The 72089-nt window shown below is 37.4% G+C and overlaps 4 protein-coding genes across 4 annotated transcripts; 3 read left to right on the top strand and 1 right to left on the bottom strand.

Annotated features, from left to right (window-relative positions):
• The first annotated feature begins 29060 nt into the window (after window positions 1-29060).
• Window positions 29061-31151, top strand: LOC145064676 (putative cyclin-D6-1). Its single transcript, XM_079012079.1, has 8 exons — window positions 29061-29228; window positions 29333-29419; window positions 29507-29617; window positions 29706-29901; window positions 29984-30114; window positions 30186-30234; window positions 30355-30598; window positions 31148-31151. The coding sequence occupies exons 1-8, from the start codon at window positions 29061-29063 to the stop codon at window positions 31149-31151; spliced, it is 990 nt and encodes a 329-aa protein (XP_078868205.1).
• Window positions 31152-39494: 8343 nt separating this feature from the next.
• LOC145063061 (cytochrome b6-f complex iron-sulfur subunit, chloroplastic-like) lies at window positions 39495-41450 on the top strand. Its single transcript, XM_079010656.1, has 5 exons — window positions 39495-39648; window positions 39820-40055; window positions 40731-40848; window positions 40935-41117; window positions 41209-41450. Exons 1-5 carry the CDS (start codon window positions 39613-39615, stop codon window positions 41320-41322), a joined length of 687 nt encoding a protein of 228 aa, XP_078866782.1. The 5' UTR covers window positions 39495-39612; the 3' UTR covers window positions 41323-41450.
• Window positions 41451-45632: 4182 nt separating this feature from the next.
• LOC145061666 (vesicle-associated protein 4-1-like) lies at window positions 45633-47679 on the top strand. The gene is made up of 7 exons (XM_079009202.1): window positions 45633-46193; window positions 46454-46524; window positions 46612-46693; window positions 46782-46900; window positions 46990-47067; window positions 47152-47271; window positions 47449-47679. Exons 1-7 carry the CDS (start codon window positions 45941-45943, stop codon window positions 47506-47508), a joined length of 783 nt encoding a protein of 260 aa, XP_078865328.1. The 5' UTR covers window positions 45633-45940; the 3' UTR covers window positions 47509-47679.
• Window positions 47680-48400: 721 nt separating this feature from the next.
• Window positions 48401-49593, bottom strand: LOC145061665 (membrane lipoprotein lipid attachment site-like protein, putative (DUF1223)). The gene is made up of 2 exons (XM_079009201.1): window positions 48950-49593; window positions 48401-48884 (listed from the first exon to the last, which is right to left on the bottom strand). Exons 1-2 carry the CDS (start codon window positions 49418-49420, stop codon window positions 48522-48524), a joined length of 834 nt encoding a protein of 277 aa, XP_078865327.1. The 5' UTR covers window positions 49421-49593; the 3' UTR covers window positions 48401-48521.
• Window positions 49594-72089: the final 22496 nt, after the last annotated feature.

Here is a 72089-nt window from a genome sequence, read left to right as displayed (position 1 = left end):
CCTCATGTATGGTACACTATAGGCCCTTAAACGATCCATGGGTGCATGAAATTATTCATATTGGTGTAACTATATTTTTCAGTGATTCAATATGTAACACTCAAAATTTATGGTTTAGGAGTTTTAACCCTTTTATGATATTGTGTACAAAATAAAATTTATTCTTAATGCAAATTAAATAAAATTAATTAAGAATCCATCAAAAGTTTGATTTAATATAGGATTTGTGATTTAGATTGTAATTTTAATGATGAATCCGTGTTTAGGTTATAAATCTAGCTTCATAAAGTCATTAGTGTAGTTGTTTTTGAGTAATGAATGTTAGTTGAGGTTTTTGAACCTTATATTGTAAGAATTCCAAGTTTACCAATTGGATTTCTAAATTGATGGTTATTTTTTTCATTGAATGATGATTCAGAGTCACTAATTGCTTGTTGAATTCAAATCACAAGGTTAATAACTTCTAAGTTCTCAAATATTGGATTTTAAGCTTGTATTTGAACTCATACGCATTAGTGGCAATTTTAAACCTAATTTTATAAATGTTTGGATGAATTCAATGGAATTGCAACTTAATTTATCAAGCCTCACTTTGAAACATTAATGTTGACAAGTCAATTTAATAGTAAAGGCCACAACTATCACACCCCCGAACCAGACGGCGGAAACGTCTGGGGGCTTGTGTGTGACATCATCATGAAATATCATCACAATGAATATAAATGAAACATAACATCATCATTACCATGCATAAAATAATACAACTTATGTTGTGTACATCAAGTACAATATTTTAAGTTACATGACCAAAGCGTTAAAAGTATGATGATAACAAAATACAATAAGTTTCCCATTCTCTGCTAACCTTCCACTTAACGATTTCCTGAGAATACAAGTCATTTTGAAAACGTCAATATATATAATGTTGGTGAATTCATAAGCATGTTTGCATGAAAAGTTTCGAATAGTTCGTAAAACACCAGAAATTCCACTATTTTCTGTAAGTAGTTTGAAAGTAATGTATCAAAATCAAGTATTAATGCATGTGTGTATTCTGTTTTTAGAAATGTATATGAAATGCAACCTAGAAAATCTTGTGTCTTCTGCTATAAGTAAATAATGTATAATAGTATTTATCCCAGAAAATCCGACATTTCTGCTTATAAAAGTATCGTAATCATAAAATCCCAAGACCGAGTATCGATGTATGTATGTTTTTAGTATTGTCAAGATTTGTATAAATATACTGAAATCTTTGATGGAGTTAATCTCTAAGTGAGTCGTTACAACCAGACTTGATAATGACTAATTCGCCTATCTTGGCGTTTTTAGGCGCCGATTTTGATGTAGGTAAGGTTTGTCGCCCTAGACTGGCCTAGTCTAGCTATAGCGAACAGCTAAGGCGTAGGGAGTCACCCCGTATAGATCTATACACAAACTCTCGCTCTCCCTCCTGGAGACTTTGGTTATAACTATAGACTACGATCATACACTCAAATGTGTCAACCGACAAGTCTCACTAAATTCTCAACTTGTTCATGATTAATGTATTGCACCGAGTATAATGTTTACGTGTATGTTTTAAGTTTTCAAATCCAAAAGTATGTATATGAATATATGAAGTTCAATGGATATGAAGAGGGATAGTTAAGATCCACTAATCATGTGATTTCCAGTCCAAACCCAATTAGCATGTAAATGGACCAGTAAGGTCCAATAAACATGTAAAAGGGTAATTTAAGTCGAATAAGCATGTAAATGAACCACTAAGGCCCAGTAAACATGTGATCCATAGTTCAGACCCAAATTAACATGTAAATTGGCCGCAACGCCCAATAAACATGTCATGGAAAATATTAGGCCCAATATACACTTAAATGGGCGCCTAAGGCCCATTGGCCATGTAACGAGAGTATTAGACCCAATAAAAATTGTTATCGATGCATTTCGTCCATCCATTATTATTTTGTTGTTTGTTTTAGCTCGAGGTATTACCAAGACAACCAAAATATATAATTTTTGTAATAGTGACACTTTTGGCCCACCAGACCGAAAATATACATTTTAGTCACATTTTTGGAAAATTTGACACTTTAGATCCCTTTAGACTAAAAGTCTTCAATTTATGGGCTTAATTCAAATATAATGACCATTTGTGGCCCATTTTGGTTGAAATTTTATTTTCGGCCCAAAATTCATAAATATTTACAATTTCAGCCCAATTAAATCTAATTTAACATTTTTGACCCAAATATATCTAAATGAACATTTTTGGCCCAAATATATAAATTTTGCTGTTTTCAACTCATTTCTACAAAAATTACATTTTTAGCCCATTTTTTTGATAAAAATGACAACTTCGGCCCAATTTTTATAAAAATAGCATTTTTGGCCCAAATTCGAGGAAAGTGACATTTTCAACCCCTATATCCATAAATTTACATTCTTGACTTATATTTGTATAAAATGACATTTTAGTCCACAAAAATTAATTTTTTGCACTTTAAGCCCAAGAAAACCATAAGGCCCATAAGGTGGCCCATTATGCGAAAAATTACACTTTTGACCCTTTTAAAGTCATAAATATCATAATGACCCATTTTTAAAGTAATTTGACTCTTGTGACCCTTGTAAAAACCGAAAATGCCAATGAGGACTTATCTTTTTGATTATTTGTCAAAGGTGGTCCTTTTTCAAGATTTTGTTTAGTTTCTCATGGATCTCCATATTTTTAACACATTTATCTTTATAGTAAGTTGTATGAAGTGTTTTTAGTTCACATATCTCACCTATTTTTTTTTTTAAGATTTGGAGATCTATAGCATTCCATCACTTTTATACAATATAAATAAAGAAAACACACATAGACGTGCATAAATACATAGATCTAGCACATAACAACTTGTATTCTCCTCCAAAACCTTATAAAACTGAAAACAAGGGGGTATGAACTCACCTGGGTTGTTTGTTCTCGGTTTGGTGAAGAAAATAGTGAGGTTTCGGCCCTACCAAGCTTCCCTTGAGTTGATCTCGAGTTCTATGAAGTTCTAGAGTGTGGATCATGAACTAATGTGGGTTAAGAAGAGATTTAAGGTGTAAATTGGAGTTAAAACCATGAAGTTCTAACTAAAACTTACTAATTGTGGTGAGCTTTGATGAAGAACCTCTTGAAACACACTCTAATTTTCGAAATTTTAAAAGACGATGAAGGAGTTCTTAAGAGATTTCTTGTAAGTGTTTGAAGTAATATGAAGATGGTGGTGAGTGTGAGGTCTCGGTCGAAGATAATAAGAAGAGAGGGGAGGGGTTTTCAATTAGGTTATTACTCCATGGCTAAAGTCTTGCTTAGATGCATGTTATGTAATTAACTTGGTTGTCCTCAAAATAAAAATGAGGTGTCACCACCTCTTTTCATGCAAATCTTTTTTTTACATAATTGGGCCGAGAAAGGCTAAGAAGAGAAGAAGGATGGGTGACTTGGGCCTTACATGCTTGGTCATGATCCTATGTGGCCCCATTAATTAGCTCTCGGCCGATTAGGCTCCTTTTATGGGAGTTCACGACCCATTAAGGCTAATTAAAAAGGTTTACGACCCATTAGGGTAATTGGAGTCATTTATGACCCAACGAGGCCCATTAGAGCTAAACTAAACCATTTTAGGCCCACACGGCCCAAAATAGTAAGTTTTTTAAATGTGGGTTCATTTAGAGCCCATTTAAGGGTTCTAAGCCCAAACTAGTCAAATTGAATGTTTATTGGTCCATTAGGCCCAATAAGAAAATCCTAGTCCATCATAAACTTGAACCAGGATTCTTAGGGTTTTCAACCCTTAGTTGACTATTTGAAACGTTTTGTATAGAGTTTTGAACTTTACTTGTGAATCTTGATTAAGTTTGTTGTCATTGATTGAGCATAGTGCATGATATTAAATAAGAATTACATGTATCACAATAAATGATGTTTACAAAAGTATAGAATTTCCTAGCGAAAAGCTAGTTGTGACAACAACATTACATCCACAAAAGAAATCACTAGAACAGTTGAGATTGGGAAAGTGTTGGGTTTTGACATCGAGGATGGGAATCTAATTCTTCACAAAGTTGAAGTTGAAATTGGTGAGAATAAATGTGTCCAATGAATTGCATATCGTTAAATATTAGAGGAATTAGGGGAAGTCCACAAAATTATGTGGGTTAGAAGATTAAAAGTTCATCATAATATTTCTTTTTTGGCATACAGTAGACACAATTTCTGGATGCTGATAACATCAATTTGAATGGGTGTTAGGATTTAAAAGACTTCGGTCACGATGGAGTTCATTCTACTGAAAGGTCTGGCAGACTTCTAAGTATTTGGGAAAATAAAATGTTTAATGTTACACAGGTGATAAAGTCCAAACATTTTCTGATTACAATTGGAAATTTGGTTGAAATTCATGGATATACCATAATAGCAAATGCGTATGGGCCTCACTCTCTTATAGAGAAAATGAAACTTTGGGATAACTTAATGGGAATAAAAAATGAATACAGTGTACTTGGATTTTATTGGGAGATTTCAATGCTGATGGAAAACTAGAGGAGCGATTCAATTCACAATTTTGTTTTCAGAAGGCTGCTGGTTTTAACAAGTTTATTTGAGATGCTGGACTACATGATCTCAGGATAGGGGTCATCGGTACACCTACTTTTTCCAAGATTATGTTATATTAAGTAGGCTGGATCGATTTCTTCTCTATGATAAATTCATTATTAGGTTCCCATCGACTTCCTATCTTGCTCACCCTCGGTAATTTACAGATCATTTCCCCATTCTCATTAACACCACACACCATGATTTTGGTCTCACCCCTTTAGGTTTTTTACCTCCTAGATGCTCAGAGATGGATATGGGCCGATTTTTCTATCGACATGGACCAACTTTATTGGCTTTGGAATCTCTGAAGCTTATCTTGCAACTAAACTTAAACATCTAAAAACATAAATAAAGAAATAGAGGTTGGTTGATCACCCCACCGAGGGATTAGAACTCCGGAGACTTAAAACAAGATTGGATGAGCTCAATAGAAGAGACGAGTTTAGTCATGGATCATGAAATTATAGTGAGTCGAAGCTGGCTTCAAAAGATAATTCAATTGGAGAAAATGGCTATACTCTATTTAAAACAATAATCACACATAAAGTGGGTAGTGGACGGGGACAAGAATTCGAAATTCTATCACGATTACGTCAATAACAAAAATTGGATTCACGACCTTATGACCAATGGATGCTGGATAATTAATGTAAGTACAATCAAATAAGAAGCTTTCAGTTTCTTTCAAATTTTTTTTCATGAGAAGTGGGTTACCCGACCCAAGCTTATCAACCCTAGTTTTCGTCCCTTGTCCACATCCGATAGTCGGTCACTGGAAGCTCCTATCCCCCTTCATAAAATTAAAATAGCGATTTGGTCATGTGGTAATGACAAAGAAATGGGACCGGATGGATTCACATGTAAATACCTAAAATCCTATCGGAACATGATTCAAGGAGACATATTTCAGTTTGTCAAATATTTTGAACGATATGGAAAACTAGCCAATGGATGGAACTCGTCTTTCATCTCACTTATCCAAAAAATCAAAGATCCTTAGAAACTTAGCGATTACAGGCCAATTTATCTTGTTGGATGGTTATATAAAATTTTTGCAAAAATCTTAGCGACACAATTGAAATTGGTTAATGGTCAGAACATTGACGAGGTGCAATTTGCTTACATAGATGGATGGGATATTCTTGACGGACCACTTATTGTTAATGAAACTTGTTCATGGGCTAAAGCAACAAAGAAAAAGGTGCTCTTTTTAAGGTAGATTTTGACAAAGATTTTCATTAGATCAATTGGGATTACTTGGATTCCGTTCTTATGCAAATGAGATATGGAAAGAAATGGAATATGTGGATCAGGGGTTGTTTGGAATCCTCAAAGCAATCCTCTCTCTCTTTATCTATTCATCCTCTCTCTCCTTATCTATTCATAAACAAAGCAATCCTCTCTCTCTTTATCTATTCATCCTCTCTCTCCTTATCTATTCATAATAGCTATGGAGGGTCTTAACGTTGCGATGAAAACTGCATGTGCGAAGGGCATTTTAAAAGGTTTAAAAATGCCACACAACAAGACTATGATATCCCACCTTTTCTATGAGGACGACACACTTTTTATTGAGGAGTGTTAGTGAAATAACATCAAAAACTTTACTCGCTTACTCCAATGTTTATATGTATCCTCTAGTCTTAAAGTAAACTTCAATAAATCAAAAGTATTATGCATTGGGGCTCGTATGAAAAAAACCGTACGATGGGCATCCGTCCTTGGATTTGAACCTGCCATTGTAACATATTGTTTCCTGCCATTTTTGGGTGGTGGGCCGAAAGTTGATTGTGTAAGGCTTTGGGCCTTAAGGAGGAAATTTTTAGTCCTTTTGGAAGGTGGTAATGGTAGTTAAGATATTTAACCTTTAAATTGTGTTTTGGGCCAAAGGGTCGAAAGGGAAATGTCATAGGCCCCGGTTCTTGCATGAAATATGGATTTTTGTTCGAGAAGTTTTTAGTCCAAGATATTTAGATAATATTGTGGGGCTCTTCAACACCTTTATTGGATATAAAGATCATCAAAATAGGAGTTATAATGAAGAAGTTTTGATTGTTCGAAGATAGGGAGGTTTGGGTTTAGTCTAGTACGTTGGGCGTACAAGGTGTACGCTGGGCGTACTACACATGGAAAATCGCGGAGGCCCAACTTAGTATTTTGGGCGTACACGACCAGATGGAAAACCCTAATTTGAGGATTTTGAGTCCTATTTAAGCTCCTAACTCCCCAAACCTTTTCCATTCTCATCCTCCACCCCTTCAACGTCCTCCCTTGAAACCCTAACCATAGTTTGAGCCTTGTAAGCAAAAGAATATGTTTTTAAGTACTTTGGAGTGTTCTTGGTGTATCTTGGAGAAGAATGAGCTCATTAGAGAAGCATTGGTTGCATTGGAGCTTGTAGATCCAAACCTTGTTCACCTTGATCTTTCTTCAGGAGGTATAAAGTTTGAATCTTGATGATTCATTTGTTAGATCTAGCTAGCTTTGAGTGTTATGAGCTTTTGGTCACTTTAAGTGCATAAATTTTAGATCTTGAAAGTTTGTGACCTGTTATGAATAAAGTTGGAAACTTTATCCATCTAAACATCATATTGATTTAGATCTGAAGGTTGGAGACTTGGACTTCATGGATTAAGTTGAAAAAGATGCACTTTTGGTTCCTTTGAGACTTAAAGACTATATCTTATTTGTTGAGACCATTCTAATGGATAAATTTAAAAAAATTATCCATTATGAAGCTATTAGGAACCATAAAATGTGATCTTGGTCCTTCTATCCCTTCCATGTAAGAGTTATGATGTCTTAATGAATTAATAAGTTAGGGTTTTGGTTTTTGGACCTTTTTTAGCCATGGAAAGTCATAAAGGTAGAAACTTTATGACTTAAGTCAATGATTTGAGACTAGATCTGAGCTTTGGACAAAAGGTCTTAAGTGATAAAGTACTTAATGGATAAATAAGATCGGGTCGCGTACGCTCGGTGTACGTAACTGCCATGGACTTTGAATTTGTTGACTTTTGACTTTCGACCAAGTCTGAATTTAGGTAAAACTTGAGGGTTTTGGACTATTAGTTAAGGTTTTACTTTATTTGGTGATTAGCGGATTCGCGGGAGCATGAAGTGCAGAAAGGGAAATGAATCTCAACTTTTTGGGTTTCTTCATTTCGTGTGAGTTTTGCCTCATTGTACACGTAGGTCGAAGACACCAATACCGGCCCACTAGTTTTGATTATCTTTTAGTAGAAGGATACCATAGGGATTGTATATTGTAATTTAGGATAAACTGGGGACTCTTGACCTAGGCTTTATTGCATGTTTCTTGTTTGGTTGTGGCTCTAGAGTAGGATTACTTGTCCGGGTGTCTACCTCACCTTTGAGTATATACAATTATGTATTCCTTGGATTATTGGTATTAAGTATGTTTCTATATTGTAGTGATCTTCTATACAATTATGTATTCCTGTTTGGTCAAAATATGGTTTATACTTTGCTTTTCTGGGCAATTATATTTTTGTGTAATATTTTATGAATTTATGGTCTAGTTTACGGCTGAGTTTACGGCCGTAAACACCTTACGGCCGTAAACTCATTTACGGCCCATGTGTTATCCGGCCCATATTCCAAGTATAAATAGAGATGTTAGCGTGAGGAGTACAGATTGATAAACCCTAGAGAGTTTACAGCCAGAGAGAAACAGGAGCTTTTATGTGTGTGTGTGTGTGAATCTTTTGTATGCGGATCTTCATTCATATCAATTCATACAAAGATTCATATTATTCTTCTTCTCCTTCTATTCTATTTGATCTGACATCATCCGTTTGATTGAGATTCCGCACCATCAAACGGATTTGATTGATACACATGACAGATTAGGGTCTTACAATTGGTATCAGAGCAAAGTTGTATCAGTCAATTTTGTCAGATTTGGAGCATTATTTGATCTTATTTTCGAAATATTCTTGCGTTTTTGGATAGATCTCGCAAAAATAAGGGGGGTTTGTTCTTCGTGTTTTTCATAAAAAAAGGTTTTTGATCAAGTTTTGGAGCTTTAAAGTCGAAAAATCGTTGTTTTTCACGTAATCGTTAAAGGGTTTTCGACCGGAGCTTACTGCCGGAAACAGTTCACTGCCGGCGTTCGGACAGGCTTCGCACTCAGCATCCTCGTATCAGTAAAAAAGGAAGCAAAATTGGAGGTGACAGGGATCGAACCCGGGTCTGCTGCCAACACAACTAAGCGTGCTACCAGCACAACTGCATTGCAAGATGATATTGTACTTCCGTTCTTAATTCTTAAAGTTCTCTTTCTCGGTTCCTACTTTTAGGATTTAACACTTTCAGCCAAAAATCAATTTTCTTTTCTTTTTAAATTACATTTTCATCCAAAATAAAAAATAATATAAATAAATTAATAAATAAATAATAATAAAATAATAATAATAATAATATAATTTAAAAAAAATTATTATTATTTTTAACTTTTATTTTTGATTTTTTATTTAAAATTTTGATTTTGACTTTTAGGTTTGACCTTTAACTTTAAACTTTGACTTTTTCGTTTAACTTTTAAACTTTCAAATTTAATTTTTCGGTTTGACTTTTAAGTTTGACTTTTGAGTTTAACTTTTTAAATTTGACTTTTAAGTTTGACTTTTCAAGTTTGAATTTTGAGTTTAACTTTTTAAATTTGACTTTTAAGGTTGACTTTTGAGGTTTATAATCAAAGGGTTTGACTTTTAAGTTTTATTTTAGCTTCTAGTTGTGTTTTTTTAATTGATTTTAAGGCTTACGAGGGACTTGAAAACATGAAAGACAGTCATCAGGATATGTTAAGACAAAATTTCAACATTTTCGATTATATCCCTGAAGAAACCCTCGAAGCTCAGTTGCATCGATTCACTACACTCACTACTGAGATTAATATAGCCGAGATCTTCTTGACTAAGTCCGAGATAAACAAAAAGCTGCTAAATTCACCTCCAAAATTGTGGGATATGAATGTGGCTATCATCAAGAAGACAAAAGATCTCAATCATCTTAGTCTTGCTGATGTAATTGTCCAAAACTGTCCAAATCGCGCATATGTTCCCTACTATGCACAAGGATGGCAGAACGCGCCAAGAGGGAGATACTTCAAAAGAAACCCCTCAAGGTCATGTTCAGACAATAGCGATTGGAACGCGCAGAAGGCCAAGAATCAATTTCACAAGGCCAAGAATCAAAATTCCAAGGACAAGGAGGGAACGTCGGCCAAGAAGTCCAATCCAAGAGATGCTCCAGTGAAACAAGACCGGTTAGATCAAAGTCATCTCAACGGCCGACATCATGTTCAAAAGCAAGTACTGAGCCTCCCATCGGATCGAAAAAGAAATGGGTTAAACCCAATTACAAATGGGTTCCGAAGGCTCAATCTCCCAAATCAACTAACGATTCTAATATTTCTGTGTATTATATTTGTGATAAACAGGACATGTCATGGGAGAGAGTAACGTGCAAGGATGACAAAGGTCGACCCAGTTTCAAAATGGACTGGGTTCCAAAGACCAATTAATCCCGCTTTGTGTCGGAGCAGCTATGGAGGCATATCATCAGACTTCGGTTTGTTGGTAGTGGCTGCTCCTGGCATATGATAGGGGACATCTCTCAAATATACAGCACTCATAACTTTGTTCGAGAGTTTGTGTCCTTTGCGGGAAAGGAAAGAAGGGATCACATGGGGTTAGTGCTTAATGACATGAAGAATTTTCGGATCTGTTCTGAGATTATGCATGCTGTTCTTAGACCTTCTGGATGCAGATTCAATCGGTGAATTACGGTTTGCATTTTCTTCTCTATACTCCTGAGTTTTTCTTAAGCTGATTCACTTTAAAGACTAATTTTTGTTTTAGGATACTTTAAATTTGTGCATTCACTTTCGTTTCTCTCCTATGCACAAATTTAGGGGGAGAAATAAAAACAAAACAAAAAATTAGAAAATTTTAAAAAATCCAAAAAGATTAGAAAATCAGAAAATAAAAAAAACATAAGTTGTTTATGAAATGTGCTTGAGGGAGATGTTTTGGGAAGTGATATTATGTAGTGATAACAGGCAACCTGAGTCTGCATAACGTACCCAAAGTTGAAGGGTCTATGCTCTAGTTTGATGTGTCGGTAGGCACGAAAATTTTTAAATGGACTTGACTAGGGAGAGTTGAACTTAAGAAATTTATAGACTTGACAAATCTTGACCTAATTAGATACGTTCAGCCTGAAAATATGACACTCAGATAGGTTGAGCAGGGAGATATATATGGGAATCTACTCGTCACATTAATTGAACCCGTACTTGGAACCGTGGTTTAACTTTTCCTCGATGTGCGGATTTTGTCCTTAATTTCGGTTGGATGGGGGGACTGGTAAATTCCGATAAATTAGGTCTGTAGAATATCATTTTCTTTCTTTCCGTCTGTTAGTCATATGTTGTCTCCTTTGCGTGACTTCCAATCCGACTTGGTACACAACATATGCAACTCTATTTCTCTGCAGGCTATATATATATATATATGAAATACTTCTTATCTGTTAGCCATATGCTGTCTCCTTTGCGCGACTTCTAATCCGACCTGGTACACAACATATGCAACATTCTTCTTCTCAACCCCTCTGAAGTAGTTAGCAATAGAATTCTGAATCTCTTCTCTCTCTGAATGGTTGTCTGCTCACCCGGTGTAAGGAGTACTCTGGAAGTTCTTGATGGCTTGGGCATATCAGGAAGCGTGAAACACGTTCTAGTACACTTAAAATTGAACTCATACAGACTGTCTATAGATCTCGCTGCTCGATTTAGGTGGACAACAATATCCCTGGTCGTCGTCAGATGAATGGACCTTAAGATATAGTATCTAAGAAATTAGGATCAGATATAAATTTTAGGTTTTTAAGTTCACCTTGTCTTGTAACAAATAGTATATCATAAATCTGTCACAAATTTTTCGTGTTTAAGTGGACCACAATACTGACGATCGACCAGACAAATATGTGAATATGGAAGGTACCGACAAGTGGATAAAGGTTGTCTAAAAACTTTGATCCCAAATCACTCTTAAAGTTAGATATCATTTTTATTTTTGTTAAATTTGTCATAGTTTCTTCTAATTTAAATATTAGGGGAGAATTAAAAATTAAAAATAATGAAAATAAAAAAATAAAAAAATTCAAAAATCAAAGAAAAATCAAAAAAATTAAAAATCCAAAAATAGTGTTATTTCTGTTTTATTTCTTGTTCAGAAAAATCAAAAATCCAAAAATATTTTTGTTTCTATTTTTATTTATGTGCTAAATTTTCTTTTAGTTTTGTTTTGTCTTGAAAAGTGATTTCAGGTGAAGATGAAACTCATGGAGTTTGTGTTGAAGATTTCTGAGCCAAAGGCTTCGTACATGAGCATCGAAGAATTCTCACTCGAAGGAGCAAGAAATGAAGATTATTCTTTCAAATTCAATCTTTCAACCCCAGAAGCAAGGTGAAGCTGAAATTGAAGATTATGTGACAGATTGCACTGAAGCCTCCTCAATCAGTCTGCTGCTATCTTCGTACCTGCTGAAGTGATCCAGAAGATTTGTTCTCTCTGATGTTCTCTCTGAAGATTCTCAAGCAGAAAGCGCTATCTTTCAAGAATCGGTACATCAAGCCTCCTCACCCAACGTGCGTTCAGTACCAAATTCTGAAGAAAAGCCCAATTGCTCAAGATGAAGTCATTCATTGAAGATTCATCAAGTTCATCTTGAAGTCGTGAAGAATTTGAAGATTAATGCTAAAGCCAAGTTCCCAATGAAGATTATCAAGAAAGCCAACTACTTTTTAGGGGGAGCTTGTTGGGTCAATTAAGAAAAGAAAGCTATAAACCAAGGGGGAGATTGTTAGGTCAAAATATGGTTTATACTTTGCTTTTCTGGGCAATTATATTTTTGTGTAATATTTTATGAATTTATGGTCTAGTTTACGGCCGTAAACTCATTTACGGCGCATGTGTTATCCGGCCCATATTCCAAGTATAAATAGAGGTGTTAGGTGAGGAGTACAGATTGATAAACCCTAGAGAGTTTACGGACAGAGAGAAACAAGAGCATTTATGTGTGTGTGAATCTTTTGTATCCGGATCTTCATTCATATCAATTCATACAAAGATTCATATTCTTCTTCTTCTCCTTCTCTTTTATTTGATCTGACATCATCCGTTTGATTGGGATTCCGCACCATCAAACGGATCTGATTGATACACATGACAGATTAGGGTCTTACAATTCCTTTGAGTATATACAATTATGTATTCCTTGGATTATTGGTATTAAGTATGTTTCTATATTGTAGTGATCTGCTATATCTATATCCTAGCCTATAGGATGTTGTTACGATGTAGTGATATGTTAGATCTATATCCTGATATATAGGATGTTGTTATGTTGTGGTGATCTATTAGATTTGTATTTTGGTATATAGGATGTTGCTATGTTGTAGCGATCTGTTAGATCTATATCATGGTATACAGGATGTTGATATGTTGTAGTGATCTGCTAGATTTGTGTCCTAGTATATAAGATGTTCCTATGAGGTAGTGATCTGTAGATTTGCATGTTTTCTATTAACTAGTTATATGATTATCTGTTGTTGTCTATATATTATTTGTTATGTATATGTCGACATGGTATGGTAGGGTTGAGACTATACTGCTTTGTGCTGTCAGTCAACAGGCCGGAGCATTCCAATCGGGAGGTTGTGGGCCAGGTTTAATCCAACTAGGAGGTTGTGGACCTAGTATGTATTGGCAAGCCAACCGAAAGGTTGTGGGCCAGGGCATTCCAATCGCAAGGTTGTGGACAATGGGTAATCCAACTTAGAGGTTGTATTAATATGTGACATCCCCAATTTCACGGCAAAAAAAAACCAATTCGTTTATGCTTTGTTTTAAAATAAAAGTAATCATTTAAAGAAAACGGTTGTGTAATTTGTTCCCAAAACAAGATATGATAATAACTTATCAAAACATTTCTCAAAGAGAACGTATTTTTTTTATTTAATAATAAAACCTCGGGATGTCATGTTCCGATACAGACCAAAAGATACAGACCAAAAGCATAAACAATATAAAATAGACCTTACAACAATTATTTATAACTACTGATCTATAATCCAAAATCTCTCGTCAAGTCCATCAACTTATACCCTTGTGTCATTACCTGTAATGCAAAGAAAACTGAGTGGGTCAGGTTTGGGAGCCTGGTGAGCATATAGGGTTTTCAACCCACAATAATAAATTTATTATATTCAATTATCAAACAATCAACCCAAATACCCATCCCCATATATCCTTTATTCTCTCAAGGGTTTACCCTAAGAACCAACTATCCTTCATTCATTCATTCCTAAGGATTTACCTAAGGAACTGACACAAAGTCCATTTGCTACCACGGTTTATACAACAGGCACTACGTCACATAGTCACCAGGGTTCATACGATAGGCACTACGTCTCATAGTCACCAGGGTTTACACAACAGGCACGAAGTCACATCGTCACCAAGGTTTATTAAATAGGCACGAAGTCGCATCGTCACCAAGATTTATTAAATAGGCACGAAGTCGCATCGTCACCAAGGCTTATTCAATAGGCACGAAGTCGCATCGTCACCAAGGTTTAACTCAATAGACATGAAGTCGCATCGTCACCAAGGTTTTAATCAATAGGCACAAAGTCACATCGTCACCAACTATTCTATCTACCTGTGTTCTACCCAACAATTTTGTAGATATAAATACAAACACGGTTTAAATCATTTAACACCCGTATAAAAACATCAATTCCAAGCCCATCTCAAATAGACAAATAATATATAACACATAGCACGTATTTCATAGATAATACTTTATATTTATGTGTTAGAAGAAAGTAACTATACACTCACACCAAACATATAATTAATACATTCAAACAATATTTGTATTAAAATCGTGTTTATGAAAGGGACTATACACTCACATGATTAGACGATGCTCGGACAGCACTACGACTTGTAAAAGTAGTATTCTTCGGTAGATCTGGAAGATCTTCACAAAAATCGGCTTCTCGCAGGCAGAGCTTTGGCTCGGGAATTTCACTTCTCGGGATCTTAGCGCTTCGGGAGTTGCTTCGGGGCTCGGGAAAGATACCGGGGCTTCGGAGGGATAAAATAGGGCTTAGAGAGAGAGAGTATCGGGAGTGGGAGAGATGAGAAGGAGCAACCAAAATCGGTTGACCCTTGATTTCTATTTATAGGGTGAATTTTCTGAGTTCACCTCGTGAACTTGCTCACCTCGTGAGTTTCTAATATTCACCTCATGAGCTTGATACGTCATTGTGTTCGTCATGGCCACTTGCCCTGGAAGATGTCCATCATATGTTCACCTCGTGAAATTATAACCTCCGCATACGAACTCCGTTTTCGACGTTCTTTATATCCACGCGTAGGTAAAAACAAGATCTACAACTTTCATTTAGACTTAGTCGGCTAATTTTAACTTTAATTTTAATATATTATTAATATATTATTTTTAGTAGGCCGGGACAGGAAAACTCCGTTCGAAATTCATAACTCTTTCATCTGAACTCCATTTTCGTCTGTCTTTTTATCATTGGACTACTATTGATGAGATCTTCAATTCTCATTTAGAAAGTTTTGGCTAAATATCACTCGACCTCAATCTCGAGTTTCGGGCTGCATACTGCTAATGTTGAAACTTCGAAAAATCATAACTTCCTCATACGAAGTCAGATTTAGACGTTCTTTTTACGCATGCTCTCGGTTTAACGTATTCTATGGCCTTCATTTATATCGCTAAGGCCAAATATCTCTCCAACGTAAATTCACTATTTACGTCGCGCTGTGTCGTGCCGGTTTTGTCGCGAAACTTCGACAAGTCATAACTTCTTCGTTATAACTCGGATTTCAACGTTATTTATTTGTACGGAATCCTTGTAACATATACCAAAACTTAGTTAAGATTATTCATTCTAAATAATATTCTATTGAAAAGTCATTTTTGATGCTTAACGTCTCTAAGTTAACTAGCCCGGATCTACGGGCGTTACATAATATCTGTTTGGTTATATGTTTATGTGGTGCTACTTTGGGGGAGCTCACTAAGCTTTAGCTTACAGTTTCAGTTTATTGTTTCAGGCACTTCAGTTGATGGTGGCAAGCGAAGGTGTGATCGTGCACATCCTTAGGATTTTATGTTATTTGGATTTTGGGATACGCTGATTATTGACTATCACTTTTGAAACAATGTTTTGTAAACAACTATGTCATTGGGTTGTTTTTGAAAAACAAAACTTTTACTCTGATTTTGGGATGCCACGACCGCATTACCGTTCACATACGTAGGGGTACCCATTGGAGTTAACATGAATCTCAAAAAACACTAGAAGCCGATTATTGACAAATTTCACTCTAAACTACCTAGTTAGAAATCGAACACTCTCTTTCAGTGATCGGCTCACCCTAATCAAATTAGTTATAGGAAATCTACCTACATACTTCTTATCTTTATTTGTGGCTTCAACTGGGATAGTCAATATGCTGGAGAAACTTTGAAAACGTTTTTTTGTGCGGGAGCGATGTAAGAAAAACAAAATTAATTGGGTGGGCTTGGGACAAAGTGGTCACATCTTATGAAGATCGGGGCATAAGAGTGGGTTCTATAAGATCTCTCAACATTTAAATCATTGTTAAATGGTGGTGTGGGATCAAAATAGCCCTAACGTCACTTTGGAGCCATGTAATTAAAGGGATACATAATCTCAACCACAAAACAGTTTATTGCTTGTCTTATAAAAAAATATTGGGGGTCTAGATTAACATATATTGTATTAAAGATGATCTTATCAGGAAGAATTTACATGTTAAAGACATAATCCAAAAGAAGGTCAATTCAGGAAATGAGACTTTATTCTGGTATGATAAATGGATTGGCTTGAGCACACTAAAAGAATCCTTCCCAAACCTATTACGAATCGAAATATCTAAAAGATGTTTTGTAACGACCTGAATTTCCTAACATCTAATATAATGGGATTATCAGAGTTGTTTATAAAAGTTTGCGGAATTCTATTAACTCATACAAATAAAAACATTTTATATCCCAGGAAATAACCATGGTTTACAATAAATTCTCATCATAAAAGGACAATAAGGAAATATTACTAAAATAACAACCTATTCTAGTCCTTGTGCTCATGTCTTCTCTTCATGTACCACGGCTGCTGCTACCCGAACCTACAAAACATAAAACATCTCTAAAATATCAAACAACAATGTATGGTGAGTTATATTCTTTCTATTTTCATGTTCATCTACTATCTCATCTTTCATACTCTAATCTTTCTTCTTATTTTCTATCTTATTCTCTATATTCTAAACTCTTCTTTTCATGGCATAGATTACCAATCGTTCTCATTTCATCACATCTATCTATTTTCTTTTATCTCTTCTGATGTCGTAGTAATCTGTTCTCTCATTCTCATACTCTACCCTCTACTATTATTCTCCAATAGCACACACTTCTATTATTCCCAATCATCTATCTCTTCTATCTTTCTTAGTTTCTTCTCAGGCTCATCTCATACCCTCATATTCCATCTCTATCTCTACACATAACTCTTCTTTTCTCTACTATTAATCTTTTTGTCTCCGTCCATACTCTGTCTTATCTCATTTTTCCTCTACTTTTCTTTATGTTGTATTTATGCTCTTCTTTCTTCATCACCTACTTCTCATCTCGATCCCTTATGGATCCCATGTCATTTTCTTTCTTCTCTTGAATACCTCATGGATTTCTTACTCTTAATCCATCATGGATTATTTCTACGTTCTTTAAAGAACTAGATTACATTGTTCCACTCATGGAACTTTTTTAATCTTTTCTAACCATACACAATCTTTAATTCTCACATGAATCATTCTATCTACATCCGCAAAGGGCCCTCTATCTATTTTCCCTAAGGAACCATCACCTCATTCTTAAAGGAATCATAATCTTGTACATGTACAAACCTCTATCTCTTGTCCCCGAAGTGTAACATCCCCAAAATAATAACTAAAAGTTTTTTTTTTCAATACCAAAAACCATACAATCATTTGTTCAAAAGACAATCATAGTGTAAAGTGTTCTCAAACATTAGAGAAAAATCCTAAATCCAAAATGCAGAATAAAACGCCAGGGGATGCAGTGCAATCAAGCCGAACCCTTCCCTTTGGAACCTGAAGTACCTTAAACATTTAAACATAAAACAATAAGCACGAAGCTTAGCGAGTTCCCTAAAATACCACATAACCATCACAGACCTCACCCAACATACATAACATGCCCCGCCCAATCCGCATAACGGGCCAAGCCCAACATACCTGCAAGAGTCACAAAGGCATTCTAGCATCCTACATAGCATAGTGAGAAGATTCACCTCACATTTGAAGTCGAACATACTACAACTCGTACAGTCGGAAGGCTGGCAATACACATCATCTAAAGAACCATAAAAATTCAACCCCTAGTCTACTAACCAAACTACCAATTTGACCAAAAGTCAACCAGGTCAAAGTCAACTCAGAAGGTCACCACGTCGTGGCTAATTTCCTGCCATGTCGTGGCTACTCCACGATAAAATAGTCACGACCTGTCTAGCTGCCATGTCGTAGTAACTTCAGAGAACTAACTTAATGGATTAAACCCTTAATCCATTAAGTTCCAAACTCATGCTTCCTAGAAGGCTTCTTTACACTCCTAGGCACTATAAATGTCATTTCTTTGTGGACATGCAAGGTTAAATGGGAGAAATGGGTTCATAGTACATGTATGAAATTAAATCATCATAACATTTTAGATTTGGAACATCCAACCATATTTGTGTTGGGTTTTGAGCAATCTAACACTTCCTAAGTGTGCATGCAACCCTAATAAACCTTGGATCTATGTTTGTCTAAATACATGCAAAATAATAATTTTCCAAGGTTCATAACCTATCTAACATGGCATGGGGTACTTTTAAACATAAAAGAGTTAGAAGAGATTACATACCTTTTGATGAGTTTGATTCTTGAGGAATTTGAGGGCCAAACACCAATAATGTGAATGCCTCAAATGGAATCACAAATCACCAAAAACTCTTGGAAAACTTTGAGAGAGTATACACACTTGTAATTTTCGGCCACACACAAGCACACACACACTAGTGGCTATTTCATGCAACATAAGCATGCTTATATAGTGTACATGATTAGGGTGAAATCCTAATAACCCATGACCTTTCCTTTTCCAAGGATCCATGGGTTAAAAGCTCCATGGATCATCCATGGACTTCCATACAAGCCTAGCCCATTAACAAATGAGTATTAGCCCACACTATATAAAACCAATAGCCCACAATCTAATTAGTCTTCCTTTTAATCTCTAAATTAATTCATAATTAATTTAAGACTAAGACTAATTAAATAACATGACTTCATATTAATAATATATTATAACTTATAATATATTAATAAACATATGTGTATAACTCTCATAAAATTATCCATAAATTGTTCGGGTGAAGTGCAACCCAAATGGACCATGCCGGGTCGGGTCAAGTATATACCAAATAAGTTATGGACTTAGACACCTTATCCAATAGACTCCCACTTGGATAAGTCTAATAACTGTATTTGCCTATATAACTTCAAGAACCAACCAACAATCGTAGCTCTCGAAAACTATGTTGAACTATGAAGCGCCATTTTAAGACAAGTGATCATATAATCCTCTGTTCTCATGATATCAGCCGGACAAACACATGGAACTATGTCTTGCTTATTGTCTGGCAGTTGTTTCTCGATTTCCGATTTGTTTGACAAAGAACTTCACTGAACACATCAGTTTAGTTCTGACCGGGCCCGATACATGGGTCAACACAAAATCATCAAGGGTCCCAGATATCGCTTCTATTTCTAGAAGGAACAGATAAACTTCGACTCATATGCTTGTTCTACTACTTGTTGAATTGTACACCAAGGCACGTTTTATGACATCAAGTTACTGATGCGTTTACGTGCAATCAATGCACAACCAACTCATAGGTAACAACTCATATTTCTAGGTTTGAAGACTTATATGATATTATCGTCTCACGATCACTCGAGATAAATTCCATGAAGTGATACAAGTGAGCGTGAGTTTATACCAATACTCATAACTTATGAGTACTCATGAACGTTGCAGCAACCATTGCCATGTCTAAACACCTTTAGGTATCTACAAACCCAATTCATGACAATCTTGATTCATACCTACTTCCGACGTATGACCGATTGTGGAGGTTTGAATAAATTAATTATTCTGGAAGTCAAAACATGGAAAACTGAAACAATAGTAAATAATTGACAATGACAGTAACACTTTACTCATAAATAAATCACAAATTTTATTCATCATCAAACGTCGATTACATTTTACAAGTTTCAGGAAAACTATCTAATCTGAAAAACTAATATCGTCCCTTAGCCCGATGCGCCTCGCATGCTGAAAATGCTTAACCCTCGTCAGTCCCTTCGTAAGGGGATCTGTAGGATTCTCATCTGACGATACCCTCTTTGCCACGAGGAGTCCTTCTTCAATCTTGTGTCTTATGAAGTGATATTTTCTGTCAATGTGTCAGGATCTGCCATGATCTCTTGGTTCCTTGGCTAAGGCAACCGCACTATTGCTGTCACATAAAATCTCCATAGGTTCTTTAATAGCTGGTTCAACTCCAAGGTCTCCGATGAAGTTCTTTAGCCATATCGCCTCCTTCGCTGCTTCACTCGCTGCTATATACTTTGATTCACAAGTTGAATCAGCCACCGTCTCCTGCTTGGAACTCTTCCAAGAAATTGCCCCTCCATTTAAGGTAAAGACCCAGCCCGACTGAGAGCGGAAATTATCCCTATCAGTCTGAAAACCAGCATCACTATACCCTAATACTCTCAAGTCATCACTCCCACCAAGGGTAAGGATCCAATCCTTAGTCCTCCGCAGGTACTTGAGAATGTTCTTTACCGCAGTCCAATGAGCCTTGCCAGGGTTCCCCTGATACCTGCTGACCATGCTCAAAGCAAAGGCCACATTAGGGCGGGTACAAGTCATAACATACATGATCGAGCCAACAGCGGAAGCATACGGTAATTGGCTCATCTCAGCTATCTCTGCCTCTGTACTCGGACTCTGAGTCTTACTCAGTTTGGCATTGCTTTGGATCGGTAAATCTCCTTTCTTGGAATTCTGCATGTTGAACCTTTTCAACACCTTATCCAAGTAGGTACTCTGACTAAGTCCAATTAGTCTTTTACTCCTTTCTCTTAATATCCTTATCCCTAGGATATAGGCAGCCTCCCCTAGGTCCTTCATAGCAAAGCACTTCCCAAGCCAGGACTTAACCTCCTGCAAGGTTGGGATGTCATTTCCTATAAGTAGTATGTAATCCACATACAGTACCAAGAAGCTAACTATACTCCCACTAGCTCTGACATATACACAAGACTCATTTTCACTTCTCGAGAAGCCAAACTCTTTTACCTTCTCATCGAAACAAAGATTCCAGCTACGAGATGCTTGTTTTAATCCATAAATGGATTTCTCAAGCTTGCATACTCTATTAGGGTACTCTACACTGACAAAACCCTCTGGCTGATTCATGTACACATCCTCAGCCAACTTTCCATTAAGGAAAGCGGTTTTGACATCCATTTGCCATATTTCATAGTCATGAAATGCAGCAATGGCCAACATAACCCTAATAGACTTAATCTTTGCTACCGGCGAGAAGGTTTCATCATAATCAATACCTTGAGTCTGAGTAAAACCCTTCGCAACCAGTCGAGCCTTATAAGTATGCACTTTTCCTTCCATGTCGGTCTTCTTCTTGAAGATCCATTTGCACCCGACTGTTTTACGGCCTGGTACATTGTCAACCAAGTTCCAAACTTGATTGTCATACATGGACTGTATCTCGCTGTCCATAGCCTCCTTCCATTTAGTAGACTCCGGGCCTGCCATGGCTTCCTTAACATTGCTAGGTTCATCCAAATTTACCAGTGTACTATCACTGATAAACGTATCACCTTCCGTAGTAATATGAAAGCCATAATAAAACGAAGGTGTGTTCCTAACCCGTGTGGAACGCCTCGGAGGTACAGACTCGTCAGCTTGCTCAACAGGAGTTTCCTCCTCAGGTTGGTTGCTAGTGTCTGAGGTTCCTTCACCAATTGCATCTTGAATTTCTTCAAGATCAATTCGCCTCCCACTGTCTCCTTGGCTTATAAATTCTCTCTCACGAAAGACCCCTCTTCTTGCTACAAAAACCACATTCTCACTGGGTCTATAGAAGAGGTAACCGAAGAATTTCTGTGGGTAGCCGATGAAAATACACCTTTCACTTCGGGGTTCGAGCTTATCATGAGTTTCACACCTCACGAAAGCCTCGCAACCTCAAATCTTGATGTGGTCTAAATTGGGAACCTTCCCAGTCCACATCTCATGAGGTGTTTTGGTAACCTTCTTTGTAGGGACTAAATTAAGGATATGGGCGGCAGTCTCTAAGGCATACCCCCAAAAAGAGATTGGTAGCGAAGCTCGACTCATCATAGAGCGAACCATGTCCAACAAGGTTTGATTATGCCTCTCAGTTACACCATTCAGCTGTGGTGTCCTGGGAGGAGTCAATTGTGAGACAATCCCACACTCATTAAGATAGTCAAGGAACTCGGTACTAAGATACTCACCACCTCGATCGGATCGAAGCATCTTAATGTTCCTGCCCAATTGATTTTCTACTTCCTGTTTGAATTCCTTAAACCTTTCAAAGGTCTCTGGCTTATGTTTGATTAAGTAGACATACCCATATCTACTAAAATCATCAATAAAAGTCACATAACACCGATTAGCATCCCTTCTGGCGGTTTTGAATGGCCCACATACATCAGTATGTATTAGGTCCAACAAACTCTCACCCCTTTCACAAGTCCCAGTGAAGGGTGATTTTGTCATCTTTCCAAGTAGACAAGATTCACAACTTATCATCCGATTTAAGGTCGAATGACTCCAAGACTCCACTCTTTTGGAGTTGGCCTATGTGTTTCTTGTTTACATGTCCAAGACGACAATGCCACAACGATGCTTTATCTAGGCTAGTAGAAGAATCAATATACAACACATTATTTTCTAAGTTGTCTACAATCGACACAGTTTCATACACACCATCACAAGGTAACGCTTTAAAATAAAACACATTTTTAAAGAAAGCATTAATACCACCACATTCATTATCAAATGAAAAGGTAAAACCTTGTTTGTACAAAGCATGAAAAGAAATAATATTCCTCGCCATTTCAGACGAGTACACACATTTATTCAAATCTAATTTTAACCCATTATTAAGCAACAAAGTATAAACTCCAATCTTGGAAACAGGTGAAGCCTTCCTATTCCCCATGATCAAGTTTATCTTCCCGTGCTCCACATCCTCACTTCTTCTTAGGCCCTGCAAATCAGAACATATGTGAATACCACATCCTGTATCAAGCACCCAAGAGTTAGAATATGTTGAGTAATTAGACAATATAGTGTAAATACCTGCATGGGTGGGTTTCACTTTCCCATCCTTTAGATCCTGCAAGTACTTAGGGCAGTTTCGCTTCCAGTGCCCCTTGTCCAGGCAATAATAGCAATCAGCATCCTTGGGAATGGAAGAAGGAGTGATAGAACCGCTCTTGGTCTTCGATGAGGAGCCTTCAAGAGACTTTCCCTTGGTACCCTTCGAAGGGTGCTTCCTCTTTTTCCCTTTGCCTTGCCCGATATCCAAAACATGGGTAGATGTTGGAGTAGGAGTAGTAGAGGTAACAACCGCCTTTCCCTTAAGACCGGTTTCAGCGGTCTTCAAGAGTCCTTGAAGCTTGCTGAGGGTAACTTCTTCCTTGTTCATATGATATGTCATACGAAATTGGTCATAACAAGAAGGTAAGGAGTGCAAAATGATGTCAATTGACAACTCCTCAGGGATGTTCACATTCAGCTTCAGCAAACGGTCCACATACCTTTGCATCTTTTGCATGTGAGCCGTGACGGAATCACCGTCCTTCATGCGGGTAGTTATTATGGAGGAGATTATTTCATACCGCTCCTGACGAGCACTCTGATGGTACCTTTCCATCAGGTCTTGGTCCATCTCAAAAGGGTAGAAATCTTCATATGACTTTTGGAGCTCGGTTGTCATCGTGGCCATCATGATACATGCCACTTTAGTAGCATCTCTCTCATGTGTCCTGAATTCAGCGATCTCCTCAGGAGTAGCATTAGACTCATCAAGCTCTTTTAACTCCTTATCGAGAACATATTCCCTGTCCTCATAACGAGTAACCATCCTGATGTTCCTAATCCAATCCATGAAGTTGGAACCATCAAAGATGACCCTCCCACAAAGATTCATGAGAAAGAACCAGTTGGGTTAGAGCCTGAAGCATTAGTGTTGGAAGACATCTGAAAGAAGAAAGCAAGTTTAGATTAGATATATAGAATCCTTAATAAGACACCCAAATGTAATATTAAGGCTAGGATCCAATCACAATATATTATACTTAGAAGAGGGATGTCGTAATCTAAGTAATAATATATTTGAAAGGTAGGTGAATGACGATTCACCAATTTCCACCATGAAAAACAAAATGAATTATTAGGTTTTAATTGGATTTGAAATTCCTAGATTCTTTTGAGATTCATTGAACTTTTCAATGGCATGTTTCAATCTCGATTGTGTCCTTCAAGTTTTGTAACTGGGATGCCGAGGATCACAAAACAAGGTGTGAATAACCATGCTAATTCACTTGGTACCCTTAATATTATCACCTAATCAATGTGTCGGTTAACCACACACGCTCCACTGATCTATGACAAACATTAAGTCACCCTTCGTGATCCTTACTAGTCCAAGTTAGTGTGTCGGTTAACCACACACGCTCCACCAACGACTTGGTAAGGTACAAAGTGTGAATTCCATGGACTAGCACCATGTTCACATTTTTCCTAAAATAACTAAGATTGGGAATTAAAGAGGTTTAGTTACTTTATAATAATCATTATACTTTTAATGAGGATTTAAAGTCATTGTCCTACCCGTTCGGCTAACGACCCTCCACCAGTCAAGCAAGCGGTGGGTGAGAGTGGACACCCATTAAGTTGCCATTTTATAGGCAACAACCTTATACCCACCTTATAGACCGGCTTCGTGAATGAGGCCTACTAACGGTAGAACGACTTATTCTTATACATATATATAATAATTAATCATTAATGTTATAAATAGTATAAGGGTTGAATTTTAACTATTAAAACTCTAAGGGTTGGAATTAAAGTTTATTAAAGTGTGTGAAACTTTACAAATTCCAAAACTTGAGGTCAAGTTTTGTAACTATCCAAAACTTTTCATTTCATAACTTATGAATTAAAGGTTCATAAAAATGAAGACTCTTCATTTTCATGTAACTTATGTGTTTAAATGTGTGTGTTAAAGAAAAGTGACCTTTGGATATCCATAACTTCAGGACAAATTATGGACTCCATTAAAACACATAAATGATCAAGAATTAATTCCAAACAATTCAGCAAATAATTCCTATCATCTTCTAAATTCATAAGAACATGAACATGATCATCAAAATTTCAAGAATTATATGAACACATAAAATCATGGAATTTTGATATATGCTATTGTAAATGGATTAGAACAACCATTACACCAACTAAAACGAATTTTAAAACACCAAAACAGTTTAGGGTAATGTTTCTAGTCCATTTCCAGCAACAAAAGTCGAAATTCTGCATTCTGATCATTCTACTCGCCGAGTGCACGAACCTACTCGCCGAGTAGGATGAATTTTGCCTTGAACTCGGCGAGTCCCCCCATGGACTCGGCGAGTCCATCAACCAGACAGCAACAATTTCAACTTTTTTCACTATTTTGCATCAAGTATCAAACAAGCAAGCCTAGACTCTGATACCACTGTTGGGTTTTGAGCAATCTAACACTTCCTAAGTGTGCATGCAACCCTAATAAACCTTGGATCTATGTTTGTCTAAATACATGCAAAATAATAATTTTCCAAGGTTCATAACCTATCTAACATGGCATGGGGTACTTTTAAACATAAAAGAGTTAGAAGAGATTACATACCTTTTGATGAGTTTGATTCTTGAGGAGTTTGAGGGCCAAGCACCAATAATGTGAATGCCTCAAATGGAATCACAAATCACCACAAACTCTTGGAAAACTTTGAGAGAGTATACATACTTGTAATTTTCGGCCACACACAAGCGCACACACACTAGTGGCTATTTCATGCAACATAAGCATGCTTATATAGTGTACATGATTAGGGTGAAACCCTAATAACCCATGACCTTTCCTTTTCCAAGGATCCATGGGTTAAAAGCTCCATGGATCATCCATGGACTTCCATACAAGCCTAGCCCATTAACAAATGAGTATTAGCCCACACTATATAAAACCAATAGCCCACAATCTAATTAGTCTTCCTTTTAATCTCTAAATTAATTCATAATTAATTTAAGACTAAGACTAATTAAATAACATGACTTCATATTAATAATATATTATAACTTATAATATATTAATAAACATATGTGTATAACTCTCATAAAATTATCCATTAATTGTTCGGGTGAAGTGCAACCCAAATGGACCATGCCGGGTCGGGTCAAGTATATACCAAATAAGTTATGGACTTAGACACCTTATCCAACAATTTGGGACCCTAAAGGTTCATAAAAATCCAACTTTTATGGACATGCATGACCCATGCCTATCCTCCACTGAAACTAGGTCTTTAGGGGAGAAAATTACCTAAATCTCATGAAAATAAGTTACGGCAAAAATAAGAGGTTGATTAAAGAGCCTGAAGCAATTGTTGGCCACAAGACAAAGAAGTTACAATGTAAGATGGTTGAATTAGTACTCGTGTGACTGAAAGATACGTGAATGTTGAACCTCACATGGGAGACAGAAAGTGACATGAGGAGTCACTATCCACATCTGTTTTCCGATGCATGATTCTAGAATGGAATCATCCTAAGGGCTCGTAACACTCATGTTTCTCGTTGGGTATTAGTAATAAAAGATGCAATTATGTCAATCGACGATCGTAACCTTTTTATGGATAAATGAAAAATACTTATTTGAAAATACGTGATCTGTGTGTATACAGCATATAAATAATAACTTAATAAATAGAGAAAAAATGCATGATTTATTTTGTAGGCATCATGGAACGTGGAACATGGAGCATGGAGCATGGAGCTTTGGAGCATGAAGAGAAGATGGACCTTTTTATGGATAAATGAAAAATACTTATTCGAAAATATGTGATTTGTGTGTATATAACATGTATATAAAAACTTAATACATATAGCTAAAATTCATGATTTATTTTGTAGGCATCATGGAGCTTGGAGCATGGAGCATGGAGCATAGAGCTTGGAACATGGATCATGGAGCTTGGAACTTAGAGCATGGACCTTTGGAGCATGAAGAGAAGACGGACCGGTCATGCCATGGAATAAAATATGAAGACATAACTCGAGTCGTTGCATATCATCATAACAAAGGACTACATTTAAAACACGGTTTATGTCACACCGACATAAGTCGTGTTTATCCTTTCTCATCTTATATTTGAGCAACATGACTCGTGGTGAAGCTAGACTGAAGAAGGAGCCAACATTGAAGACTTATTGGACTTTTAGCAAAAAGTATGGGTCATGTTAAAAACACATGGTCAAGACACATGACATGCTAAAAACACATAGGCAAAAGGCGTAGCCATGCTAAAATGCATGGCCTTGAGTTAGTCACGTGAACAGTTACTAAAAGAGGGGAAGGCGTCATTTTTACAAATAGATGGTTTTGGGAGCTTTCAATGGCGATTGTGGGGAGTGTTTTGGGAATTCTTGCAGGCTACTAATCATTTCAAACACTTTTGATTTCCTTTTATAAGCATTAAACATTTCAATTCCATCTTTATTCTTGTTTGATTTGTTATTAGTCATGTGTGGCTAAGAAACCATAATTTCTAGTGCTTGTTCAAAACATGTTGATTGCTTGACTTGAAGCATATGATTTAATGTTTGTTTTGTGATTCTATTCTAGTGATTATGTTTTTGTTTAAACTAGAATCCTTGAATTTGATTTGTTTTTTATTAGCCACTTTCATGAATTTTTATGTAATTATTTAACTTTTAGGGCATTTAATTGTTCTATTAAGTTAATAATTGGTAACAAACAATAAGTTTTCTTATTGTAAAACAATATCACATGTTTTCACACTTTCGAGCGTATGAAAAGAAATGAACATTGTTGGAAAGCTTGTACAAAACTTAATGCAGTTTTTCTGTACAATCTAAGAGCATGTTTATGTTGAATTAGTAAAACTAGGTCCAGTGACAGAACGTGTTTTGGTTAGATAATTTGGCAAACAAAAGGTGTTAGAACGTGTTAATATATTTCGGTACCAACTTAGAATAGCAATCATGCATCAAGTCATAATTAAGACGAAATGCCCCTACATGCAAGGCACGTAGGGAGCTTAAACGGAAGCATTTAACGGTTAACGTGCATAGGGACTAACCGTGCAAGATAAAAAACAACGAGAGACTGCCCGAGTTAAATTTTAGAAATAAGGACTAAACACGCTTTCTGGCATGTGCACGAGGGACCAACGATGTAATTTACCCTAATCAATTTCTCTAAATTTTAACAATTTAATATAACAAATTAACCATTATTGCTATTTTATCTCGTTTTAAACATTTAATATAGTATACTTATCAGTTTATCTATTTTATTTAAAACCTTTTATTATAAACCGTAAAATTTGCATAAATTTTTATGATAAGTATGCAGTATAAAATTTATCAATTTAATATAACAAATTAATCATTATAGCTATTTTATCTCGTTTTAAGCATTTAATATTATAATATTTATCAGCTTTACATATTTTTATTTAAAACAATTTTACTATATCCGTAAACTTTTCATAAAATGATAAATATATGCCATATCAAACCATTTTTATTTTCACCTTTTAGGGTTAGCCTTTTATACAACTTCATCTGTTTAAGTTAAATATCAAAATTAAAAAACGAAACGAGTCAACTCATATGCTATATTCCCGCCTTGGACTGCATGATTCAAATAACCGCTTTATCCGTACAGATAGAAACGGTTTGAGAAAAGTCAGCGAACACGCGACTTCTTCACTCTCGCGGCAAATCTTCTTGTGATCACGTATATAGTTAGCCCAAAAAACCAGAAGAAATCAAAATCAAAATCAATATCAGAATGGAATTCAATCCAACAAATCCATTACTGGTTCGCCACAATACAAGTAATCGAGCTCTAGTCCAGAAGTACTTCGATCTCGAGGTGGATTTCATGGTTGCTCGTGGTTATTCCGAAGATCAGAGGTTCAATGCAATCAGATCAATTGCAATTTCCAAAATCGAAGAGGTATTATCAATAATGAACTGCAATTAAATCAATCGCTATTCATATTACATTGATTAATTGATGTTCGATATAGTTGATTTCTTAATTTGTTGCTGTACGAACAGTATACATCTGATCAAGTTGATTCGTTCGTGCCTTTTCTTGCTATCACTTATGTCGATCGTTTCCTGTCAACACACATCAATATACCGGTAATGGTTATATATATTTACTTCAATCAAAGTTATCTTATGGAATCAAAAATTTAGATAAACTTAATTTCAATCTGATCGATGCAGGTGGTTCTACGCGACAAAGGTTTTGAAGAAAATTTGAAGTTATTTGTCTTCTGTTGCGTTTCAATCGCTTGCAAAATACGCTGTTCAAACTTCTCGTTCGTTGAACTTTGGGTTTCTCACTGATCTCTATCTCTGTATATACATATTATATCTATCGTGTATGTATTTTTGATTTTTGATTTATCGATCTAATACACAGAATAAACACAAAATGGCGGAAGTTAGAGACGTTCTAGTTATGGAGCTTCAGATCTTAGAAGGTCTAGAATGGAAGGTACGACCAGTGACTGCCATAACCTTCATGTATTTCTTCGTTCCTCTGCTTAAGACCGAAGATCCGCAGCAGTTTCTACCAATTTCCACTATTTCTAACATAATCGTTTCTATCCAAAGAGGTATGTTAGTATGTATTCTGTATAATCATCACTATTATGAAATTGTTCGATTTGATATTCTAATCCATACATTTTCTTGCAGATGTTAGATTCACAGAATTCAGGCCTTCTACACTTGCAGCTTCATCAATTCTAGTAGCTGCCTACAAATTACTTCCCGAACTGTATTCTGAATTCTCACGTAGAATTTCAAGATCTGGATTTGTTCAACAGGTTATATTTCATCTATTCTTATCATTAGATTCACAGAATTCATCCCTCTTCTCACTTCTTTTTGCTCGTAGACTGAACTGGAACAATGCTTGGACGAACTGAAGGAACATGTTATACCAGGTACATTACGTCATTACCTATAACTTTGATCGAACTTCTTCATCTTTCAGAAATTAAAATTCAAAACGATCATTATACAGATATGATCGTAATCTGAAATCTCTCCTTGTATACATGCAGATTATATACTGAATCCTGGGAAATGTCCAGTGATTCTTAAAGAAATTAACAAATGGGGTGTCAAATCAGAAAAAGGAAAGGAGCTAATGATTGAAGATTCTTCACCTGATGATCATGAAGATACGTCTGAGATTACCACTGAGATTTCAAAAGAAGAAGATAAAGAGGAGATGCCTATGAATTTTGATCTCAATTGGGTCGACCCTGAACCCAGACCCATACCCAGACCCGTAAAACAGGAGAGGTACAACCCAATGCAAAAAATTCTTTTCTGTTTTTGGCCCATGATAATGAAATGTTTAGGATTAGAAAATTCGTAGTAAAGAATCCAATTGAACACTTTTTGTTACATTCCCACATTAGACCACTATATAGCATCTTTTTTTAGGTTTGAATATTGCATTGTGTGTGCCCTAAATAACATTACATTTATTTTAGGGGTATATAAGTAATTTTGTTGATTTTCATTGTGGATGGATATTTGGTTTTTATATATATTTTTTCAAGTCAGGTCTTTTTTATTGGGAGCAGCTCAATATGCTTGGATGAAGGTAAAGATGTCTACATCTCATCTCTATCTCCATCATCCTATTTTGTTATGGAATTTTAGTGTTACTATTCTTCTTGTAATCGTTTGTCTTATTTTTGACTTTGAATGATCAAATAATTATTATGTCTAAGAGGGAAACACATAAATAAATGAACTAAAGGATATTTATTTGGTTTAATAGTTTATGGACGCATTTTTTTTTTTTTTTTTTTTTTTTAACATTTTGTTTTGTTTTCTCGAAAGATAAGGAACACAATGTTTTGATCATTTGTTTCAAGAAATCATTGTGGTAAAATAATAGTATTAATTAAAGGTCAAGACTCTGACAAATTGAAATTAAGCTCATTGATTGAAGTAGAATATCAAAATAAAATTCAAGAACCGTACAGAATTTTAGGTTAACCGAAATGTACTTTATATAGTATATATTTTCGACAAGTACTATTTTTTTTTGTTTTGTTATGTTTCGGAATTTGTTGCATTACGTTTACATTTTAATAGAAATCCACAATCATAAATCTTATTTATAACTTTATTGTCTTCCTAGACCATGTTTCTACTAACTTTAACATATAAAAACCTATTAGTTTCAATATTTTTCTATCATTAACAAATTAAAAAAAATTTGTTTTAAAAAATTGACTAATTACCCTCATCTTTGTGAAATGTTTTTTTAAATTCCTGTCATTTTTTAAATCGTGTGTAATAATTACAAAAAGTAATGTACTTAACAATACCAATATATAGATCAGTATATTACCCAACTCAAAGTTCAAATTAGTGCTAAATTTGTTTTAATCTCGTCACACGAAGTTTGATAATACGTAAGTTGGAGGCAAACAATATGAAATCGTATATGGAAACAATACGTTTTTTTACATACACATCAACAATCAACAATGTGTATTTTCGATAATGAACATTTAAAAGTTTTTAGCTTTTAATTTTAAGAAAACTCTAACTAAAAAGAAATTCTAAAAAAAATTTCATTGTCATAATAGCTTTTAGTTTTATTTCAAACAAAATATTCCTAATTGTGAGATTTTATAATTTTATATTTTTTGAAAGTTACATCTATTATCATGGAACACTTCTACCCAGATAGAAGTTATAATTTTTAGTTACAAACTAGTTTTGTCAAACACATTCAATGTCTTGATATATAGACTTTAAATGTCATAAACAAAGCAAAAATAGGTGTGTCACGTTTTTTATATGTAAAGGTTGCAAACATTTTACATATATGGTTATAAAAAAACAATAACAAGTCGTATAACCATTGCAAATTTAATAGTTAACATTGGAGATTGGCTTGCAAGTCGACTTCTAGTGCAATTGATTGTCCATTTTTTTTCTTCGCCTTTTACCCTACAATTATCACTACGTACACCAATAAACATTATCCTAGTTGTGTTAAGCTTTTTTTGTTTGGAAAGTTAACTTGCCTAACAAAGGTTTCCGGGTTAACTTCGTATACTGACTAATCTGCAAACCTAAGACTATGTCTAATGTCCTGGACTATGGAGTCACTACAGATGAACTTCCATGACCACATAAGTTAAATAGTGTCATGATCATGGTTTTGAAAACCGGACCGGAGATCGAATTGGATGTCTTACCGGTTCTATGGTTCAACTGGTCTAATTGGTCGGACAGGTCTCAAAAACCGTAAAAACCGAATGATGTTATTATTATATTTTATTATATAAAATAGAAAAAATTAAAAAATAAATATTTTTTAAAATTCTCAGTTTTTACCGACTTAACCGGACCGGTTTTTATCGGTTCGACCGGTTCACAGCACGGGTTTTACAGCCTCTAAGAACCTGAGTCGGGACCGATTCCGGTTTGAACCAGCCGGTTCGGTCCGATCCAACTTTCAAAACATAAGTCATGATTTAAACATGAATCAATAAGTTACTCATCATATCTTTAACTTGTTTTACCAAATCACCATAACACAAGCGGTTTGCTTGTGTTAAGTTACAAAACCTATAGAATTTCTTAATTGAATATGCATATATTAATTAAAATATATATTAATTAAAAAGATAGTTGATCGGTGAATTGTACATAGGTCTAATCGTATAGATTAACTATTTTTTTGGTTTAATAAAATATCTTAACCTACTAAAGTATAGTTTTTAGTTTAGGTTTCATAAAAAAAAAAAGATGTTAAAGAATTCTTATATGCATGTATCTACATTCTACAATATCTTCTTCTTGTTTACCTTTCCTTTTATACATATTAGTGGTGAGTATGTGGACCTCTGGACCGGAAACCAGACCTAGACCTGTAAGCCTCAAAAGATACGGTCCAAAGTCCACTAATTTCTGTAAAACATGTCCGATCCAGTCCAGTCCAAATGCTCATTTTTACATCCAAGAACCAGGAACCGGACCTGGACCTGAACCTGAACCTAAAAAATTTCATCAGATCTGTTCTAAAGCTCACCAATTTCTATAAAATCGATCAGGTCTAAATATCAATCCGGTCCGAATGTTCACCTCTTATTACACATTACAATTCACAAGAGTGTGTAAATGAAGCTAGCTGAGTGGAGACGCATATGCTAGGCTTGGAGTAAAGGGCTCACAAGTTCAAAAGTCTTGGACCAACGAATTAGCCCAAAATGTTACCCAATCCATTAAGTATTTTTAGTTATTTCTTTTGGTTAGTGCTTTTGAAATAGTAGAGATGTCCAGATTGCTCGTCTTCTATACATCTCTAACCAATGCTTTTCCTTATAAATTAAATAGATAGATATTCACTCTTTCTTTCACTCGCTAGCAATATGAGATGAATTATAAATATCTCATTGGTTTTTATTTTTATTGTTATGCAAGTATCTCATCTATCCTCTCTCAAATCTCCTAATCTGGCGTCATTTCTCTTATATAAAATTTTCATTTTTAAAAATTTAAAATCTTGGATGACATTCTTTAATTCCATCTAAACATTTATTATTATTATTATTATTATTATTATTATTATTATTATTATTTATCTTCGTGTTTTATAAAATGTTGTCCGTTGTCTTCTAACTCGTTGTACTGTGATAACTAAGTTATCGTTAATAATTTTTTGTTTATAAAAAAATATAATTTAAAAGATTGAAAATAATGAAATCTTAATGATCTCTGATACATGTTTGATATTGCAACCGATCAATAGAAATAATATCGATTGTCACATCCTTTCATTTGTCCTTGTCAGTTTTTTTACATACCATACATCGTTTATGTTAAACTTTGAGTGGAGATTCAGCAACTTTATCCATGTATTTGAGAATAAAGAGAGACAAGGATTGCTGCTTAATACTTGTTTATTTCACACACTTAAAAACAAGAACAGAACAACTATTTAAGCTAAACACTGATGACTAAGAGGAAATAAAAAAAACTACCCACTATCTCAACTAAATGCATAATAATAGGAAATAACAAACAGGGCACGAAGCCCACTACTCCTACAGAAGAAAGACTAAAAATACGGAAACTTGAGCCAAAAGAATTGAACCAGTCCAGGACATGTGGCAGTACAGCTGGAATTAGATGTTGCTCAGTCATCAAACTCCCTCTCAACATCATGCTTCTTCATCCCCAATTTTGAGCTAAACTCTATTAAACATGGCTTGGACAGCCCCTTTGTAAGCATATCAGCTACTTGCTTCTTGGTGTTTACATACACCAAATCAATTTCCCCTAACAGTACTTTCTCACGAACATAATGGTATTGGATCTCAATGTGTTTAGAACGAGCATGAAATGTAGGATTATTAGCAAGCTGTATGGAAGACATATTATCACAATGAAGTATTACTTTGTCTTCAACTTCTAGCTTCAGCTCAGACAACATCTGCTTCAACCAAGTGCATTCTTGTGCAGCCATAGCTGCTGATCTGTATTCTGCTTCTGTGGTCGACAGGGACACTGTTGGCTGTAACTTGCTGCACCATGAAACAGCCCCTTTACCAAGCATAAAAACATATCCAGTCGTTGATCGACGTGAGGTTGGATCTCCACCATAATCTGCATCACAGAATCCTTCAAGCTTAAGGCTAGTCTCCCTCTTAAATGATATTCCAAGACCAATGGTAGCCTTCACATAACGTAACACTCTCCTTACAGCATGCAGGTGAGGCCTTCTAGGTTTTTGCATAAACCTGCTGAGTACTCCAACAGAAAAGGCTAAGTCGGGACGTGTTAGAGTCAGGTAGATTAAGCTGCCCACAACCTTTCTATACATTGTTGCATCTTCTAGTTCTCTTCCTTCAAACTGATGGAGTTTAACATTCGGATCCATTGGCGTTACAGCTGGCTTTGAGTCTAGCATTCCAAATTTTTCAAGAAGCTCTCTGGTGTACCTTTCTTGATGAAGCACAAGTTCTCCATCCTCTTTATACTTCAGCTCTAGCCCAAGAAAACGCTTCAGTAATCCAAGGTCTTTCATACGGAACCTTGTGCACAAATTCACCTTAAGTTGTATTATAATCTCTTCATAGTCTCCTGTAATTATAAGATCGTCTACATACACAAGTACCACAGCAACTTTTGAGCTACAACTTTTCACAAACAGGCTTGCATCTGAATTGCAGCTTACAAACCCATTATGCACTAAAAATTCCGATATTTTCTCGAACCATGACCTAGGAGACTGCTTTAAACCATATATTGCTTTATTCAGTTTGCAAACATAATCAGGATGACTTGACCTTTCAAAGCCTAAAGGTTGGTCCATATATATTACATGGTCCAAATTTCCATACAGGAAGGCGTTATTCACATCCATTTGATGTAATAACCACCCTTTATGGGCTGCTACAGCTAACAGAACACGTACCGAAGTGAGTTTAGCGACTGGGCTGAAAGTTTCTTCGTAATCCAAACCGGCCTGTTGCGTAAACCCTCGAGCCACAAATCGTGCTTTATACCTTTCTATAGACCCATCAGTTTTCAACTTCAATTTAAATACCCATTTACAAGAAATGGGTTTGGTGTCTACTGGCTTCGGCACAAGTTCCCAGGTTTCATTTCTCTTCAAGGCATTGATTTCATCTTTCATGGCAAGTCTCCATTCCTGTTTCACATTAGCTTCCTCAAACGATTCTGGTTCTCTTACATCATCAACCAGTGTGGCCACATGAGCATACTTCTGATTTAGTCTCCTTACTCTTGTGGAGTGTCGTAATTCTCCACTATTTCCTGTATTACTTGTAAACACTCCTGATTGCCAAGAGTTTTGACTCGTTCCTCCCTCTTGTACTTCATCCCCCATACTTGCTTCATCACCTGTACTATCAATTTCAACTTCAGTTGAGAGCATATCAGGTATCAGAACACTTATTTTATTTCCTGTATCATTCGATTGAAGCACATTCTGGTCGGTCTCTTTAACTCCAGGCCACCATGATGAAGTTTCATCAAACACGACATTACGAGACACCATACACTTTCTGGTTACTGGATCATAGCAACGCCATCCCTTTTTCTCATTATCATAACCAACAAAAACACATTTAGTTGCCTTTTTCTCCAGCTTGTGTCGTTGGTTACTGGGAACAAACACAAAACATGTGCAGCCAAAAACACGGAGGAAGCTCACATTAGGCTTATTCTTGAACAATTTTTCATATGGCGACATGTAGGCCATGATTTGTTGAGGAAGTCGATTAATCAAGAAAGCTGAAGTTTGCATTGCTTCAGCCCACAGGTACCCAGGTACATTTTTTGAGTGCATCAAGCTGCCACATATTTCTGCCAGGTGTCTATTCTTTCTTTCTGAGACTCCATTCTGCTGGGAGGTATTTGCACACGTTAATTGCCTTCGAATTTTACAATCATTCAGAAAGTTGGTGAACTCCTGGGAGAGATACTCTCCACCATTGTCTGAGCGAAGAACCCTTACTGATTTCCCTGTTAACTTTTCAGCCTCCAACTTAAAGTCTTTAAACTTGGTTAGAGCTTCATTCTTTTCTTTCATGAATCCAACCCAAAGGAACCTTGAAAAATCATCAATGAATGTAATTAGATATTTCATACCTCCAATAGATGTACACTTCACGGGTCCGAACACATCAGAATGTACTAGTTGTAATGGTTCTTTGGCTTTGAAACTTGACTGATGGAACTTCTGCAGGTGTGCTTTGCCAAACTGGCACCCGGAGCAGACAATACCTTTTGGAATACTTAGTTATGGTAGACCAACAACAAGTTTCTTGTTCATCATCAAGCCAAGCTTGTCATAACTTACATGGCCAAGCCTTGAGTGCCACATATCCACGTTTGGAGTCCCTCTTGTGCGATCAACATATGTTGTTTCAGCCGACAACACATATACCGAGTCACGACGACACCCACTTAGTATTGGCTTCGAGTTGGTCTCAAATTCATCAAATATTGTACGGATTCTGGCCCAAAAAGTACATATTTCCCAGAGGATGTCACCTGAGGAACAGAAAACAGATTCTTCCCCATCCTTGGTACGTGAAACACGTTTTTGAGGGTAACCTCGTGGTTATTTGAATCAGCAAGAAGAATGACTTCACCCACATGAGCAATCTTGTGTCTTGAATCGTCTGCAATAACCACCACCTTGCTTCCTTCATAATTAATTGGATTTGTTAAATGATCTAGTTCACCGGTCATATGGTTTGTACATCCTGAATCGACAATCCACTCATCCAGGGAACTTGAACGTTTTTCTACTGAGACAACTAGGGCAGAGCTTTTGTTCTTTTTCTGATGTTGGGCTTTAGAGCCTAGTAACTGGGCTCCCTCTACAACTTGGGCCATGAGAGCTTCACCTTCCCAGACTTCTTGTTGTGGAACAGCAGCCGCCGCATTCCCTTCTTCTTTAGGGCTTCGACAATACCTTGCCATATGACCTCTTCTTCCACAATTATGACAATTATACGGAAATCTCCTCCGATGATGTCTTTCACGATAGTTAGCTTTGTTTTCTCCTCGATCTGCCTCCTTGGAATTCTTCTCGCGTTGATCCTTGTTTTTCTCATACGCATGATTGGATCCCTGGCCTTGGTTTGAGCGTGATCGTCCCTTACTTTTACCCACGTATAACGCCTCAACCTCTTGCTTGGGGTTTGATTCTCCTGACACACCGTTAGGTCCCGTAGACAGGTTTGTCATCTGTTTTGCAAGTGCTTCTTGACCTGCTAACAGATTTTCAAATTCTCCAAGAGAAGGTTGGGTAGGCCAACCTTGAATAGCCGCTACAAAGCTTCTGAATTCTGCTTTAAGACCATGAATTATAATTCTCTTCATCCGTGGCTCACCTATTTTTGCTTCCGGGTCGAGCTCTCCAATCTCTCTACAGAGAGTTTTCACTTTGTGGAAAAATTGAGGAATCGTGAGATCCTTTTGGGACGCAGACAACAATTCCTTCTCCAACATCTGCAATTTGGTATCATTCTTTTTCGAGAATAATACTTTTAGAGCATCCCATGCCTCCTTCGGTGTGTTGAGATCTCGAATATGTTCCAGCAGCTCCTCCTCAATTGTTGTTTTGATGATAAACAACGCTTTCCCGGTCTTCACCTTCCACTTATGAACAGCCCCGTTGGTATCAATTCTGGGTTCCACGGTGTTTGGACCATCAACAACATCCCACAGGTCCTAGCCTAAGAGATACGAACTCATACATGTCGACCACATGTTGTAGTTGTTGCCCAATTTCTTCACTCCACCGATTGCATGAAACTCCGACATACTGAACTGCAATGAGAGGCTCTGATACCACTTGTTAAACTTTGAGTGGAGATTCAGCAACTTTATCCACGTATTTGAGAATAAAGAGAGACAAGGATTGCTGCTTAATACTTGTTTATTTCACACACTTAAAAACAAGAACAGAGCAACTATTTAAGCTAAACACTGATGACTAAGAGGAAATAAAAAAAACTACCCACTATCTCAACTAAATGCATAATAATAGGAAATAACAAACAGGGCACTAAACCCACTACTCCTATAGAAGAAAGACTAAAAATACGGAAACTTGAGCCAAAAGAATTGAACCAGTCCAAGACATGTGGCAGTACAGCTGGAATTAGATGTTGCTCAGTCATCAGTTTATTCAATTATTCTATGGGGTTTTTACGGGATTTTATGAAAAACCTTTGGTTTCTTTTGTTTTTAACATAATTGAAATTCTAGATTGCCTTTTTTAAACCTAAAATAAGAATCGAAAAGTATTTTATTTTAACCAAACATTTCTACTTTTTATAACGTGTATAAAAACAAACATTTACTTTATAACATGGTAACATTTACTTTATAACATGGTATATACATGCAAAATTCACCAAATACCATTTATTGTTGTTGTTATATTGATAGATATAGATTTTAAAAATTATTATTATATTATATATATATATTACAGAGTCACCAAATATCGCTTTCATGGTTCCATGAATTAATGGATTTTGATTTGAAGACTTCGTTTATCTTATTGTTTATTTACTTTATAAAATGAAAAGCAAAAAATTGATGTATTAAGCACTTCAACTATTAAATTTGTTAAACCCAAAAGAAAAGGAAAACCATTAAAAAAAAATCCAAAGTAAATTGATATTTTGACCTGAATACGTGGATCCTAGTGCCACTCATCTTCCATCGACTGCTCCCAAATTTCATTTTGCACCTTCTTGCTCCCAAATCCACAGAGTCAACTCTATTATCCTACCATGGCTGCTCTCACAATTCCTCCGGCCAATTCTCAGGTAAATTAACCTAATAACATAGAGTTCGATGTTTGAGATTGGAATCAGAGCTCCTATTAGTTACAGGTTCCTAAACTAGATTCCGAGTTCCGACTTCATGTTTAATGGTGCTTGCATTTGATTCTTCTTAACATTCAGCTTACTAATTCAATTCGATTTGAATCTTAACAGTGCTGTTCTAGCAAGAATCCAGTGTTCTCACCGACCAAAGGACTAATGGCGAAATCGGCCAGATTTGAAACGGCGGTACCTGAAAAGGGGATGAAGGTGACATGTCAGGCTGCAGGAAGCATTGGCGCCGACGGTGTTTCTGTTATGGAGAGGAGGAAGCTTATGAGCTTGTTGCTATTCGGCGCCATTGGTCTACCCGCCGCCGGCATGTTAGCACCTTATACTACACGACCTAGGTTCGTTCTCTTCTCACACCCTTATTCTTTTGTTCATTTCATCAATTTGTTAGTCGATTTCCTTATAGAAAGTTAGGGAGCTATCAATTTTTGTTCTGATGCAGATTAAGCACTAACACTAGCTCATTGATTATGAATTACAATGGCTGTAAAAGAAATAGCAGGTCAAAGAAGTAGTTTTAATTCATGCTAACAAATTGTTTCATTCTCTCATTCTATGTTATTTTATGGTATCAAGAGCATAATTATGATCCATACAAATTTTGCTCATTGGTTGTTCTAGCCTATTCATTCTCTCTATTTTATTATCATGACAAAAGAAGTCTTTTAAGGACCAACAGAGGCGACCTTTCATTACAATTGTTTGAAAGTTTCATGGCATGAACTTGGCAAGTTTTATGAAAAGCCATGGAGAGGTTAAAGAACATGTCAAATATAAGATATGTGGAGAAAGAGCAACTCTAGGAGTTTTTGGTTAGACCAAATTGGGATTTAGATGAGGTACGTTGAAGGATTTAGGGTAGAACACCCTTACAATCAATTGGAGAAGCTTTTGCTAAGTCTATTCTATTCTCTATTGGTGGATGGGATATGAGAAAAAGTCTCATTAAGTTATTGTAGAAATTAAGGAAGATTGGTTTGCCCTCATGACCCATTTGTGGGGAATTGAAACAGTTCAGCGACTTGGGAAGGTGGTATCAACGCTAGGGACGAGATTGGAAACAATATTATTGCATCAGAATGGCTAAACACCCATGCACCTGGTGACAAAACCCTTACTCAAGGCTTAAAGGTATCAAAAACTCTTATAAACTATTTTTTTTTTTTTTTTTTTTTTTTTACAATTGGTCAATAAAAAGGTAAAATTATAATTTATAGGGAGATCCAACCTACCTTATTGTGGAGAAGAACAAAAGTATAGCAACATACGGGATAAATGCAGTATGCACTCATTTAGGTTGCATAGTACCATGGAACACAGTAGAAAAGAAATTTATGTGCCCATGCCATGGTTCACAATATGATAATTATGGAAAACTTATTAAAGGTCCTGCTCCTATGGTAAGTACTTAATTTTTCAAAAAAAAAAAAAAAATGTACAAGTTTTGATGCATGAGGTACATGTCGCTAATTTATCATCGTGTGTCAACAGTCTTTGGAACTGGCTCGTGTAGAAATAGATGATGACAAAGTGGTGTTTGTTCGGTGGACAGAAACCGATTTTAGAACAGGTGATGATGATGATGATGCTCCATGGTGGTCTTAAAAAGTAAATTAAAGGTGTATTAGTTGTAAATTATTTTATTTGTTGAAATTTTAATTGTATAATTATTTTTAAGATCTTAGATATTCATTAAAAAAATAAAACACTAGGCCCTTTTCAGGTGTGACAAAGATAGTTAATCTCATATTTCATATAACTTGCTAAATATGTGTCACATCGCAATATATGTCCAAATCCAGTAATTAATTATAATTTTAAATCTGAAATGCGGATATTATATACAACATGTATTCCGTGTTGGATTTATTTTTGCAATTCTATAACAAATGAAATGTGTAATTGTCTTGGGGGCTATAAAACTAAGCATATAAACATCAAGAGGTTAAAGCTCATGTTGCTTAATTTATAATTTTTTTTTGTGACACCATTTGGGGTTGGTTGAACAGCTTTCTGAATGGAATTAAATGGTGAGTGAATTATTAGGAATTAATGTGATATATCCTTGGTGGGGTAGAGGAAGTATCAACTACAACTCACTCTCACCGCCCTAATCAAACAATCAATTATCACATCACTATGCCTTTTTCATATTTAAATAAAGGCTAAAAGTTATTCCAAAACAACAAAAAAACTTATATATATATATATATATATATATATATATATATATATATATATATATATATATAATTAAAAAAATTACTGAGCTTGAAATTCAAGACATGCTCTTCGTATGACTATTAACAATAAGAAGTTGAGATTCTATAAGTGAAGTTTCAGTTCAAATATGAAAAAAAATATTATGACTTATCTTTTCATATTGACTGTAGTACTAGTTGACTTAGGCATACTTATCCTGTCGGTTTGTGTTTGGATACACACATCCAAAAAACGATTGTCCGTTTTTATAAATTTGGACAAATTTAGAAGAAAAAAAAAACAAGTAAATGATTCAAAATAATAAATATAACGATAATAACGTATGCTAAAACAAAATAAAAAGTAATATAGATCCAAGGTATTATCTATCTACATGTATTTATTACGTGTACCAAGTAACCGGTCTCATGACATGTGTCTAGGAAGATGTTTGAGTTGGCACTTTCATTGGCAATTTTAAACTTATTTATTTAATAACATTCCATCTGTTTGGTAAATGTGCATCTCAAATAGTTTAAAGTCCATGAAAATATATTCAAATGTTTACAATTGTTAAGGTGATTATTTGAAAGAGAATTGGACAATTATGTAAAAATATAATTACTTATAAACTTATTTTAAGTATATTCGTTATTTATGAAATTCAAATAGAAAAATACACAAAAATGTTAAGAGATCCATCTCATTTGATCTATCCTAAAAAAATGTTACTTTCGTAATATTATATAACCCTAATATCAAGTAGGGATTTTCTAACATATACCTAGGATATATATAAAAATCATTAATTAATTACAAATATTATTATAATTAAATATAGAATGCATTAATTATAAAGAATATTACCATAATTAAATGTGAAATTAATTAATAATCTCCATAATAAGTATATTTCGTATTTAATTATGATAACATTTTTCATTATTAATATTTCTTATGTATGCGCTTAAAACACATATTAGAAAATCCCTATCTTCACCGTTTTTAAAATATTATCAAACTGCTTTTAAATAGCGAATTAAGTACAAAAACATATTATCACTTCATTTTATTTAAAAAAAGTATAACTTTAAAATCTTTATATTTCACAACATTAAACTATATAAAAAGGAAAAGAGAAAAACTACCTGCACTGACGCTTACGTGGGGGTGGTTTCAGCCTTTTTGCTGATTCGGAATTATTGTTGACGACGTGGCATTAGATGGTTGCGTAGTCATTAAAAGGATATGGGCTAATTGGTTAATTATGAAGCCGAGTTTAATCATGTAGTCTCCACTTCAAACAGCTAGGATACACACCTACTTGCTATATTGAATTAAATTCCTACACAATACTTTCCATAAATTTCACTTCACCCCTTTTATAGTTTTCTATATACATATACGCCCTATACATTTATATTTTAATCTTCTAAGCCATCTCTTAACTTAATTATAACAATGATATCCAAAGGCAAGTGTAATCCAACTAACTATAGTCGAAAACTAGTAAGCGTTCTGTTTGAAAAGTAAGTCTTTTTTGATATATTTAATCCCTACTTAAAGTATTTGAACTACTTTTCAACAAGAAGAAAACCGATTGAATTTATCCATATCAAATTATTGTGATCTTATTAACAAAAAAACAAAAAGATATAAATATTAGATGATCAATACCTTAAACCTGTCAAATCTATTGATAAAAAAGTCAAAAGGGTAAAATATAAGAAAATCGATATAAAGAAACATGTGGAACAAGTTAAAATTCACTAATGACGTATATCTTAGATTAAGGAAAAGGGGTAGGATGGACATAAGTCTGAAGTCGGAAGGCACATCTAGAAGATAACTAAGATAACTGACCTGGCAAGTCGTTCTCATCGTCACCTACAAATCACCGAGGTATAACAATCATAGGGTAAGGGTCGAACTTAATTAGTTGGGGTGCATCACAACAGACGATGCACCGACCCCGAAACTATCAGTCAATTGAATAAGTCCAAATCACCTTACATCTCATCTCCTATATAAGGTAATGGAAATATCTTAAGAAGCATCTATCTTTTTCATCTCAATTATATTTACTCTTAATATACAACAAACTACATACTAACTTAATCATCAGAGAGCTTTAGAGTTCCCATTCTGACTTAATCTAACTCTTTTTGTTGTGATCCAAATGACCTCCTTGCTTTCAATACTTAGGTTAGAAAGCAAGAAGATCCAGGATCCAACATTCACCTAAGTTATATTCTAATCCTTAAGACCTAGACCTCCTAAGCCATTCAATTTAAAATCATACAGAAATATAGACAAGTGATTAACCTAATATGTTTGTCTAATCTCAGCCTATAATGACATATATTTTAATATTATATAGTAGTTTATAACCCGTGGGAACCACGGTTATAAAATTAATCAAACTTTTATAGTAAAAACTAAAAATTATTAATAAGTTATTTTAAATAAATTATTAATTTAAGAGATATTTTTTATTAGTTATGTGAAATTATAATCATTGATTCAAATAAATATATAAAATTAAATTTTAATATATATTCGATATTTTTTATTTGTGAGTTAATGAAAACAATAATTTAAAATTTAAAATAGAATGACATTAATGAGGAGGTCTAATAAATTTAAAATGAAAAACTAATAGATTGACAAGTGGCAACACATTAATTAAAATGTCTAATATGGTGACACATGACAAAAGAACTACTCTTTTATTAGTATAGAGATTCTCACTTATTTATTAATTAACTTGTTCAAGCCTATTTTTAGAATCTAGTTATAGGGCTGTAAACAAATCGAACGAACACGGACGATGGCTTGTTCATGTTTGTTCATTTAAGCTAGTGAAACAAATGAACGGCTTGTTCATGTTCGTTCATTTAAGCTAGTCAAACAAATGAACGGACATGAACATATAAACGAACAAATTTTCTTGTTCATGTTTGATTGTTTAACAAATTACATTGTTTATTTTTGTTTGTTTATGTTCGTGAACATACTAAACGAACATAAACGAACGAACATAAATAAACAAACATAACTGAACATATATAAACATAAATAAACATATAATATAGTAATATAATCGAACACAATTAAACATATATGAACATAAAATGAACTTATATGAATGGGCATAAACAAACGCAAACAAACAACAATAACGAACATTCATGAACATACTAAACGAACATAAACGAACGACATAAATAAACAAACATAATTGAACATATATAAACATAAAAAAACAAATAATATAGTAATATAATTGAACACAATTAAACATATATGAACATAAAATGAACTTATATGAATGGGCATAAACGAACGCAAACAAACAACAATAACGAACATTCATAACCATAATTGAATGAATGAAACTATTGTTCATGTTTGCTCGTTTAATTAAACGAACGATAATTGTTCATGTTCTTTAATTATTAAATAAACAAATATAAATGAACTTCCGACCGAACAATTTACGAACAGCTTGGTGAACATTGAGTTCATTTACAACCCCATCTAGTTAGATACTTTGATTAAAAATTTAGATTATAAGATTAATGGTATCTCAAATCATATATTTTTTTTTTAAATAAAATTAAGTTCGTGGTAGTTTGTAATGATGGAGAAAACTAGGGGAGAAACTTGCAAAGTTTGAAACTTTGAAAGTAATATGTGAATGAACAGGCATAATTTCATTTGTCAGGAAAGGCCATTTCAGTACAGAGGTACAAACAGAACAGCCATTAGAGACAGAGCTCAAGTTCCGGATACTTGCAAGACGAGCACCAAAGTGTGAGGAGGACGGACATCAAGCTGAAATTAAATTCAATTGCACACATTTCAAGTCCGATATTGTCATTTCCACTTTTCATATGGATCAAAGAGCGTAAGCCGTTACTTCGCCGGAAAAAATTAATTCAGTTAACCGGAGTTCTTAATCTTTACTTGTGTGGTGTGAGCTGTTACAAAAAAGGAAAACTGTTGCAATAACTTAGTCATGTCTATCGCCGATCACCGCCGTTCCCATTCAGATGGAAAGCCCTGGCGACTATGTCCGTTTTGGCAATCTGGAACACCTTCTTCGTCGTTTTCATCAACGCGGAATCTTCAATTTCAGGGTCAGAAAAGCCATGAAAATGGTGTTCAATCCAACCGTCGGACTTCCAACAAGGTATCCTCGGTGGCGAAATCGCTCCTACCAGCTAGGCGTAGACTCCGCCTTGATCCGGCTAACAACCTTTATTTTCCTTGTGAGTAATCGTTTCAAGTTTTCATGTCAGTTGAATGGTTTCTCATCTTATCGTTCATAATTAATGAAGTCTCTGTTCTCTGTTTTTACCGACTAAATCGTTCACATTGATTATGTTCCTTTCCATATCAGTGATGATATTTCCTCCTAAACCATTTTCCTGAAAATCACTACGCAAAATCATGTATTGATTACTTGATTGATTTATAAAGATTTGATGAGATGATGTCTGACTGTTTACTTTGATTTTTGTTGTTGAAGATGAACCTGGTAAACAGGTGAGAAGTGCTGTTCGAATTAAGAACCATAGCAGCTCTCATGTCGCTTTTAAGGTATCTCACCTAATTTTTGCTTTAATTTAGACCTAATCTGATGTAATTGTTCAACAAGATCTTAATCTGATGGATTAATGTCATCAGTTTCAAACTACTGCACCAAAAAGCTGTTACATGCGACCTCCTGGTGGTATTCTGGCACCTGGAGAAACCATTATTGCTACAGGTAAGGATCTATCTTCCTTCTTCCTTCTTCCTTCTTCTTTCTTCATTTATGTCATCATGTGTTCTTCACTGACATAAATTAATGACAGTTTTCAAGTTTGTTGAACAACCTGAGAAAAACGAAAAACAACTAAACCAAAGGAGTAAAGTTAAGTTCAAGATCATGAGCCTGAAAGTGAAAGAAGGAACAGATTATGTTCCCGAATTGGTAACTTTTCTTTTTCCCCTTTAAATAATCAAAACCTGTTCAAACAAAACAAACATTCAACAATCAACACTCTGTTCTTCATCTTACAGTTTGATGAACAAAAGAATGAAGTAGTTGTTGAGCGAATTTTACGTGTTATCTTCTTGAATGCAGAACGTCCTACCCCTGTAAGTTTGTTATGTTCTGTTATATATAATCATGAATTCATGACATCATAAGATAAAACTGACATGAAGATTTGATGTATTTAGGCATTGGAAAAACTAAAGCATCAATTGGCTGAAGCTGAAGCTGAATTAGAGATACGAAAAAAGCCTCAAGTCGACACATCTCCAAAAGTTGTTGGCCAAGGGATGGTTATAGATGAGTGGGTAAGTTGAAATTACAATCACAACCCTTGGATCAAATTCATCTAATGCCCACCATTTTGCAAATCAAATTTGATCCAATAGTTTTTTTTTTTTTTTTTTTTTTAGGTTCTCATATTTATTTGAGTTCTCATTAGCATATATTAACTTCTAACTATTGTTATTTGATGTCCTATATAGAAAGAAAGAAGGGAGAAATACCTTGCTCGACAACAAGTTGAGGGTGTAGATTTGTCATAAAGGTTTTTGTATGGTGTTGTAAAAATTTCATTAGTAAGCAGCGTCCTCGTGGGTTTTAAGTTTTAATTAGTGACCAAATTTTTTTCAATAAGTTTTGTGTAATTCTATGCTTGAACATCGTGTTGTATAAATAAACCATTTACATAATCTTAAATACTTATTAACTATCTATTTGAACTAGAGTTTTCCCACAAGGAGACATCACATAAATGTAAACAATTGGAGAAAACATATTCTGGTTATTTATAAGGAGGATTCCTATTTAATTTGTTCTAAATGAGAACAAAATACGAAAAGGACTATACATCACGGTGGTTGTACGGATACACTCAACAATAGTCTATAAGACCATACTCGATTACGACATACCAGCATGGAACCTCACCAATGAGACAACAAACCCTACATTAATTTCATCAATTGCTTTATCATACGACACAACCTTTTCTACCTCTATATAAACCTCCGATTAGATTTCCATCTTCAAAAAAGCTTTCTCTCTTTCTACCCCATAGTTTCAAGAAACCGAAACATGAAGCTTGTAAACAAAGCTTGCATTATCGTTACATTGGGAGCTATAATAGGAATACGCCATCACTCATTCAGATCCAAATCCCACACCTTTTGGCAACTACTTGCTCCACCGGTGTCCCAACTTAGCCTATCTCCGGTGTCACAACACCCATCCGGCAACATCTCCGGCAGAGCAACAAAGAGTAGTAAAGATGCCGAAGAACCATTGAGGACTATAACCTATTTGAGCTTCTGGGGTCCCTACCAATAATAACAAGAATCAAGAATCTACTCTTCCATTTTGTTATTAGCCTTTGTGCTTATTAATTTCGAGTTTATATATAGAAATATGTTACGAAAACAGAAACCCAGATGGTGGTTTGTTCTATATGTTGGTAATTCATAATATTTAAGCACTCAAAATTTCACAAACATGATCAAACTATTCTACAATTCAATCAATTAAAACAAGCACAACAATGGCAGAAAGAAAATATGAATCAGAGATTGGCTGGTAGCTGAATACGTTGAGAACCAAAAATATGACGAGATCCATGTTGCTGAACAAACACTACGATTCCGCATTTGGCGCTGTTGAAACCTTCCCAAACCCCAAAATCGAGTGTTCCTGTAATCGGCTTCTTCGGAGGTAGCTTGTCGCCGGAGCAGAGCTTTCCGAGCTTTCTAACGACGAAATCATTGGCTAGAATTCGGTCCTTGTTGTCGCCGTTCCGGCAGTCGGTAACGAGCCCGCTTTCGTATAGCGCCACCATGATGTCTGCTCCTCCGCCGTCTAATTTGGCGCGTAACGCGCCTTTCAGGGTGACCTGCAAGGATTCCGGTGTACGCCTCTCGAATGTCGCCTAAGTAAATCAACGATTAGATTCTTGAATTATCCTAATTTGGACGTGTTGATTTAAGAAATTACCTGGAACGCCGGCGGGGGGTATCTGGTTGCGGAGGTGATGGCGGAGATTAGACCCTCCTCGTCGTTTCCGATGCACTGACTCCTCCCCTGAATCACCACCTGCGGCGTAAACATGGTGTCGAGATTCAACGACTCTACATACTCCTTTTGTCTCACCGTCCACTGGCTCGACCCAAACGGATCCTTCCATCCGTTATAATCCCAGTAATCAACATGGTACGCCATTAATATCACCGGAACTTCAAGATTGAAATCTCCCCTACCTATCCTCGAGAACAGAAGCTCCGCCTCCGGCGATGTGGCGCATCCTTGGGAAGAGAACAGCTCCACCACCACCGGTCCTCCTCTTTTTAACTCATCGGCCGTCAAGTCGTCCGCGGCGGCGTCATGTGTTGCGGTTGACTTGTTGATATCAGAAGAGGAGGTTTTGGAGGAGCGTTTGGAGAAGCAGGCGAAGAGGCTACGCCCCATTGTTGGTGACTCAGTCTTCTCCGGCGATAAGGTTGTGATCGGAGAGATTAGCGATTACTTAAGCTTCAAAAATTCTTTTGGTTTTTAGTTCTTCGAAGAACGAAGAATCTTGGAAACGGGTATGGTGGTGGGAAGGGAAAGTTGGCGAACAAAATGGTGACAGATACCAAAATCGGTGGAGTATTTTTTTTGTATGTAAGAAATTACAGAGATTTTCCAGGATAAAAAGTGCTTAATCCAGAAGAATGTACGGATTAAATAAAGAGAATACAAGTTGTTAATGCAAAGTTAGTGTGGATTATGATTTTTTGGGTCTGGAAGAATGAAAGAAGAAGTCGGTGACACGTAGGTGGGAGATGACCATCTGTAATTCGGTGAGATCTGGTGGGTGGTCCCACCTCCACCGTCTATTGGGTGGAATGTCTGTTCCTCAAAACTCAAAAGCATGGAATACTCTTTATAATAAATATTAAGCATTGAAATGAAAATAACTGTAGCTTGAGAATTTATAAATGCCAAATTAAATGAAAATGATTTCAAAATTCACAAAAATGATACTAAAAAATACAGAAAGCTCATGTGTTCTAGAGGTGGAAGCAATCTTTAAATAAGAACTGTAAGATTCAACTTTGATGAATCCCTGTTACGCAAGGAAGAAAACAAAAAATAAAGGGAATAACAAACGAAGAGAAGTTGCTTTGTTTAAATCTTAAAAACTCTTATTTAAGAAACATAAAATATGATTACATCTATTTATAAGAAACAAAAAAACTCCCGACTTGGTGAATAAGAAATCTACTACTCTCCAAATTAAACTCTAAATCAATAAAATAAAACTTAAATATCTAACTTTCCTAAAATGCCCCTTGACTTAATATCCGATTAACCCAACAATCACCCCCTTAATCGGATTGTTCATACCACTCATTCACAGTAGTGCTGAATCACCGTCTTCCCGAACCATCCCGACTTTTCCCGGACATCCGACCTCCACCTCGGTCATGTCCAAAGTCATCCATACCCTTTTGATTATTCACAACACATGTAACATGTAACATGACATCCCGTTGGACATGTTAATTACCATCTCGACTTTTTCCGGATCGACGAACTCTTCCTTGGCCACATCCAAATCCACCCGATTTGAACTCGAACGCCATAATGTTCACACCGTGTTGTTTGTCCATTCACTTCTTGTCTTGACAGTAATACCTTTTCTGATAAATCATATTCCGAGAGATTATTCCATCGAACGCCCTCGATTCAACTTTCTCACATATGTCGTGTGCATCCATTGTAACACCCGATTCTTGATACGCATTTAATTCAAGCACTTCTTGTGTTTCTCTCTGGGACTTGACGAGTTGGAGGCCCAACTCGTCGAGTAGAGTCGAGATCCGCGGACAGTTTAAGTGACCTACTCGGCGAGTTGGAAGACTGACTCGGCGAGTAGGTGCTGTTTGAGTAAAACCCTAAATTTGAGGGTTTGCACCCTATTTAAACACCTTATCTCAGCCTCCATCGTCCCTATCACTCCTAGAAAGCTGTATATCAAAACCCTAGCCGTTCTTAGTGTGTTCTTGAGCCTTGTGGTGCTACTTTGTGTTTGAAGCTTGGAAAGAAGAAGGAGACTTGTGAGACCAAGGGGAAACAAGAAGATCCAGAGTTTGGAGCTCATTTCCAGCTTGTTATGCTATGTTATATGATTTATGATTATGAGAATTGCATGCTAGATTAGGGCTAAGGATCTAGGAGGATGCCTTTTTATGCCTGGTATATGATTCTAAGAACTGCATGCTAGATTAGGGCTAAGGATCTAGGAGGATGCCTTGAATACCTGTTGTATGAGCTGCATGCTAGGACTGTTCAGTCAACGGTAGGATAACCTGATTAGGTTATGCTTGATGTGGTTACTCAATGCACGAATGTTGCTTGCTTTGTGCTAGTGGGGTCCTGGCTAACTTTAACTAACTAGTGAGCGGATATGTAACAGTATTTGCAAGCTAGTTAGGGAAAGGAAGTAGGGACTCCTAGTGTAGCTGATGGCAGAGAGTAGGTCAGAGGGTGTCCTAGGAAAGCCTAGGATGAGATTAGTGGAAAGCAGTACTGGTAAGGGACTTGGTGAAATTGAAGCAATCCTTGAGGAAAGTACGGATAGATGTGGAAGGTAGTATGGGTTCGTACTACTGGAAGCAGAGGACCCGTACTCGAGTCAAGGAGGGCCGAGATGGAACCAGGAAACTTGGAGAGAGTGTGAGACCTCTTGAGAGCATGTATGATTGTAGTGATTATAGAACATGGTTTGGTATGCAGAATTAAAGATTGCACAACGAACACGGTGATTTCAGTGTTTAATAGATGTATTGAATATGTATAGTGTTACACAAAAAGCGACATAGATCTACATCTACATAAATAACACACACTTACACACTCACTTTTACACCTCTCAAGCACATCTCCATAAGTGGACTAAACCCACCTTATATAGAGGTGTTTACATGTCTCCCTCTCTCTCTCACTCTCTCTATCTCATGAGTCATAAGGCTAATACACCACATGCAAGTGGGTTTTACAAAAGTCAACACATTACAAATTCAAACATGAATAACTTTGTACCCTAACATTCTCCCCCTCAAAGTTAGGAATGAATGACCCACTTCAAATCTTCCAAAATCGAGCAACAACGCGATCTGAGCCTCAAGGGTGACACATGTCGAAACGAACTTTAATCTTCAATTCTTCCATGATTCTTCAATTTGGGTTCTAGGATGTGAGACCATACAAACCAAGCATCAACGAATGATCACGAACTTCTCAAACTCCAAATTTATCACCCAAAAGTTGAGCATAAAAGCAGACCCCAAAAATCTTCAATAAAACCAAACCCATTTCGAAAATAAATCACTTCTGAACTTGCAATTGCATCATTTCGTAAGCTTCAAAAATCAAGGTCACTTCGGTCTTTATATCCGCGTAATATGAAAAATTCAAGTTTGAATTTCCATATAAATCCCCCCTTTATAATTGAAATTTGATTATAAAACCTTCAAGGAAAGAGAACGTACTCTATTCGGAAATTTTTGTGTCAAAACTCCCCCTTAACATGTGGCATAAACTTTGTGCTTTAATCCGGAAAACCCAAAAAATATTCAATTTTTAGCTTTGTTCACGGACCACCAAATCCTTTCTGTGGATGGACCAGTTGTTAGGGAGGAAAGTCCCTTAGATGTTTAGACACGTAAAGGGACCTGGGAATCATGGGACTCGATGAGTGGATGAGAGGACTCAGTGAGTCTAAGGTAATCTCCTAATCTCTGAAGATGGACTCGACGAGTTATTCATACAACTCGGCGAGTCATAGACCGGACACATTCTTATGAGGGAAATGAACTCGACGAGTTCAAGGATGAACTTGGCAAGTCGGATGAAGATGGTCCCGATGGTTTGAATGAAGGGGAACCCATCGAGTTCTTGATAGACTCGACGAGTAGAGTCTGGGAGGATCAGGTTAGTGGAGTATGGATTCGACAAGTTGGTAGACCAACTCGGCGAGTCAGGTCAATTGGGTGTTGACTTTGACCAATGTTGACTTTGGCTGGTTTGGTATTGACCCTGGTTAGGGTTGTATGTTCTGTTTGATGACTTGAGGGTTGTCATGTAGGGATTGAGGAGTTGAGGAGAGCCGATCTTCACGCCGAGGACAGTTCAGATACTACACGACATTGATGTGAGTTACCTTCCAGTAGAAGTGGGTCTAAGGCACCAAGGCCGGCCAGTTGGGATGATTATCTTTTTAATAATCGTTTGGTCTGTTATTACTTGATATGTGAGTATGCTAGTTTGCTGGAGATGTGAGTATGCTAGTTTGCTTGATATGGGAGTATGCTAGTTTGCTATGTTATGTGAGAAAGTATCAGTAGGAGGGAACTAGTCCTCGATTCGGTCGCTAGGACCAATGGGTATGTCGGACACCCCAGATATGTCTAACAACATGATTGTGATATGATATTATGTGTTAGCAGTAAGGGGTGAAATACTCCCCATGCTCGGTTGAGATAGACCGGAGGGTAGGTCGGCACCCCAGAATAGCCTGACATGGGTAGGTCAGCACCACAGAATGGCTCGACATGGGTAGGTTAACACCCCAGAATGGCTTGACATGGGTAGGTAGGCACCCCAGAATGGCTTGACATGGGTAGGTCGGGCGCCCTAGAATTGCTCGGCAGTATGTATGCTATGTGATTATATGGTATGTGGTATGATGGGGGAACTCACTAAGCTTTGTGCTTATAGTTTCAGTTTTGGTCTCAGATACCTCTTCATCCAAGGGGAAAGAGCCGGAGGTGTAGCAGCACATCACACACACATGATTTCCGCATGGAATATTCTGGGCTGATTTTCATTACTATGACGATTTGATTTTGAGACATGATATTATGGTTTTATGAATTGATGTAATGTTAACAATGTTTTGGTAAACTAGTTTATAAAGTACTTAATTAAAAATGAAATTTTTGGCCTCAAAATTTGGGATGTTACATCCATCTTCATCTTGACTTTGACTGCCAACACTGGATAATTCTTTGGAGTCAAAACCAGAACTTGAGATGTTATCGAACCTCTTTCTTTAACCAAAGATATCTTATTCTCTCATTTGACAACCCCGACCTCTTTAATCAAGATTGTTCCGAGAGCACTCTTCCACCGAACAACAAGACAAGGTCACAACTGTTGGATTAGTGTCTAAGTCCATAACTATTTTGGTATGTACTTAACCCGATTATAAGCATGGTCCTTTTGGGTTGCCTTCACCATAGCAATATGTAGGATGTATTAAGGAGAGAAAGGATTAATTATATTTATTGATATATTATGGGAATAATATATTAAAGGAGAAATCATAATGTTTAATTAATATTAGTCAAGAATTAATTAAGAATTAATTTTGTGGCTAAAAGAGATTAATTAAACTTAGGGGACTGGATTTGTAATTATAAGATAATTGCAATTGGGCTATGGATTACCTAATAATATATAGGTTGGACGAATTCTATGGGGAAGCCCATTAGAAATCGTCCAAGGGATATGTTAAAGGAATCCACGGGCTGCTTAGGGCTTAAGCAGTCAGATTAGGATTTCCTAGCTGTAAACCCTAATAACCTACCTATATAAAGGACCCTTATGGCCCCAAAAACATGGCTAAGACTTCCCTTAGGGTTTCTGGATGTTTTTGGGTGCTCCTCCTTCTTCTCTCTTCATCCAAGTTGCTTAGTGGTGTTTGTGACTCCATTAGAGGTGCAACACTTGAGGCACTAAGCTATTTGAAGCCAAGGCTTAGATTGTCATTGCTAAATAACAATCAAAGGTTAGATCTAAACCCTATTTTATGTTAATATGATTAATTGTATGCTAGATCTAGGGTTTATGGCTTTGGATATTCAATTGCATGTTCATTAGACAAACTAGATCCAAAAGCTATTAGGGTTTGCATGTACACCATAGGAATGATGTATTGCTCAAAACCCATCAACAACCACATTTACTGTCTTCTGTCACCCGCAAAACGAACTGAATCAAAGCCACCCGCTTTGACATCTTCTCGTCTGTTTATTCTACGCCTCCGGTTAGTTTTTCACAAGCCCAATTAAGACACACTGGGGCTGCTTGTGATCAAAACCGAATCACACCCCCTTCAACGAAATCGGTATGATACCAAGAGTAAGATTCAACTTTGATGAATCCCTTTTTATGCAAGGAAGAAAACAGAAAATATAGTGAATTTCACAGGAAGGGGAGCTGCATTGTTTAAACCTTAAAAACTCTTGTTCAAGAAACATAAAATACGATTACATCTGTTTATAAGAAACAAAAAAACTCCCAAACTTGGTGAATAAGAAATCAACTTCTCTCCTAATTGAACTCTAAAACAATAAAATAAAAATTAAATATGTAACACCCCGATTTCCCGAGTATCAATTTATGGTTATAAATTCTCATGACTTCAAGGTCTACTCGACGAGTTGGTTGTCTGACTCGTCAAGTAGCAACGGGTTGGTCCACGAGTTTAAGTGACCTACTCGCCGAGTCCAAGAAGGGACTCGACGAGTAGGAGCTGGAAGAGGAAAACCCTAATTTCGGGGTTTTGCACCCTATTTAAAGGATCATTGGCCTCCCCAGCCTCCCTTTTAGATCCTCTTGACGTTCCAAACCCTAATTCGTGTGTGTATGATACATTGGTGTGTGTTTAAGCTTTGAAGAAGGATTTTGGTGAGAAGAGCTTAAGGAAAACAAGTAGATTGAAGCACGGAACTCGTGGGGAATCAGAGAACTACTTCTATGGGTACTCATTTGAAGGTATCAAGCTGTTCTATGACTCATTTCTTCCGAGATCTCTTTTGGATGGTTTTTAGGAAGCTATTCTTGTGATTCAGCTAGGATCTGAAGTTTGCAACTTCAGATCTAAACTCTCTTTGGTCTCTAAGGCCATAAAGTTGCCAGCTTTGACAAGTATCGATCTCCCCTCAAGTGTTAGACTTTATTGCAAGCTTAGTTTTGTCATTTTAAGGCTTTAAAGCTTTGCATGCACGTAAAGTTTGCAACTTTACGTGATAAGCATGCCTGGGAAAGTTGGATCTACAATATGGAGCATTTGCATGGCTTAAAAAGCATCTGTATGGATGAAGGTCTAAAAGGACTCAACGAGTGGCATGGTCGACTTGGCGAGTCCAATGAAGATTGTCATAGACTCGGCGAGTCGTATGAATGACTCGGAGAGTCCGATGAAGATTGCCTTGGGCTCGGCGTGTCAATCGAGTGACTTGGTGAGTTGGCAAGTTATGTAAGGAACTCGGTGAGTAGCTGAGGGTACTTGACGAGTTGAGGTCAACATGGACTGTTGACCTTGACAGTTGACTTTGACTTTGACCAGGGTTGACCAGTTGACTTCTGAGGGAATTTGGTAAATGGGATTTTGATAGCAAAGGACATTGGTGAATATAGGTGTTGGAGTTGGAGCTACATTTGGAGGAGTTTGACACTACCTTTCGAGCTACTTATGGGGTAAGTTATCCTTATTATATCAACAGGGTCTAAGGCACCAAGGTTGGCCCTTTATGGATTGTATTCAGATTATTGCATGTTATGCTTATTGATTTACATCCTGGTAGATAGGATGGTGATACACTATGATTTATTGACACGGTTGGGTCGGTGTCCTGGTATATAGGATGATGCTATGCTAGTGCCCTATTAGGTTGATATCCTGGTTATATGAATGATTGATATACTTTGTGATCTGTTGATTGGTTTGATTGTTATGACATGCTAGCGTATGATATTTATGTGTACATGATTGTTTGATTGGGGGTTGGGTTGAAGCGGTCCTGCTTTGTGTTGAAGGCCAACATACCCAGGGCAGTCCGGACAGACTACAAGCCCGATACGGATGTTAGTCAGACTGAAGGCCCGACGAGCTGTCCGGATAGGCTTAAGGCCCTGCGAGGCGGTCCAGACGTGCCGAAGGCTCAGAGAGTGGTCCAAATAGACTGAAGGCCTGCGAGGCGGTCCAGTCAGGTTGAAGGCTCATTATGCATGTTGTTCTGAAATTGTTGATATGATATGATTATGATTATATGAGGGTGATATTTTGGTGGTAGCTCACTAAGCTTTTGGGCTTACAGTTTCAGTGTAATGTTTCAGGTACTTCTGGTGATCGTGGCAAGGCGAGGGCATGATCGCACCGCTCCTCCTGCTGTTATGATTTTTATGAACTGATACTGGGATACTCTGATATTTATTATTTTGAAACCAAATTATGTAATGTTAAATGGTTTCAAGTGTTTTGAAAAAGTTTAAATTTGGCATGATTTTATGGGTGTTACAAAATATCTAACTTTCCTAAAATGCCCCTTGACTTAATATCCGATTAATCCAACAAGAATCTCAACATTACGATGTTATATCAGAATTTCAACATGTAAGAATCATCGTGTTAAAGTTTGAAGCTTGGTGGTAGGGTTAGGGTTTCTAAATTTGGGGACTTTGGTGGGTAATGAGTTAATATGTGGTAGTAATTAAATAGATGATATAGTTTTTGAAATTTATCTTCTAAACATGATTGAAATGATGTAATTTATGTCAAATTACTTTGATATATAATGCATGTTTGGTTTGGCAATGGGAAAATGGTTAGATTATTGAATATGGGTGTTCATGAGAAAGATTACTCCTTGACAAGGTTGTAAAAAATGATCGACGTTAGCTAGTCAGTGGACTGGGGTTAAGGGATTAATCGGTTAGGCGGGGATTAATGGGGACAATAAATTTCTAATTTTTTTTATTTTAAAAAATTAAAACTGACATATATCATACAAAAGTTCATAAATGCCACTAATATCATAACAAAATAGGTTAATATGATTAATACAATACTAATCATCCCTTAAATAGTTTCTATTAAAATATAACTTCATCAAAGTGTTAAAATTTTATTGTTTTCTACTGTTTCACTCATTGTGTAGGTAGAGATTAATCGCTAGGCGGCCTCTAATCAGTCAAGTAGCTCCTAGGGATTAATCGGGACCTAGTCGAGATTTTTACAATACTGCTCCTTGATGAGTTGAAAATTATGTTAATATGATGTATGTTGATATGTTTACATCAATGAACTATAGGGTTGAAGAGTACCAAGCTAGAGGAGTATATTCCACATCAAGCTTACATCCAAGGTGAGTAACTTTCCATATAATTATTCCATAAATACCACTTTAATACTTTTGATGTATTATAATTAACTGAATTTCTTGTGGCGTGGCAACAATATGTAATATTTTTTTAATTCAATAAAGGCTCAATTTTGAGATTCTATAGAAAAACATGTATTTGATCATTAGAGGGGTTCATATGAAATGTAGGAGAATGTTGTCTTATGGAAACTAACAATGCTAGTTTAGCTTTCAACAAGGGTTGCTAAAGCTTATTATTACTTACTTTGTAAATTTCATAGGGTTGTTTTGTAAGTTCCTTTTAGGATTAAAATGGGTTTCCCACCACCCATTGCGACTTCCCGATATTGAGATGATACTAAGTAACCCCTTTCTGAACTGTGTTGTGTACATTTTCTCTTGGCCAACCCTTGATTGAAATCTCAAATGTTTGAACTTGAGACTTCCCTATGGGATGCCCAAGCCTTAATTTCATTATTTTGACTAAGTGACTATAAATGGGAAATAAAAAATGACGACATATTATACCATTTAGGGTAATACATGAAATTAAGCAATGTGGTATGACTAATTTGTGAAATGAGGAAATCTGATTTTAATGAAAAATAGACAAAGGGGTGTGATGCGGAAATCTCAAAAAAAAGAAGGAAAATTCGGAAGATAGTCCTTTGGATATTGGTTCAAATTGTGGAAAAGAAGGGGGTCTGCAGGGAATGGGAGGTGCCGAATTGGTAGAGGATGAAGGAAGTGTTGGTTGTCAAGAATCTAGATCGTCATCGGTTCCTCCTAGTTTTAATCACCACCGGTTCCACCTCCGTTACATTCTCGGTCTAGTCAATCGGAGAAAACGCATTCAACTTCTTATATTCAAGGTAATAAAGTTAATCGCCTAAAGAAACATGTTAATGTTCATTTGTTAATTGAAGTAATGGAGAGTTATGTTGATTGTTGCGTTTGGAAATGTGTTGGGCTATGATTTTACTGGCTGTAAGGAAGATGTAACTCGAATGAAAGAAAAGGTGAACAAGTAGGTTTTACATGAATTGTTTGTCTATTAATTTGTGTGGCATGAAATGCCAAAGTAAAAGAGGTTGGTTTAAAGATCTCTGTATGGAACATAATATTAGTGTACCAGGGGTGCAAGAATCGAGCTTGACTAGACTATATTTATTTTTGGTTCGTTCTTTATGGGGGAATTATCAGTTTGATGTGGCTAGTAGTAGTGCTCACAGGAGATCGGGTGGCATTTTAACTGTGTGGGATCCTTCTATTTTTAAAAAAGATAGAGTTTGGTCTATGGAAAATGTTCTGATTGTTTAGGGGGAGGTGATTGGTTTAGGGGATAAATGTTTTGTTGTCAATGTCTATGCTCCGCAAGGTAGGCATGATAAAAAAAGAATTTGGGATTATATTTCAAATTTCATGAGAAGTCATGTGGGAGAGTACATTATTTTTGGCAATTTCAATGTTGTTAAGGATGCCAATGAGAGAAGCGGTTCTAGTTTTTGCCAAGCTTAGGCGAACGAATTCAACAATTTTATTATTGATATGGAGCTAGTAGATGTGCCGATGGGAGCAAGAAAATATACCAAAGTTGATCTTTTGTGCCCTAAAATGGAAAAACTTGATAAATTTTTTTTATTACTAATGGGGTTTGAGAGTGGTATTCGAACTTGGTTGGATTGGTGCTTCCTAGGTTATGGTCCGATCATAGTCCAATTGTTCTAAAAAATAAAAATATCGATTACGGTCCTACCCCGTTTAAATTGTTTCATTTGTGGTTATTGTTTGAAGGGTTTGGATAATATTGTGATTGATATGTGGTTAAATATGGATTATGGGGTTCAAAGCAATAATTTTATTATTTTTAAAAATAAACTTAAAGGTGTCAAAAATAGATTGAAAGAATGGCTTAAGGGTGTGAGTTTGTCTAACCGAGGGAATAAGAGGGTGCTATTGAGTAAGCTTGATGACATTGATGTGATCTTAGATGGTGGGAATAAAGATGAAGAGGCTACTTTGGCTAGGATTCATGTTCTTAAATAGCTGGCTGATTTTGAAAAGATTGAAGCTTTGGTTGCAGCTCAAATTTTGAAAATAAAATAGGGAGTTGATGGTGATGGGAACTCTAAGTTTTTCCATGCTATGATCAATAAGAAGAGAAGAAAACTTGCTATCTCAGTTACTATGGTAGATGGAATTTGGGTGGATGATCCTAGTCAAGTTAAAAATCATTTTTTTTAGTTATTTTAAAGAGAATTTCAAAGGTTTTTCGGGTGTTAATTTTTCTAATCCTAGTTCTCGGCTCAAGGTTTTAGATTCGGCTCAAAGAGAATTCATGAGTTCGAGATTCACTATGGATGAAATTAAAAACGCTATTTGGTCGTGTGGAAGTGATCGATCTCCGAGTCTTGACGACTTTTCGTTCCGGTTTGTCAAGAAGTTTTGGGATCTCTTGAAAGAAGACATTTATAATTTTGTAAACGAATTCTTTGATAGAGGTTTCATTCTGAATGGGTGTAACTCCTCCTTTATTACCTTGATCCCGAAAATTAGTAATCCTACCTTTGTTAAGTATTATAGGCCGATTAGTCTGATTGGAGTTCAATATAAAATTATTGCAAAGTTGTTGGGTAATCGTTTGGCGTTAGTTATCAGTGATATTGTTAGCCCGAAACAATCTGTGTTTGTCAAGGGTAGAAAAATATTAGACAACCCTTTGATTGTAAATGAAATTATTAGTTGGTATAAAAAGAAAAAAAGAAAGGTGATGATTCTGAAGGCTGATTTTGATAAAGCGTGTGACTCGGTATGTTGGGGCTATTTGTTGCAGATTATGGTGTTTATGGGTTTCGATCAGAAATGGATTGGCTGGATTAATGCGTGCTTGGTGTCTTCTTGTGCTTCCATTCTTGTTAATGGAAGCCCATACAAGAATTTTCTCTATACAAAGGCCTTCGACAAGGTGATCCATTATCTTTTTTATTATTTATTATTGTTATGGAAGGTTTACACTTGACTATTGAAGATGCAGTTAGCCATGGCTTGTTTGGTGGTGCTAGGGTGGGAGAAGATGGTTTTTCTCTATCTCATTTATTTTATGCTGACGATGATTTGTTTTTGGGGGAATTGGATCATCAAAACATTTCAAATCTGGTTATGATTTTAAATTGTTTTTATATGGTCTCGGGGCTTAGACTTAATTTACATAAGTCTAATTTATATGGTATTGGTGTCATTGATGCTGAAGTGGAGGTTATGGCTGCGGGTACTGGGTGTATGGCTGCTTCGATCCCTTTTCATTACCTTGGTTTACCTATTGGGAGAAAATTACCAAAATTAATAAATGGGATAGGGTGGTTTTGAAATTCAAGAAAAGACTGTCAAATTGGAAAACTAATATTCTCTCTGTGGGTGGTAGGTTAACTTTGCTTAAATCTGTGCTTAATACCTTGGGTATTTTCTATATGTCCTTATTTAGAATGCCTGAATCGGTGTTGGACGCGTTAGAGAATTTGAGTTGTCGCTTCTTTTGGGGAGGGAATGAATCAGAAAGAAAAATATCTTGGGTTAAATGGAGACTGGTGTTAAACGATAAAGATAAAGGAGGGTTGGGTATTGGTAGTTTAAAAGCTTTCAACAATGCTCTTCTCATAAAGTGGATGTGACGTTTCTTTAATGAACCTGGTGCTATTTGGGTGAAAGTGATCCAAAGTATTCATGGAGTGCATGGCAGGATGGGTTCAAACTCTATCAAACCGAAAGGTGGGGGAGTGTGGGTTTCTATGGTTCGTTTATTTAACAAAGTGAATGATATGCATGTTATTCCTGTGAATGATCTATGGTTTTGATGCATTAAGACCCATTATAATTGATTGCATAGTTTTGAACAAAGAGGGTCTCGGCGAGTCTCTTGGGTGACTCGGCGAGTCGGGTCGCAGTTTCCCCCAAAATTCTAATGGAAATGGTTTTTGGTTGAGTTGAAGGAAAACTCAGCCTGACGAGGGTTTGTTATCGACTTGAAGATAGAAGGACTCGACGAGGTCAAGGATGAACTCGGAGAGTTCAAGGCAATGTCCCAACCATATGAAGACGAACTCGACGAGTTCAGGGAGAACTCGGCGAGTCGTAAACTGAACACCTTCATTCGGATGAAGATGAACTCGACGAGTTTAAGTATGAACTCGGCGAGTCAGTTGAAGGAAGTCCCGATGTTTTGTTGAAGGAGAACTCATCGAGCTCTTGCTAGACTAGACGAGTAGGGATGGGGTCGTAGCATTTTGTGGACGTGAGGACTCGACGAGTTGGTGGACCAACTCAGCGAGTCAAGTCGACCAGATGTTGACTTTGACCAAGGGTTTGATTTTGACTTTGACTTGGACCTGAGTTGACCATTGTAAGGGTTACGAGTATGAGTTACTAATTTAGAAGAGTTATCGTGTAAGGATTGAGGATTCGAAGAGGGTTGGTTTCCATACCGAGGACGGTGCAGACACTACACGACTTTGAGGCGAGTTTTCTCCTAGTAGGAGTGGGTCTACGACCACAATGCCGACCCACAAGTAAGAATATTGGATATATGATTTTCTTTATGATAATTATCTGGGGTCAATATGTGATATGATTATTGTGCTTGATATGTTTATTGTGCTTGATATGTGCTAGCAGTAGTAGCGGTGAAATAGTCCCTAGATACCGGTTGAAAGATACCAAAGGGGATGTTAGCTCCCAGTTAGCGGTTGAAAGATACCGAAGGGGAGGTTAGTTCCTGGTTACTGGTTGAAAGATACCGAAGGGGAGCCCAACTCCCAGTTATGCCTGCTAGATACCGGTTGAAAGATACCGAGGGATAGACACTATGTGGTATGTGGTATAATGGGGGAACTCACTAAGCTTTGTGCTTACTGTTTTTAGTTTTGGTTTCAGGTACCTCTTCATCTAAGGGGAAGGAGCCAGCAGGGTAGCGGTGCATCGTACACACATGTTTCCACATTTGAGAACCCTGGGATTGTACTCTGACATTTTATTTAATTGATGATGTGGTTTTTGAGACTTGTGATTTGTGATTGGATGTTTTGAAATGAAATCGATGATGTTTTCTGCGAACTATTTTTATAAAGTATTATAATTAAAACAAAAATTTTTGCTCTTGATTTTTAGAATGTTACTAGTTGGTATCAGAGCCTTGGTTTTAGGGATTTGGACACACCTTCGGGGATGTCTGGACTCAAATCAAGGGCTTGAAAGATTTTTACAAGAAAATAGTTTCTAAAATTTAAAAATAACAAGTTTCGAGAAATAACAAGGTGTGTGATGCGTGTGACCGGCCGAGCTCAAGTAAGTTTTCCCCAAGATACCCATACTTGTTATGTTATGTTATATGATATGATTATGAGACCTGCATGCTAGAATAAGGCTAAGGATCTAGGAAGGATGCCTTGTATGCCTGTTATATGATTATGAGAATTGCATGCTAGAATAGGGCTAAGGATCTAGGAAGGATGCCTTGAATGCCTGTTATGTGATTATGAGAAATGTATGTTAGATTAGAGATAAGGATCTAGGAAGGATGCCTTATATGCCTGTTGTATGCGCTTATTGAGCTGTATGCTAGGGCTGTTTAGCCAGCAGTATGATAACCTGATTAGTGTATGCTTGGTTTGGTTACTCAATGCACGAATGCTGCTTGCTTTATGCTTATAGGGGTTCTAGCTAGCTTTAACTTACTAGTAAGCGGATATGTAATGGTATTTGCAAGCTAGTTAGGGAAGGATGGTAGGGACTCTTTGTGCAGCTGATGGCGGAGAGTAGGTCGGAGAGTGCCCTAGGGCAAGTCTAGGATGAGTCTGAAGAGCAGAATTGGTAGAAGGGACTTGGTGAAATTTAAGCAATCCTTGAGTAAAGTACGAATAGATGTGGATGTTAGTATGGGCCCGTACTATTGGAAGCAGAGGATCCGTACTCGAGTCAAGGAGGGCTAAGATGGAACCAGGGAACTTAGAGAGTGTGTGGGACCTCTCGGAAGTATGTATGACCCTGACGTTTATATGTTTTATTTGAGAATGGTGATTACGCGCCACAGAGCAGGAGGATCAAGGTCTAGATCATGTTCAGGATCAGGTTCGGGTGCGGGTGCGGGATCCGAGCAGGTTGATGACGGGTTACGCGAGTTCATCGCGTCTGAGATCATGAGAGGTATCCTTGAGGCGACCCTGGTCATTTTCGGGTCGATCAAGGAAGGGATTATAGAGCTGATAGAGGATCGCCTCCGGACATTCAGGAGTGACTTGGCGTCCAGCCAGTCAGGGACACACACACTGTCTTTCAAGGATTTCAGGGGGAGTGGTGCACCAGACTTTCATGGGGTGAAGGACCCTATTGTTGCCAGGAGATGGATTGCATACATCGAGTCTGCACAGTTAACGAGCTTCTGCCCGGAGGGATCGAAGGTTCGCTTTGCTGCAGGTTGTTTAAGGGACCGAGCTATAGATTGGTGGGAGTTAGTTGGTGACTTACTGGGGGCCCCGGCCACAAAGGCTATGCCTTGGTCAGACTTTGTGACCAGGTTTAGGGCTGAATTTGTGCCAGCTGTGGAGCTTCAGCAGCTGGACAAGGAGTTTCTTGATATGAGGCAGACTATTAAGACAGTGGTGGAGATCACCGCCAAATTCATGTAAAGGGCCTTGTTGGTACCTCGATATGCATGGGATAAGGAAATGTAGAAGACCCACTATCATGATATGTTGAGGGTTGATATTCAGGAGCATGTCGGCTATTCCGCTTGCCCAAACCTGGATTCCATGATTGCCAGGGCGAGGGAGAGGAAGATTGATTTAGAGCACCTCAGGAAGAGGAAGGCGGAGACAGGGCAGGTTGCTGGGGTTTCAGGGAAGAAACCCAAGGGATTCGACATTAGGTCGAAGGGCCAGCAGGACTGGGACTGCTGCAGGATATGCGGTAGGTCACATGAGGGAGTTTGCCGCACTAGATCGGGATCAGGCTGCTATAAGTACGACAAGACCGGGCATTTTGGCAGGGATTGAACTGCCCCTACTCCCACTGTTCATACATCAGACCTGATTTGCTTTCATTGAAATCAGAGGGGCCATAAAAAGGACAACTGCCCTAGATTGACAGCAGCAGCAGCAGCGCTAGTGGTGACACCGACTCTAGCGACTGTGTGGGTTGCGGATGGCCGGAAGGTTAAGTCAGAGGCTCCAGTGGTGAGGAGCCGAGCTTTTCAATTGACAGCCGAGGAGGCACGTGCCGCACCCGATGTGGTGACAGGTATGATTTCTTCTCTCTAACTTTTATTATATGTCGCTTGTGATATTGATGTACCATGTTATATGCTTTTTTTAGGATCGTTGCATGTGAACAGTATCCCAGTTCAGGTGTTGTTTGATTCGGGTGCTACCCGATCATTTGTCTCTCTTGCGGTTAGCAAGAGGTTCCCTGAGTCCTCGAGCATGTTGGATTGCCTTCTAGAGGTTGAGGTTGCGGACGACCGATCAGAGGTTTTCAGGTATTTTGTTTTAAGGTTGTTCGAGGAGCGCTACTTGGTAAACTTGGTTCCCATACCATTGCGGGGGAACAAGGTTATTATAGGCATGGATTGGTTGAGCCCCAATGGGGCAGTGATCGACTGCGTGCAGTAGTTGGTCAGGGTTAGGACCCCAAGTGGGGGAGAGTTGGTGCTACATGGCAAGTGGCCACAACGTGGACCAGCGCTATATTTAGCAGTGAGAGCAAGACGCTATCTCCAGCAGGGGTGCGCAGGTTATGTCGCATATGTCTTGGATACTTGAGTGGCGTGTAAGGTGACGGTGAGTGACATACCAATGGTACAAGAGTACGCAGATGTATTTCCATAGGAACTGCCTAGGATACCTCCAGAGAGGCAGGTAAAGTTCAGGATCGACCTAGTACCTGGTGCGCCTCCGATAGCTAAGGCACCGTATCGGTTGGCTCCTCCTGAGATGCAAGAGTTGTCTACACAGCTGCGAGACCTGTTATACAAGGGATTCATCAGACCAAACAGTTCACCCTGGGGAGCCCCAATTCTATTTGTGAAGAAGAAGGAAGGGTCGCATCAGATGTGTATAGATTACCAGGAGCTGAATAAGGTAACGGTGAAGAACCGTTACCCACTCCCGAGTATTGATGATCTCTTTGACTAGTTTCAGGGAGCATCTTGGTTCTCCAAGATCGATTTGCGTTCAGCTTATCACCATATGAGGGTCAAAAAGGGTGATGTGAAGAAGACTGCTTTTCGGACATGATATGGTAACTATGAGTTCATGGTGATGCCTTTCGGGCTCACCAATGCTCCTGCCGCGTTCATGGATCTCATGAACCGCGTGTGCAGACCATTGTTGGATCGGTCTATGATAGTTTTATTTGATGACATCTTGGTCTATTTGTAGCACCTGAATCTTGGTATATATTCTTTTTATTAATTATTTAAATATTTTGCATCTTGGCCTTGGACTCGACGAGTTGAAGGACCAACTTGCCGAGTAGAAGCGGGATGGGACACGAGATTTAAGTAATGGACTCGACGAGTCGGACCCCCGGACTCGACGAGTAGATGCTGTCTGGACAAAAACCCTAATATGAGGGTTTGCACTCTATTGAAGCAACCTTATACTGCCTCCATCGTCCCTTATGCTCCTAGAAACCCTCTATAGAAAACCCTAGCCGTTGTTGAAGCAATCTAAGTCATTTTGGTGGATTTTGGTGTTGGTGATCTTAAGAAGGAAGGGGAAGAACTTGAGGAAACAAGAGGAGACCAAAGGGGTTCGAGTTATGCTTCATCTTCAGTTCATTGAAGGTAAAAAGTTGCTAACTTGCTTGTTCAATTGCTAGATCCCATTTTGTGGAGATTTAGGGCTTTTATAAGCCATTTTAGGTAGCCAACCATGAATGCAAGCATGGTTGGGGACAAAGCTTCGGATCTAGGTCCTTTGGGGGTCACAAGGCAGAAAGTGGGTGCTTTTACACCCAAGGAAGACTCCATGCAACCCAAGAGCTTGTTTTAGGACCTTTTGAGCTTAAAGTACCATGCAAGCATGCAAAGTTTGTTACTTTATGTGCTAGATCGATTGTAGAGACTTGGATCTATCTTTTGATCAAGGGTTGTACATCAGAAATCGAAGATTTAGTGAATGGACATGACCGACTTGACAAGTCCATTCTTGGGACTCGACGAGTCCAAGGCTTTGAGTCCCATATCTGTTGAGGGTCAAAAGGACCCAGTTGAGTGTTGGAAGGGTTGTAACCGGTTAGAAAGAGTGACCTACGCATTGGACGTAATTTTAGATCTGGAGTTCATGGGACTCGACGAGCACTAGAACAGACTTGGCGAGTCCAAGGCAATCTTCTTAAGATTGAAGATTAACTCGATGAGTTGTTCATACAACTCGGCGAGTCGAGGACAAGACGTGTTCATCAGATGAAGGTGGACTCGACGAGTGTTCATACAACTCGGCGAGTCAGATGAGTTTCATGCGATGTTCATATGAGATAGGAACTCGTCGAGTCGATGCCAAACTCGACGATTCGAGACGTGGTTAAGGACGAGTAAAGGGTGAGGGACTCGACGAGTTGACGGCCCAACTCGGCGAGACGGGTCAACTTGAAGATTGACTTTGACTGGACTTGGACTAACCCTGTTTAGGGTTGTATGTACTGTGTGTTGACTTGAAGGTTGTCGTGTAGAGATCGAGGAGTCGTAGGGAGTCGACTGGTGCACCGAAGATAATTCAAACACTGCACGACATTGAGGTGAGTTACCTTCCAGTAGGGGTAGGCCTAAGGCCATAATGTCGGCCCACCAAAAAGGGGTATTTAGAAGATAATGGTCTTTGTGATAATTATCTTGGTCTGGTTATATGTTGGTTATGAGATTTATCTGAATGATATGTTATGTGTATAGTAGGGATTAGTTTCCCTTACAGTGGTCCTTAGGACCCAAGGGTAGGTGACTACCCGGATATGCCTGACTGTATGTTTATATTTGTTGATTGTATACTAGTGGTAGGGGTGAAACAGCCCCCAATTACTGGTTGAAAGATACCGATGACGGATACCGGTTGAAAGATACCGATGTTGATTACCGGTTGAAAGATACCGATGATGGTTACCGATTGAAAGATACCGATGAAGGTTACCGGTTGAAAGATACTGATGAAGGTTACTGGTTGAAAGATGCCGACGATGTTGTATGGTATGTGGTATGATGGGGGAACTCAGTAAGCTTTGTGCTTACAGTTTTGGTTTTGGTTTCAGGTACCTCTTCGTCAAAGGGGAAGGAGCCAACGGTGTAGCAGTGCATCACACACACATGGTTTCCGCAAGGAGTTTTTGGGACCGTAAGAGTTTGAGGTATCTCATGGATCTGCCAAATCTAAATATGAGACAACGTCGATGACTAAATTTCGTGAAGGATTATGATTATGAAATCCTCTACCACTCGGGGAAGGCCAATGTCGTGGCCTATGCGCTCAACTGCAAGGCAGTGCCGATTAGAGATGTTTGCTTGAGGATGACCGTGGTGACTCCGTTGTTGGAGCAGATTTGAGAGGCCCAACAGGAGGCTATGAAGGAGGAACATCGGAAGAGTGAGCATATTGTGGGTTAGGTTTCCTCCTTTGATTATGATAGTCGTGGATTGTTGACACTACACCATAGGGTGTGGGTCCCATATCATGGAGGTGTGCGCCATGTATTGATGGAGGAGGCACACAAATCCAGGTTTTCTATCCATCCCAGGGCGACGAAGATGTTCTGGGATCTTCATCTTGATTATTGGTGGCCCTACATGAAAGCGGGATGTAGCGTGGTATGTTGAGAGATGTCTCACCTGCAGGAGGGTCAAGGCCGAGCACCAGAGGCCTCACGGCAAGACCTAACCGTTGGATATCCCTCTTTAGAAATGGGAAGATATCACTATGGATTTCATCACAAAGCTTCCTGGGACCGCTCGGGGAGTGGATTTGATTTGGGTCATTGTGGATCGGTTGACCAAGAGTGCCCATTTCATTCTGATTCAGGAGAGCATTTCGGCCAAAAAGTTGGCCGAAATCTACATCAGAGAGGTAGTGGCTCGGGATGGGGTGCCAGTCTCGATGATTTCCGATAGGGATGTGTGGTTTACATCCAGATTCTGGAAGAAATTTCACGACGAGCTGGGTACTCATCTGCACTTTAGCACCGCTTTTCACCCGCAGACTGATGGTCAGAGCGAGCAGACCATCCAGACCTTGGAGGATATTCTACGGGCTTGTGCTTTAGACTTCGGAGGTATTTGGGATACTTACCTTCCCTTGGCAGAGTTTTCTTACAATAACAGCTACTATATGAGTATCGACCGACCCCCCTATGAGATGTTGTATGGGAGGAAGTGTAGGACCCCGATATGCTGGGGTGAGGTTGGGTAGAGGGTCATGGGAAGTACCAAAGTGGTGCTTAAGACTACAGAGAGGATCCAGCAGGTTCAGAGCAGGCTTCATACTGCTCAGAGTCGGAAGAAAAGTTATGCTGACAAGCGTCGTTCGGACCTGGAGTTCCTGGTCGGGGATATGGTGCTCCTGAAGGTGTCGCTTTGGAAAGGTGTCATTCGATTCAAGAAGCGGGGCAAGTTGGGCGCCAGGTATATTGGAGATATCAGGGTTGTCGCTCGGGTGGGCAAGATGGCATATAGGTTGGACCTGCCAGTAGAACTCAGTAAGATTCATAGTACTTTTCACGTCTATCAGTTGCGAAAGTACCTGGTGGACGATTCGACAGTGGTGCCTTTGGAGGATATTAAGGTGGATGACAACCTGAACTACATCGAGCGGCCAGTGGCGATCCCCGACAGGAAGTCGAAGGATCTGAGGAACAAGAGGGTGGAGCTAGTGAAGGTGCAGTGGCAGCACCATAAGGGCTTGAAATGGACTTGTGAGCCAAAGGACGAGATGAGGGAGCACTACCCCGAGTTTTTTCAGGATTCAACAGCAGACTTCGAGGAAGAAGTCTAAAATAAGTGGGGGAGATTTATAACACCCGGTTCTTGGTACGTATTGTAATTCAAGTAAACTCATGTTTTGCTCTGGGACTCGACGAGTTGGAGACCCAACTCGTCGAGTAGAGGTGACTATTGTTTAGGTGGATAAGTGACCTACTTGACGAGTCGGGAGGCCGACTCGACGAGTAGGACTGTTTGGAGGAAACCCTAATATTTGAGGTTTGTACCCTATTTAAACACCTTATAACTCCCCAACCCAGCGTCCATTGTCCCTCCCAACTCAGAGAAGCCCTAGATCGAAACCTTAACCTTGTTTGTGTAATCTTGAGCCATTTGTGTGTGTTTGTGGTGATTGTGAAGCTTGAAGAGGAAGTAAAAGCTTGGGGATTCCAGAAGAAGCAAGAAGATCCAGAGGTTTTGCTTCATTCTCAGTTCATTCAAGGTAAAAAGCTTGAACCTTGAACATCTATGATTGAGGGCTATTTTCTACCTTTTTATGGGCTTTAGTGGACTATACTCAGATTTGTGTGTATATTTGGAGTTCCACTTCAGATCTGGAACCATAGAGGGTTCCCATAGCATAAAGGTGCCAACTTTATGGCCATCGGAGACCCATGCTTCATATATACCTCTTTTTATGGCTTTTTGAGCCAAAAATCCCATGCATGGACGTCAAGATTGGAGCTTTATGTATAAAATGGACCCTAGGAGGTCAGATCTATGGTTTTGATGCATTAAGAACCATTATAATCGACCGTATAGTTTTGGACAAAGAGGGACTCGACGAGTCGGGTCGCTGTTTCCCCTTAAAGTCTTCTGGAAATGGTTTTTAGTTAAGGAAAACTCAGGCTGATGAGGGTTAGTTATGGACTTGAAGATAAAAGGACTCAACAAGTTCAAGGATGAACTCGACGAGTTCAAGGAAATGTCCCAAATACATGAAGACGAACTTGACAAGTTCAGCGAGAACTCGGCGAGTCGTAGACTGAACACCTTCATTCGGATCAAGATGAACTCGACGAGTTCAAGGATGAACTCGACGAGTCAGTTGAAGGAAGTCCCGATGTTTTGTTGAAGGAGAACTCGTCGAGCTCTTGCTAGACTCGACGAGTAGGGATGGGGTTGTAGCATTTTGTGGACGTGGGGACTTGATGAGTTGGTGGACCAACTCGGTGAGTTGAGTTAACCAGATGTTGACTTTGACAAAGGGTTTGATTTTGACTTTGACTTGGACCGAGGGATAGACACTATGTGGTATGTGGTATGATGGGGGAACTCATTAAGTTTTGTGCTTACTGTTTTTAGTTTTGGTTTCAGGTACCTCTTCATCTAAGGGGAAGGAGCCAGCAGGGTAGCGGTGCATCGTACACACATGTTTCCACATTTGAGAACCCTGGGATTATACTCTGACATTTTATTTAATTGATGATGTGGTTTTTGAGACTTGTGATTTGTGATTGGATGTTTTGAAATGAAATCGATGATGTTTTCTGCGAACTATTTTTATAAAGTATTATAATTAAAACAAAAATTTTTGCTCTTGATTTTTAGAATGTTACTAGTTGGTATCAGAGCCTTGGTTTTAGGGATTTGGACACACCTTCGGGGATGTCTGGAATCAAATCAAGGGCTTGAAATATTTTTACAAGAAAATAGTTTCTAAAATTTAAAAATAACAAGTTTCGAGAAATAACAAGGTGTGTGATGCGTGTGACCGGCCGAGCTCAAGTAAGTTTTCCCCAAGATACCCATACTTGTTATGTTATGTTATATGATATGATTATGAGACCTGCATGCTAGAATAAGGCTAAGGATCTAGGAAGGATGCCTTGTATGCCTGTTATATGATTATGAGAATTGCATGCTAGAATAGGGCTAAGGATCTAGGAAGGATGCCTTGAATGTCTGTTATGTGATTATGAGAAATGTATGT

The sequence above is a fragment of the Lactuca serriola genome, chromosome 7 (assembly GCF_051521515.1).
Source record: "Lactuca serriola cultivar US96UC23 chromosome 7, Lser_US96UC23_V15, whole genome shotgun sequence".
NCBI lineage: Eukaryota > Viridiplantae > Streptophyta > Magnoliopsida > Asterales > Asteraceae > Lactuca > Lactuca serriola.
Note: the sequence above shows the minus strand (reverse complement) of the source record. Positions and strands in the feature narration are given on the sequence as shown.

Excerpts from the sequence above, each read along its gene's own strand:
- LOC145061665 (XM_079009201.1), bottom strand. The coding sequence starts at position 49,420 with ATGGGGCGTAGCCTCTTCGCCTGCTTCTCCAAACGCTCCTCCAAAACC. Across the intron at positions 48,885-48,949 it reads ACCCCCCGCCGGCGTTCCAG|GCGACATTCGAGAGGCGTAC; the intron begins GTAATTTCTTAA and ends TGATTTACTTAG.
- LOC145064676 (XM_079012079.1), top strand. The coding sequence starts at position 29,061 with ATGGAATTCAATCCAACAAATCCATTACTGGTTCGCCACAATACAAGT. Across the intron at positions 29,902-29,983 it reads AATCGTTTCTATCCAAAGAG|ATGTTAGATTCACAGAATTC; the intron begins GTATGTTAGTAT and ends ATTTTCTTGCAG. Across the intron at positions 30,115-30,185 it reads GATCTGGATTTGTTCAACAG|ACTGAACTGGAACAATGCTT; the intron begins GTTATATTTCAT and ends TTTTGCTCGTAG.
- LOC145061666 (XM_079009202.1), top strand. The coding sequence starts at position 45,941 with ATGTCTATCGCCGATCACCGCCGTTCCCATTCAGATGGAAAGCCCTGG. Across the intron at positions 47,068-47,151 it reads ATGCAGAACGTCCTACCCCT|GCATTGGAAAAACTAAAGCA; the intron begins GTAAGTTTGTTA and ends TGATGTATTTAG. Across the intron at positions 47,272-47,448 it reads GGATGGTTATAGATGAGTGG|AAAGAAAGAAGGGAGAAATA; the intron begins GTAAGTTGAAAT and ends TGTCCTATATAG.
- LOC145063061 (XM_079010656.1), top strand. The coding sequence starts at position 39,613 with ATGGCTGCTCTCACAATTCCTCCGGCCAATTCTCAG. Across the intron at positions 39,649-39,819 it reads TTCCTCCGGCCAATTCTCAG|TGCTGTTCTAGCAAGAATCC; the intron begins GTAAATTAACCT and ends GAATCTTAACAG. Across the intron at positions 41,118-41,208 it reads TTAAAGGTCCTGCTCCTATG|TCTTTGGAACTGGCTCGTGT; the intron begins GTAAGTACTTAA and ends GTGTGTCAACAG.